At 41.2% G+C, this 71,400-nt stretch overlaps 2 protein-coding genes across 5 annotated transcripts in view; one reads left to right on the forward strand and one right to left on the reverse strand.

Moving 5' to 3' along the window:
• The first annotated feature begins 15,459 nt into the window (after positions 1-15,459).
• NCOA5 (nuclear receptor coactivator 5) lies at positions 15,460-45,340 on the forward strand. Of its 3 annotated transcripts, none has more exons than XM_044664099.1 (8): positions 15,460-15,554; positions 26,638-26,704; positions 36,785-37,225; positions 37,956-38,092; positions 38,372-38,498; positions 39,353-39,552; positions 41,964-42,293; positions 43,143-45,340. In XM_044664099.1, exons 2-8 carry the CDS (start codon positions 26,667-26,669, stop codon positions 43,760-43,762), a joined length of 1,893 nt encoding a protein of 630 aa, XP_044520034.1. In that variant the 5' UTR covers positions 15,460-15,554; positions 26,638-26,666; the 3' UTR covers positions 43,763-45,340. The 3 variants fall into 3 exon arrangements, with proteins under 3 accessions (XP_044520034.1, XP_044520033.1, XP_044520035.1); XM_044664098.1 differs by lacking the exon at positions 15,460-15,554 and adding an exon at positions 24,471-24,514; XM_044664100.1 differs by lacking the exon at positions 15,460-15,554 and adding an exon at positions 24,471-24,514 and having other exon boundaries at positions 37,959-38,092.
• A 3,698-nt stretch (positions 45,341-49,038) lies between these two features.
• Positions 49,039-71,400, reverse strand: part of SLC12A5 (solute carrier family 12 member 5) — a 41,797-nt gene continuing 19,435 nt past the window's right edge. For both annotated transcript variants that reach the window (XM_044661385.1, XM_044661386.1), the window contains exons 5-26: positions 70,651-70,705; positions 70,021-70,151; positions 67,362-67,603; positions 66,074-66,285; positions 64,566-64,736; positions 64,335-64,433; positions 63,850-63,907; positions 62,905-63,079; positions 62,484-62,602; positions 61,138-61,236; positions 60,042-60,161; positions 59,159-59,263; positions 57,606-57,774; positions 56,455-56,650; positions 55,304-55,473; positions 54,373-54,504; positions 51,410-51,517; positions 50,639-50,761; positions 50,344-50,540; positions 49,837-49,851; positions 49,454-49,587; positions 49,039-49,130 (exon numbers count right to left, since the gene is read on the reverse strand). In XM_044661385.1, the coding sequence (XP_044517320.1) occupies positions 49,039-49,130; positions 49,454-49,587; positions 49,837-49,851; positions 50,344-50,540; positions 50,639-50,761; positions 51,410-51,517; positions 54,373-54,504; positions 55,304-55,473; positions 56,455-56,650; positions 57,606-57,774; positions 59,159-59,263; positions 60,042-60,161; positions 61,138-61,236; positions 62,484-62,602; positions 62,905-63,079; positions 63,850-63,907; positions 64,335-64,433; positions 64,566-64,736; positions 66,074-66,285; positions 67,362-67,603; positions 70,021-70,151; positions 70,651-70,705 (2,922 nt within the window). The remainder of the gene's footprint in view (positions 49,131-49,453; positions 49,588-49,836; positions 49,852-50,343; positions 50,541-50,638; positions 50,762-51,409; positions 51,518-54,372; positions 54,505-55,303; positions 55,474-56,454; positions 56,651-57,605; positions 57,775-59,158; positions 59,264-60,041; positions 60,162-61,137; positions 61,237-62,483; positions 62,603-62,904; positions 63,080-63,849; positions 63,908-64,334; positions 64,434-64,565; positions 64,737-66,073; positions 66,286-67,361; positions 67,604-70,020; positions 70,152-70,650; positions 70,706-71,400) is intronic.

Genomic DNA, 71,400 nt, shown 5'->3' on the forward strand with positions numbered 1-71,400 from the left:
GAAGGCCTGGGCTCAAATATGAATTCAGACACTTCCTAGCTTTGTGACCCTGGGCAAGTCACTTAATTCCAATTGCCTCGCCCTTACTGCTCTTCTGCCTTGGAACCGCAATATGTAATATTGATTCTAAGACTGAGGGTAGGGGTTAAAAAAAAAGATTATCTGAGACAAATTCAAAATCTATAACTAATACAGTATAAACATAAATAGTGCTTTAAAATAAGAGTGATTATCCTAGCATCTGAGGTAACTAAAAAAATTTTTTACTGTAGAAACTGAAATAAAACAAATGTATAATTAGTATCAATTCTAAGACAGAAGACAAAAACAAAAACTATCTAGCTGCAACAATAACACTATCAATGAGTCTCTATATAAAATACAACTTACCTTTTTCTGCTAGAATTTAGTAGAGTTCCTTCCCCAGCTTTTTTTCCAAGTAGTTTATATGGTATTGGAATGAATTGTTCTTTAAATACTTGGTAGAATTGACTTGTGAATCCCTCTAGCCTTGGGGCTTTTTTCTTAGGGAGTTCATTGATGGCTTGTTCAATTTTTTTCTGAGAAGGGTTGTTTAAATATTAATCTATTTTGCTTAGATTGTGAGGTTTATTGGCATATTATTGAGCAAAATAATGCCTAATATCCTCTTCATTAGCTGTAAATTCACCCTTTTCATTTTTTATTTTCTTCTTTTCTTTTGATCAAATTCATTAATTGTTTATCCATTTTATTGTTTCGCCCCCCTCCCATAAAACCAGCTCCTTGTCTTATTTATTATTTCAATGGTTTCCTTACTTTCAATTTTATTAATCTCTCCTTTGATTTTCAGGATTTTCAATTTGATGTTTAATTGGGGGTTTTAAATATGTTCTTTTTTTTTTTTTTTTTAGTTTAGCCCAATTGATCTTTTTTCTTTCTTCTATTGATGTAAGCATTTAGAGATATAAATTTTCCCCTAAGTACTGCTTTGGCTGCATCCCAAAGATTTTGGTATGATGCCTCTTTGTTGCCATTGTCTTGTTTCAATGATTTGTTCTTTTACTAATTTATTCTTTAGGATACAGTTATTTCAATTTTTGTCTTTCTTTCAGTCCTTTCTGTAGTGTAATTTTTATACCATCATGGCCTGGAAAAGATGCATTTAATAATTTTGCTTTTTTGGATATGGTTAAGAGGCTTTTATATGGGAACAACTGATTGATCAGTATGGGGCCAGTTTTCAGATAACATGAGTTGCTTAAGATATACAATTATAAGAAAACTTTGCATCAATTTTAAGATCTTTCTGTGTTTCTGGTCAACATAACATAATCCTAGATCCTTGGTTAAGAATCTCAAAGTAGCAGGTACAAGTGGTCCAGTTCCTTAGCCACACAGAGTTAGGTTCAAACAATGCAATAAAGTTTTCTCCCAGTTCCCACAATTGAATGCACTTTTCTCACAATACAGAATCTGGACTAGGCCCATGAGTGAATAGAAAGGGAACTAAGTGAGATCCAGAATTGAGTCACAAGATGAGTTCACTCAATTCTGAAAATTAGCTTTTTACTGTTCTAATCCCCTCAATTTGTCAAACAACCACTTTCTCCGTCAGTCTTTGGGGGATTCATGCAAACTGGTAGAATCTAGCAGTCTTTTCCTTGTCTTTCTCATACATAGGAATCTAGTGGTATCCTCTATGCAAATCATTCACTTTACAGCAGATAATCCAGGGCATCCAGAACTTGTAGCAGAGTGTACTAGTCCACTTTAGTCCTTTTTTGTCAAACTATATTAAATTACAAACTTCTGTATCCTTCCATGTTTCTCAGATGATGCATAAAGGCTACTGGATTCTCTGATAATGCCATTTACCTATATTTTTTTGAGATGGCTTCTTAGCTCTTCCATCATAGAAAAAGGGATCTATCTACATCTTTCTCTGAATGTTCAGGAATCAGTGAACTGAATTTTGTGGGCTTCACCTTGAGCACATCCCACATCTCACTTGTGCAATGAGAATATGCCTATCTTTTTGCTGAGTTCCAGTCTCAACCTATCTTTCTACTCTTGTGATCCCGAGGATTTCTGAAAATCAGATGCCTCAGGATTCAGTGCCAAGGGTAAATAGTTGGGACCTGTTCAATATTCAATGGAACCTCTTGCCTTCTTGTAAGTCTTTGTCCAGTCTGCACAGATGGTCAAAGTGTATAGGTAGATACTGGGCCCAACACTTATTGCTTGCAATATCCTGCTGGATTTTTGAAAAGACTAAAATTAGTTCTAATCAGTGCTGACACTACTCCTCAGGTATCTGGGTCTCCTCCTTCCCTGGTTTTGCTCTGGATTCCTGAAGCCAGATCAGAAGTTTTAAACTTCTTCATGGCCAATGCTTCACTCTCTTTGCAGTACATCCAACATAAATATGGCTATTTAATCCACAATTATAACAAAAGGTTGCTCTGTTACTCTGATGATTACCTCATGAAGGTGTTCTTCTGTCAGACTTTCATGCCCTCTCTTCCCTTAGTCTTTTCCCATTCCACAGAGAAATGTGCATTGTTCCATATCTCACCTGACTGTCCCAGGTTCTGTGACCATGACTCAGCCCTGGGGTGCCATTGTCCTTTGTTTCTATGGCCCTCACTCAAGAAGGCCTGGATTCCATCAAGGCTGAGGCCTATGGATTATATTGACCTCTGGAGTTTAGAAATACCTGTCTATATTCAGACATGGCTGGTAATAGTTTCTATGCCTGCAGAGCTCTGATGGCAATGTATAGATGAGGGTTATGCATCAAGCCCTTGTTCCATCTCTACAGTGCAATTTTTCTGCCTTCTCAGAATCCATAGCACCTATATTTACTAGTCTCTGTACTCATTCTTATTGATCCACCCGAAAGAAGAACTCATCAGGCTTTTATTCTTTGCACTATGCAGTATTGGAGACAAAATTATAATAGGAGTCTTTGAATCTATCCTCTTCAAATATCTCAGCTAAAGTTGATACATTCATGTCAATTAACATCTGTCCTCACCTCTATGACATTATTCACTTTCACTTCACCTCCCCCTTAGGCTGTCAGCTCATTTCACCTGGTTTAGGGACTTTCCAGTGTCCTAGGTGAGATACAAGTCTCCCAGAATTGTTGTCCTGGTACAGTTCATGTCCAGAGAAACTGCTCATTTTGAGCCTTCAGTATCTGTATTTCACAGGAGATACAATTTTAGCCTTACTCATAGGTGAAGTAGAATTCTTGGGTTTTATTGTGACATTCAGTCTCTCTGTAGGGAATGCCTCCTCTGATTACAATGGGTCTTATTACAAGGGATCTAGGCAATTCTCAGAGGGTGAACCATTCTAGAATTCCCAGGAATGGCTCCTTCCTGTCAATTCCTCAGACATATCTCTGTGGTATAATAGTTAAATTGCATGACATATTCCAAATGCATATCTAGAATCCATGTAAATTGTTGCCTTCTTGTCTTTGGTAATTATACAGTCATGTTCTAAAGTTATGAGTTCTACACCCTTGAGCACTTATATTTGAAGGCAGTGAAGCTGACCACATAGTGGCAAATTCTGTAACTACAGCAGCTCCAATGTAGTGCATGCCATCCCTCATGAAAGAAGAACCATCAGTGAATAAGACTAGATCTGGTTGTCTAAAGGAGTGTCCAGGAGATTGTCTCAAGGCTTTTCGGCCATGGACACTAAAGATTCACAACTGTGTAATGGTTCTCCTGAAATTGGTAAATCTGGAAGCAAGGTGATAGAGTTAAGTGTTGTACAGTATTTTAAGGTGATATTTTAATTGCCCAACAAGGTTACCTCATATTCTGCAAGATCAGAAAATGCCTGTGTTCTCTGCCTTAGCAACAATGCTTCGACTTCATGTGGACATATTATTGTTAATGAGCATCCCAATACTAAATCAGCAGATTTAGTTACTAATAAAGCTGTGGCAGCTACACCTCTAAGACATGGTGGTGCTCCTGAAGCTACTGGGTCCAGATGGGCTGAATAATAAGCAACTGGGCATTGAACTAGTCCCAAAGTTTGGGTTAAGACACCTGAAGCCACCCCTCTCTGTTCGTGTACATACAAAGTAAATGGCTTTTTGTAATCTGGAATACCTAGAGCAGGGGCAGACAGGATAGCCAGTTTTAATTTTGAAGGAGCTGACAAGTGTTCCACTTCTAATCTAAGTGGTTCAGAGATTGAATTTTTGTTAGTGCTATAAGGGATTTAGTGATTTCCCTATAGAAAGGGATCCATTGTCTGCAAAATCCTGTTGCTCATAAAATAGCTCTCAACTGTTTCTTAGTGGAGGGAGTACACAATTGTTGGACATCTTCAATGCACTTAGGGGAAATGGAATGACCACCAGCAGTTAAAGTGAGTCCTAAATATTCCACTTTGGGGAGACACCACTGATATTTTGCCTTTGAGATCTTGTGGTCTTATGTATTTCTAAAAGAATGTGTTTGCTATCTTCTTGGCATGCTGTGGCATTTGGCAAGGCCAAGAGCAAATTGTCTACATATTGTATCAAACAGCTATTCTTAAATTTAATATTTTCTAAATCCCAACTCAAAATTTGTGAGAACAATGTAGGGCTGTCCACAAATGCTTGTGACAGCCAGCACCAGGTCCACTGAGAACCTTTCCAGCTGAAGGCAAATATATTCCTGGAATTTTCATGAATTGGTATTGAGAAGAATGCTGAGCACAAATCTACTACAGTAAAGTATGTAGCTGTGCTAGGAATAGAGGAGATAATTGTGGCTGGTGTTGGAACCACAGAATGTCTTTTTATGACATGTTTATTTACAGCCCTTAAATCTTGTACAAATTGATATTCATGTTTTCCATCTGGGCCTAATTTTGGCTTTTTAACAGGTAAAATAGGTGTATTATATTCAGATTTGCATGGAATTATTATTCCTTGCTCAATTAATGAATTTATTACTGGAGTAATTCCCTCTTTTGATAGGGGACACTGAGGAATGGAAGGAGGTGGACCACCTTTTGTTTTAATTTGTACAGGAACAGCTGATTTAAGTAGGCCTACCTACATCAGAAGATATGGCCCAGAGAGATTCAGATATATCAACTGGTATTTCAAAGGTAGAAAGTTCCTTCACCTCCTGACTATCTGAGAAAAATACAGGGAGCAAATTTAAAGGTTTCTCAAAGAATTCTAGTGTCATAGCACCATTTTGAGAGCATGTTATTGTAGCTCTAAGTTTACATAACAGGTCTTTCCCTAACAAATTTATAGGGGATCCAGGCATTAAAAGAAAAAAATGTTCTACTGATAGGGTTCCCACAGATATCATCTCAGGGGAAAGCTTTGGGACCTTTAGAGGTGTGCCTGATATGCCTACCAAATTTAGAGAGCTAATAGAACTGCATTTGGCATCTGGCTTACTCACCAAAACTGATCTGGAAGCTCCAGTATCTAGGAGGCAATCATAATATGTGTTCCCAACTCTTTAGGGTCATGTGAGGTTCATTACTATGTGGGGGAGAATGGACCAGGATAACTGGTGTTAAGATATCAAGGTCTTGGAAATCAAAGGTTTCCCTCTCTGATTCTAAAGTCCTTTCCCTGCCTCTCAGACCTTCATAAAGGTCCTTGGCCATTTCTCTAGGGTTCCCCTCATTGAGGGGGATTTCCACTCTGAACATAGCATGGATGAGTCCCATTTCAGATATATTGTTGTGAGTTATCATTTGCCTCATTTGGATTATTATTTCTGTAATTGTTATTAATATTAATCATAATTTCTAAAATAGTTATTATTCCTAAAGTTTCTATTTCCATTGTCTTGATTCCTCTTCCTATAATTCATCATTACATGACCCTTTTTTCCACAAAAGTGGTACATTGGTGTTTAATTTGTGGATTCTCTCAAAGGAGCTATGGCCACTGCTCGATTTTCTTTTTCTTTTTCAATTTCCTCCTTTAAAATTTTAATTTCTTCCTTAATGTCTCTATTAAGTCACTGTTCTCCTCATCTTCCTTTTTCATGGCCATTAAATACATAAACTACTCTCTCCTTAATTCTTCAAGGTCCATATTAGCCCAATTTGGGCAGCTGGTTTTAAAATATTACTTTACCTCTTTACAACAGTACAAACTTCCTTCTTATCTATCTGACATTCCTTTCTCTGGAAAGATCCAGGTCTATATATCTACCTCCCAGCTCAATAAGTCTATCCATAAGTTAAGAGGGATTTTCATTGGTCTTTTAAGGTTCTTAAACTTCATCCATGTGCCCAGTCTGTCAGAACAAGCTCTCATTGCTGTTAATAATGCCTCTCTAGCCTGGCACAGGTTTAAGTAATCTTGCTCATTGTTGGGGGACCATTTAGGGTCTTGCATGGGCCAGTAATTGCTTTCCTTCCCTGGGACTGATTGACAAGAGAAATTATTTTATTTTTCTCTCTGTCAAAAAAGCTTGCAGCAAATTTTCAATATCAATCCACATGGGGTCATATGTCCAGTAAATGCTCTCTAGCTTTTTAATAATTACAATAGGATCATCTCCAAAGGAAGGAATGTCTTCCTTGAATTTCTCAATATCCTGTGGGATGAATGGTGTATGGTGCCTAAGGGAAACTACATCTCCACTCTTATTAAAGGTGGATACTTCCTTCAGAGGGAATAGGATTTTAGCTAAATTATTTTCGGTTTCCACCTCTAGGCTCAATGTTTGGTTTTCAATAGGGTAGGAAAGGGAAGGGGGAGGAGTAGGTGAGCTGAGAGGGAGGGGTAGACAGGGAGGGGCAGAGGGATGAGAGGTAGGTGCAGGAGGGGGAATGGGTTGGGCAGGGCTGGGGCAGAGGAGAAAGGATGAGAGTTAGGGGCAGAGAGAGGGATGGGTGGGTTTGGGTAGTATGTGGGGAAAAGCTGAGCAAGGTAAGAGAGAAGGTGGTTATGGTGAGAGCAAGGAGGCTGGGCAGACTAGATGGTGAGAGGGTATGGAGAGATGGGTCAGGAGTAGGGGGAAGGATGGGTTGAGTATGAGCAGAATTGCATAGGGCAGGATGGGACAGAGACTGAGTTGGCTCTGATAATGAGGGAGTGTGGAAGGATGAATCTTTCTTCTTACTCTAGGGGTTTCTCAAGTTTTTCTCAATGTTTTTTATATAAGTCTTGAGCTCCCCCAAACTCTCCTCCAGCTTCTTCTCAAGTTCACTCAAGTTATTTTCTACTTTTTGAAGGTGAGTTTTTAGTTCAGTTCTGAGGTCAAACAAACTATCATTCTGTTTCTTCCTGAGGAGGAATAGGTAAAATACCAAGCCTCCTATCAGTATAAGTATGGCTAGGAACAGTGCTATATAGAGCCACTGTGAAATGTTCTGTGGTATAATAAGCCATTTTAGGTAGACCAGAAACAGCATTTTTCCAATTTGGGCTATGTTGCCCAGTACCATTTTTAATTATCTATGTAGTATTTTTTCAATCTAATTAGTAAAATTTCTTGCAATTCTAATTTTTATCAGTAGATGGCGCTACTCTAGAATGTAATGGCTAGGAGTTAGAGTCAGGGTGTGGTTTTTAAGAACTTTAGAGAAGAAAATTTAGTGTAAATACAGGCACACCCTTAATCAACTAGCCTCAGGCTAAAAGGGGTGTTAGCTTTCTTCACTTTCACCTATCCCCTAAGGGATAAATGCCAGAGACCACTTTTTTCCTCCACATGGGCAGAAAGATGCTTCTCTGAGTCAGCCTGGGCCAAAAGGACTGTTGGGATTTTTGCTCTAAGTTGTTTTGAAAGTGGGTCTCCCTAATAGAGACATGTGGGGTTTGGAAAGGCCTTAATAAAAAAAAAAAAAATTCTGGGCTGGAAGCTTGTGGGGTTAGGGTTTCTTTCTCTGGGCAAAGAATCAGAGGGTGAAAGCCTCTGCCCAGGTGGAAGCCCTGAGGAGGCTAGTTGTTGTTAACAAAAATACAGCTATTCAGCTCTAACTTAAAAGAAAAGGCAAGAAGAAAAGAAAAACAATATTTAGAACTTAGCCTTCAGACAGTAAACAGATCAATATCTGTAAGTTATGGCTAATTTTCGAAAACTGCTCTACCAACTTAAAGCAGAATAAAAACTCCAAGCTCCAGAATTTGCTACAAACGGACTGAGTTAAGGATAGTTTAATTAGGAATATGAGGGTACTTTTCCAAGTTCATGGTTAGCCAATTAAAAAACGGTTAAACTGGGATTTTGACTAAATAAGTTATTAAAAAGTGGTTGCCAGTTATTATCCCTTAAGTCAAAAACTATTAGCAGCTTTTAGCAATTTTGTTCAATTGGGATATTAGTAAAAAGAGGAAAATGTGGAAGGGAAAGAGGTAAGGAGACTGTCTAGCCTACCCTATATGCTAATCCAGTGAAATGAAGCTCCCTCCCCCACAGTTCCAATCTCCATGTGGGCCTAGTCACTCACCAGCAAGTGGGACAGGATCCAGGCAAGGTCCCAATGCAGAAAAACCCTCATGAGCTAAGCTCACCAAGGCAGCAGTGAACCCAACAAGAAATTCCCAACTCCAAGAAGCTCCAAAGCCGAAAGTCGAAGTCCTGAAGCCAAAAACTCCAGTAGAAAGGCCCAAAGCTACAAGTTGAAGCATTTCAACTGTGTGGAGGAGGGTGGGCTACAAAGTCTAATCTACTCTCTAAATCTTTGCAAACCATGTTGAAGCATTTCAACAATAAAGATCTAGTAGATTAATATGCCTTACTTAAGCAATATTATAGTGTGACAAAAGATAGGAATTCAAATCTTAAAAACAGTACCAATGAATTTTCATGTATCATTATATAGCAATTAATTGTATCCTTAAAAAAAAAAATCCTTACCTTCCATCTTAGAATCAATACTGTGTATTGGTTCCAAGTCAGAAGAGAGGCAATTGGGTTAAATGACTTGTCCAGGGTCACATAGCTAGAAAATATCTGAGGTCAAATTTGAACCCAGCACCTATTACTATCTCTAGTTCTGACTCTGGGTCTGACTCTCAATACACTGAGTCACTTACATGCCCTTAATCATATACTTTAAAGAAAGATAACACATCAATTGTTTAACAGTAAAATGAAGCCAAGCCAGTTTGCATAAGGGTTTTTACCTCCAAAAAACAATAAAACAAAAAATATAAAAATTAGGATACAATCAGGAAGAAAAAATCTGTAACTTTTAAAAAATCTGCTTCTTATGAAAAAAATATAAAAGAAAAATTGGAAACAATATATTTTACAGAACAGGAAGATGAAACCTCCTTCTTATACAGAAATGGACACATGAATTGCTAAGGTTTTAATTTTCTTTCTTTTCCAACAGAGGAGAAGATGAAGAAAAATTATGTTTTAGTTCATTAAAAAAGTAAATTTAATTAAAACAAAAAAGTTATACAAAACTAACCAACAAAATTCCCTTCTCTGACAGTGTAAATGATATTCTATGCCCATAGTCTCTTTACTAATGAAATGTGTACTGGGACAAAGACTGGTTATTACATTTAATATGAATTAAGCTGCCACATTTCATAGGTTGTATTATTTTAAACCTTATTTTGTTTTCCTGGTTATACTAACTCCATTATATATTGGTTCATATTATTCTTCCCTTGTTTTTTTTTTTAACTGTTCACAATCCTTATTTCTTATGCTGCAAAAATATTCAATTACATTTATATTTAATGCATTCATCTCCCATGAATGTCCCAATCTGTGGAAATTCACTTTTCCATCGTTTTACTATCAAAGAGAATACTGTAATGAGGATTTTGATATATCTGGGACCCTTCTTCCCTCCATCGGTCTTTCCTTTCTCTCTTTTTTTTCTTTTCTCCTGCTTGACAGGTATATGCTGTAATATATGCCCTATAGTGAGATCACTGGGTCAAAAGGTATGAACAATTTAAGGACTTCTTTTTTCACATAATTTTGCAAGGAGTCACTGTGTTTTTGTACAGGCTTGACTATTGAATGAAACCTAGATTTTGTTACTGTTGTTATTACTGGCAAACATACATAATAAAAACAGGAATGCGAGTCAGTAGGACAAACAGGTTAAACAGACATTATAAGATTGTCTTCTTTCTTTAATATTGGTTTTTTTCTCAACATGGTTTGCAAAGATTTAGAGAGTGGATTAGACTTTGTAGCCCATCCCTCCTCCACACAGCTTGTGCATATTTTTTAGCAGTCTCTGAAACAGGTTTTTTAGGGCATAGGATGCCATTAATTGCCAACAGAAGTTAAAGGAAGTCTGGAAATACCAAGACAGGGAAAGGCTCTGTTAGTTCTGAAATTCCTAGGACTCTGCTTTGAGATTTTATGGAGTGCCCTAAAGATCACTCTCTCTAAACTTGAAAGATATAATGAGAACTATGTGCAGAGTCAACACAGTAACTAAGTAACTATGGGCAAAACCAAGCAGAGCAGAGAGCAGAGCCTGACCCTGGCACAAGAGATGAATAAACTGAAGAAAATATTATATAATAAGAAATGATGAAAAAGAGTTTCAGAGAAATCTTGGGAAGACTTGTATAAACTGATACAAAGTAAAAGGAACAGAACCTGGAAAACAATTTATGTAACAACATTCTATCATATCAGGTCTCTAGCCTTCTTCCACAAAAGAAGAAACACCATTCCATCAAGCACAGGACTTCTTCCTTTCAAGAAAGAGAGGAAAGGCCATTCCATCAAATCTCAGGCCTCTTCTATTGCTTTGGGGAAAGGGGAGTAACTCCTTCAGCTCCTTGCAATTGTCTTCTCACCTAAACTGCCTACAGCCCCAAGTACACTCCACCCTGAGGCCTAACCCTTATGAACAATGAAAAAGCTACCAGATCTCATTCCTTAATGATGAACAAAGTCCTTTCTGGTCATACTCTCTCAATTCAAGTGATTAGGAACCAGCTGACTGTCATCATTCAAACCTCATTCTCGGTCCCCAACTTCACAACCCCATCCTGTACTACTAGCTATACCTTCACTCATTCTATCCAACTCACTGTAGAAGTGGGGAGAGTTGGAATGCCCTTTGCTCTGCATTTCCACTTGTAGATTCTCCTTTGATCATCATTCTCTTCCCTTGCGGTTCACACAATCCAAATTTATCATCCAATCAAAATGTGGTAACAGTTGTCTGCTAACCTCCAGGATATTCCCCATCTTTCCTCAGCGAGTCCAGTGCTTGGCTCAATTCCTGCCCTTATACTTGGGGATTTCAATATACAATTTGATATTCCCCCAAATATTCCAATTTCCCAGTTTCTAAACTTATCCAATGCCTGTTATCTACTTCTCTATCCCACCTTGGCCACATGCAAAGATGGTCTCACCCTGGATCTTATTATCCACAGATGTCCCCTGGTCACTTTTATGAACACTAAAATTCCCTTATCTGATCATAATCTATTGCCATTCCATCTCTCCATTGCCTTGCAACCCCAAACCTCCTTCTTTAGCCATATTGTGACTTCCAGTCCCTATACTCCTCAGTTTTCCCAAGCCATGATCCCTACACTCTTGCTTCCTTTATCCCTCTCACCCCCTTGGTGAACCAGCTCAATTCTACAATGTCCTCTTCTCTTGAGAAACTTATCCCCTTGTCAGTGTTCTTTCTGGTTGAGCCTCAGTCTTGAACTACTCTCCCCATTCAATGTCTTTGTTCTTCCACATGTGCTGCTAAACGAAGGTGGAGAAAATCATGAATCTGTGCTGGCTAGGGCCACTACAAACTTCTATAATCTTACCTGGGCCCTCACTGATGCTAGGCAACCCTTTTACAACTTCCTAATTAACCCACTACTCTGCTTACCACAGTGGCTCTTCCAGACTTTTTTATCCCTTCTCAAATCTCCCATAGTTCCTACTCTTGGTGAATCCTAACCTTGGACTTCTTGAGCTTAGGATATCTATGAGACATAGTTTGAGATGTCCAAACTGTTGGAGATTCAATACTGGAAACCAGCAGAAATTAGAGCCAAGACTAATGCCTTATATTTTAATGCAAAAATAGATTTATAATTAAATATGAGTTACAAATGTGCCCATATTGTGTCTCCTACAAGATTACAAAATTTCTTCAGGGTGTTGATATAGTCATCATTGTATGTTCACAGCACACCACCCAGAGTACTCTAGGTGGCACAGTGGATGGAGCACCAGAACAGGAGTCAGGATGGCTTGAGTTCAAATCTGGCATCAGAAACTTACTAGCTGTGTGAACCTAGACAAGTCATTTAACTGTTTGCCTCAGTTTCTTCATCTGTAAAATGGGGTTAATAATAGCACCTATCTCAAAGAATTATTGTGAGGTTCAGAAAAGAAAATATTTGTAAAGTGCTTAGAATAGTGCCTGGCCCACAGTGCTATATAAATGTTAGTTATTACTCTAACATATACTGATTCTTTTTAAAAAGCCTTCACTGTTTAAAATCTACAGAATTTTTACCTTGATTTCCTTTCCACTCAACAGAACCATATTTCATGTTCAAAAGCACTTTAATGACCATCCCAGTGAACCTACAATTGAAAACTAATAAAACACTTGACAAGTTGTCATCTAGCTTTTCTTTTCAGATCCAAAGAGGATCCCACTCCACCCCAGGCAGTCTATTTCACCTATTTTCTTCAATATTCAGTTCAAATAGCCCTCCTGGCATGTGTGGTCAACAATGCTTCTGAATGCAGATTAGATTAAAATGAAAATTGGGAAATTTTAATAAATACAATAAAACAAACCATAGTTACTATCGTTAATGTGTTATTTTTTATGTTAATATGCTGTCTGCAGGGATCTTTGTTTAGTTTGGTGGCTCTCATTTCTATTTGAGTTTGATATCATTGCTCTACATGATGTCCTTTTCTGATGTTCTCTAATTGCTATTACCTCCTACTTTGTTTTCATCAGATATTTTCATGCCTTCTCTTCTCCATCCCCAGACCTCTGAAACAGCTTCACATTCTGGATTTTCCTCTACCTGAACTTACCTGGATTTTCTTGGCACTTTTTTTCAGTGTGGAACATTTCTAGTTTTCATGGAAATCCTCCAGACTACATTCATCAGCCTTCTCTGTGAGCACTTATTTCTAGTATTTGACTTATTCAGTTTTTTATTATCCATGGTGTTAGATATATGTTCCAAATGTCTTTATTTATTTATTTATTTTCTTTAGTCCAGACCTTCTGGTTTATCTTTAGGAGAAGTCAAAATGGGCAGCAGGGGAGCTGTAGAAAGCAATCTTAAGATCTTTCATTCTGTCCCCTCAGGCAAATCCAGCTCTAGAGAGCAGTCTTCTTCAATCTTATGTACTTTTTTTTATCTAAGCTTTCTACTTCTGCCCCAGGCAGGCTACTTCAGTCCAAGTCCCATCTGTATGATTTTGTTGTGGCCTATAGTTATTCAAGAGAGTATCAGAGAATTCAACTTTGAATTTCCTGGGTGCTATTCAAAACATAAAGGCTGGAAAACTTTGGATCAGAAAGCTCATATTTAAAGCAGACAATACAGAATAACTCATAACATATTATATCCTGCATAAGGCTGCATATGGTCATATGGACACACAGCTCACATTAATCTCAAAGAACATCAACTTCATCATCTGTGAAAAGAGAGTAGTCAATTAAGTCCTCTGGTTGGCACTGGAGATGCCAGGGATACAAAGTTAAATATGCAATAGGGATACAAAATTAAATATGTAACAATGTCTTTCTTCAAGGAACTTATATCCTCCTAAGAGGATACAATATATGTGTGTGTATGTATGTATATAAGTAAATACAAAGCATATGCCAAGTAATACAAAACTATTCCAAGAAGTAGATGGTAGCTTTGAAAGGAGCTAGAGATTCTGAGGTGTGAGGAAGAAGTGCATTCTGGATGTGAAAGTCTAGGCTGGGACTAAATGACCTCTAAATTTTCCATCCATTTCTAACACTGCCCCATGTTCTAAAGTCCCTTCCAACTCTGACATTTTATGATTGTATATATGAGTCTCTTCTAGTTTTGTGCTTGAGGGTTTTGGTAGAAAGAGTATTTAGAATCAAACAGTTTCTTAGGGTTACTTGTCAACCGCTTGGGTACTTGTTTCATCCTCTGTTCAATAAGACAATTAGACTAAATTCTAAAGTTCCTCCAAGATCCAAAATTCAAGAATATGAACAAAGGATGTTTAGGGTATATTGGAATTCATTTTCCTTTGCATTTGGAAGAAGTTATTTAAGAAGTTAGGGATAGTTTCAAGCCAGACAAAAATATGTTCTTTCTTATGGAAAGAACAAGTGATGAGATAGGAGGACTGAATCAGAATTGGAAGTATGTTTTGTGGAAAGGGTCAATACAATATGAAAGAAAAAAATGTTATTTAGTAGTCTCAGGAAAAACCTGAAATAGATCCTAGAGTTCAACTAAATGATTTCTAAAGTCCCAGTTAGCTTTAATGAAGCAAACGACTGGAGAGAGGAACATACCTTCAAGGAACCTTTGGGTTATCACCTAATCCAATGCCATTTGTTTTACACATAGAAAAACCGAGTCTCAGGAAGAGAAAGTGGCTTTCCTAGATCACAAAGAGATTTAGCAACAGAGTCAGGATTAAAACCAGGTTTCCTGACTATACTGTGTAGACACTGTGCAGTAGAAAGGAAGTTTGTAGCCAATTGAACCCTAGTTCTAATCCTCACTCTGGCACTAACCTTGGGGTTAACCTCTCTGGGCCTCAGTTTCTTCCAAATGTAAAAATAAAGAGGTTGGATTGAATGGCTTCTAAGATCCCCTCCAGGTCAAAAACTGCTATCTATGATCCTATGACCCCCACCAGCTCTGAATCTCTGATCCTAACCCACTCTTTGGAAGACTGGGAATATTAAATATTAACCTTGGGGGAAATTTTAAATATTCATGAACTTCACTTTATAACTCGGAAAACTGAGCCCAAGTGAGGTTTTCACAAGATCATAGGAGTGGTACTTCGCAAAGTCAGAGTTTGAACCCAAGTCCAAACGCAGAAAGGAGGACTGACATCCTGGTGCTGGATAGGAGGGAAAGACTGGAAATTGCATGGTAGTGCTTGCAGGCTAAGTAAAAGGAGTATACTAACTCAAGACCCCAATTCCCCTAGAAACGGTCAGGTTAGAAGCTCGCGCACGCCCAACCGCCACTCTCAACCGCCCAACTGACGTATGCACACACACCCCCATTCCCCGAATTTATAGAGAGGGGGGCGGGGCCAATAGCCCTCTGGGACTCCCAACTCGGCCTGCCGTAAACCGGCTTTCTCTCGCGACATTGCCGCGCATCTGTTACGTGCGCGGCCCCCGGGCCTTCGTCCCCCTCCCCCTGCCCGTCCGCCTCCCACCCCACTTTCCGCCCAGGTCGCCATTCTCTCGTGCCCGCGCCGGTCGGTTGGTGGCGCCTTTGTCCTACGACGGACGACTGCGAGGACGGAGGAGGAGGCCCCAGCGGCCTAGGCGTGAGTGACGGCCGCGTTGGTGGCAGTGGCTGCCCCTTGAGGAAAAAGAACGGCCGGGGAAGGCCCACGGCTCTGGTAGCGGTGAGTGACGGGGATGGGGCGGAAACCTGGCGATGTCAGCTGGGGTCTACGCAGGACCGGCTAATCGGATGGCTAGGCTGGGATGGGAGGATGGGGTGAGGGGAGACAGGAGCCTGTTCAGCGCGCGCCTCCCCTCCCCCGCCCTCGCTCGCTCCAAACCAGCCCCCCTCCCCTTCGGTCCTTGGTCCTCATTGGCCTCGTGCGCGCCCGCGCGCTGCCCTCTCTTTCCTTTCGCGTCGCCTCGCGCGCTCCTCCGGGCTCTGCTTCCTCTCCGGCAGCGTGGCGCGCGCCGCGCCGGGGCGAGACCTGAGGTGTCTGAAAGGTTGGAAGAGGGAGCGCGTTCCCTCCGCCACCCACACGCGCCTCCGCTCCCACCGATCTCCGCCAGTCGTCTTCCCTCTTGATCGTCCCAGAATCGTCCCTGCGCGGGACTGGATGCTGGAAAATGGTGGGGCTCTCCCAAGCTTCGGAGGCCCAGAGTTTCCCTCGGAGTTTGAAGATTGATTGATTAACTCTTCCCCCGCCGCCCCGCTTCTGGCTCAAGCTTTGCGCTGGAGCGGTTGCCTTTGGCCTGCCTTTGTGCGCGTCCTGCAGTTTACCCCCGAGGTGCAGCCCGGGGTTGTTAGATGCTTTGTAATTAGTACACCACTACTTACGTGCGTACGACGTTCTCGTTACCGGCTTGTTAGTGATCTCTCTTGTTCCCAAAGGACTACAGAAACTAGGACTCAAGAGCATACCTTTTAGGGTGTTTGCTCACAGTTTCTTTAAAGAGCAGCCTGGTGGTTTCTTTTTTTAAAAACAAAAATAAAAACAATAAAACCTTCTACGAAAGCTGACGGGAAGAGCTTTTGGTTTTTGAACTTGGGAAACAAATAATGACACTTGCTGCCTAATTCAGTCTGTGGTGTGAAAACACTGAAGCGCCCAATCCAGTGTTACCCGGATTAAACATCTCACTTCTCCCTATTTGTTGGCATATAAACAACAGGATGGTTTCTTCTTTAAATCTAGTTTCTGCATCATCCCTTTCCCCATCTTTCTCTTATCCTGAGGATCTTCTTTGAAGTTTACCACATTCTCAGTTATGAAGTTCAAAACTAAGTTTAATTCCTAAATGGAAATAATTCTTCCAGAAGCGTTTTGTTAAATGTTGCATGCTTATAAAAAAACTTGCTCGTTGGTGCCATTTAATATGTTTAGCTTTTTCATAGGTCATAGTTGTTATAGCTTCAAGGGACATCCGAGTTCATCCAAAAGTTGTTCATTTCCATATATATTTTTGACTGATACTATTTAAGTTATTTAAAGGGGAACTGTTAACATAGTCAACTCTTGGATTACTATAGGGTTTTCTTTTATCAATTCAGTATTCTTTTGAGGTAGTGGTGTGGTTTTGATAAAGAATCTGTGTAAGACTGAGGTCACCTCCAAGTTTTAAACTGCTGACTTATGTGAGAGGAAGTCAGAACTTTTATTTCACTAAGTAATAGTTTTAGAACTTTGTGGGGAGAGCCATCTTTGGACAGAGATTTAGGAATCATGACCTACATTTACCACCAAGAAAAGATTTTAAAATTTGAGACTTCCTTTTTCAAAAAATCATCATAATCACCTCTACATCATTGACCTGCAGGTGGCAGTGCATTTCTGAGACCCAGTTAGTAAATAAGTATATCTGAATAAATTTTACTTTTAAGAAAAGGAAATCTTGGGAGTGGATGTTTAATATTTGTTTTCTTTCTACTTAATGTTGCTTACTTGTGTTTGACCTCTAGTATGAAAAATGAAATAACTATCCCAAAATATAAAATTCACATGCTTTACTAATGAAGAGTTTACCTTCACACTGGTTTTAGGTGACAATATCACATAAGTGTGAGCAAAAGGTTTGTCTTGTGAAATAAGTGTACTTGTACCTGAAGTCTTTGGAATGAACTCAATTTAAGCGAACTATTGACTTTCAAAAGAATGAGGACTCCCAAAAAAGGAAAAGAAATCTCTACATCCATTATTAGTGAGTGGCACTAATGAAGGAATTAAGGCACTGTCTGAAAAAAAGTAATAAATACAGCAACACAAAACAGAGTGACAGCAGAATATATAATTGCCAGCATGCCTGCTGCTTTTCAGATAATTTTATTATGTTCAAAAATAAATGTGTTCACACATTGTCATTTTTTCCCCTCCTTTCCTAAATAGAGTAATTGATAGGTCAGCTACACTTATTCTTTTTACATTAAAGAAATAATTGTCCCCAGAGAGTCAAAATTCTACTAAAATCTAAGGATTTTTTCCCCCTTAACCTGCCTTTCCAAGCATTGCTCTCTAAAAAACTTTGTCTTTTTGCCCTGGTGCTAGACAATGCCTGTGTTTTTAAAAACTATAAAGGAAAACATTTCCTATCAAGGAAAGAGAAGAGTTCATTGATTAAAACTCAAAATTTTTTATCTGAAATTATTGGGTTCCTGAAGACTAATTTGAATTGAACCTATAAATCAAGAGAACTCTTTAAAAACCTTTGCTTTTTAGGGAAGATGATTTGCATGCTGGATTAGTTAGGTACCATATTAAAAGTAGAATTGACACAAGAAATTCATTCTTTAAAATTACTTGTGTTAATAAAATTGATTGTGTTGCTTTGTAAAGAAAAATAACTTTTAAGAGAGAATTTGTAGGATTTGTAAAATAAATTTAGAATTTATTAAATATCCACAATAACTTTGGTTGCTAGTACTACTTATAGCCTTTTTTTTTTTTATCTAAATAATACAGGATGTAATTTCTTTTTTGTCCTGATCTAAATCCCACTTGTGTGCTTCCCTGCAACAGGTAAGGATAGAATCACAGACTCCTAAAATGGTATGGGTACATTGCCTTGATGCCATATTAGTGTGCTGTTTTATGATTTCTTATGTGCACTCAGGGAAAGTTCACACTGAATTCAAAACTCAAATCTATACAAGAAAATGATTGAAATAGAGGTAGTTAGTTGTAATTATTTTAACAATAGAAATAGAAGTAATAGATTGTAATTAAAATTGTAATGATACTCAAATTCTGTGTGCCAGATTTTTAATTTAGAGTTGCAGTTCTGGTTCATAGATGGGTTTGTTTTACTGAGTTCTGAGCAAAAAAATTTTTTTAATCTATTTTTTCTTTGTTTAATAATTTTATAGTGGTTAGAAGTACCTTGAAATCTGTTTAGCTTGGAAGAAGGGACAAAATGAGGGAGTTGATTACATTAGGTATCTTTCAAAATAATAAAAGTTATTCAGTTAGAAGTAGTTTCTCCAAAATAATCAACCTCTTTTTTAAGCATCCTACTTGCTCTTTAAAGGTTTTTTTTTAAATCCCCTTACTTTCTGTCTCAGAGTAACAACTCTAAAACTGAAGGAAAAGTGCTAGGCAAAGAGGGTTAAATGACTTGCCCAGGGTCACACAACTAGGCAGCACCTGAGGCCAGATTTTATCCCAGATTTTATCCTCTTGACTCTAGGCCTGGGATTCTATCCATTGAGCCACCTAGCTGCCCCTTTATCTTTAAATTCAACTGTGTTTCACCCTCTGGCTTTAGGTATTTAACTCTGCTAACAGCATTTGGCTACTTTCAGCTTCTTAGATTAAAAAAAGGCGGGGGTGGGGGGGGGACCTTCATGCTTATTAACATTAGATTTGCTCCATTTTACTTCAAGTGGTGTGAATTTGCAGTGGTACGTATGTTTATATTTATTAAATATCTACAATAACTTTGGTTGCTAGTACAACTCTTAGTCTTTTTTTTTTTTTTTTTTGAGATTGGAAATTGGAAAGCAAAATGTCTTAAAGGAGTGAGAAGAGAACTCTAACCTCATTGACAAAATCTCACTGATAGCTCTAACTCATGGAATTTTAAGAATTTTAGTTGTCAATTTGCTCTTACAGAACCACAGACTTGGAAAGCATATTACCAAAATAGGGCAAGATCAGTGGTTAGTATTTTATTATATTCTGACTGGGAAGTCTGAAAAGGAAACTTAAAATTTAATGCATATCCCAAGAATGCTTTAAAATCCATCAGATGGAACAGAATTAGTAACAACAAATTTTTTTTGGAAGACAAGCCCTGACATGATTAGAATTGTATAACTTGAATTCATTTTTTTCACCTTTGATGTTTAATTTTTAGATCATTAATGTGAGCCCTGCTATCTATGCTGTTCTTAAGTGCTTTCGTTTTTCATTTGATTTTAGTTATAATAATGGCTTCTGTAGTTATTGCAACAGACTAAGGGGAGAGAGAAATGATTTCTCTTAAAACAAGGACTTTAGTAAACCCAAGGAGAAAACCCAAGTGTTAATTTACTACATGTAATCAGGGTTAGACAGATATAGAAAATGAAAGCTGTTGTTCAGTCAGTTTTCAGTCATGTCCAACTCTTTGTCCAGACACATTTGGGGTTTTCTTGGCAAGGATACTAGAGTGGTTTGTCGTTTTCTCCCTCCAGCTCATTTTATAGGTGAGGAAACTGAAGCATACAGAGTTAAGTGACTTGCCCAGGTTCATACATTTAGTAAGTGTCTGAGGCCAGATTTTAACTCATCTAGGTGAGTCTTCCTGACTCTAGGCCTGGCACTCTATCCCACTCTATCCACTTGTACCACCTAGCTCTGTAGAATGAAAACTAGGTATCAGTAAAATTCTGTCTTTCTTTTTTCTGAATAGTGATGAGTAACTTTGAACCACTTGATTTCTTTAAGGGAAAACCTCTGAGCTTCATTATTAAAGAATTCTCTTATGCCCCATATCTACCAGACATGTTGCTCTGTTTCTCCCTATTTGAACTGAGCTTCATCAAGAACACTAAAAATAATTATTTCATTTGAAGCATTCTTATTTCTTAAAACATAATTGTAATAGAAAATCTCAGAAAACTGGACTCATTAATTCCAAATTCATATTTATATGGAGACTATGTGAAACTGAAAAAAAAGTTTACTGAGAAAATAGAATAAATTATATTAGGGTTTGATGGGGTATAGAGTTGGCTATGAAAAGAATAAGCTTATCCACCATTTGGAGGGAGAGAGACAGACATTCAGACAGAAGATCACAGCATTATAAATTTAAAACTAAAAGGGATTTGAGAGGTCCTTTAGTCTAGTTCCCTCATAGATGAGGATGCAGAGTCCTAAAGTGCTGAAATGACATGCCTGAAATGACAGAGATAATAAGTGGCATAGATGAAACTCAGTTCTCTGACTTATAAATTTAGTGCTCTTCCATAGTGCTTGCTAGTTATGACTACTGATATGTTAATTATAAATTATTTTACTTAGGTCTCCAAGGACCTCAATTTAACCCATCCATAATTTGTTGGCCCAGTTGAGCCACTGAATATTTTAATAAAAATGATATTTCTTTTTCTTTTTTTTATGGTAGGCATCTTACTCTTTAAATTAAACCTCCTTTATTTTCCCAAATGAATGAAAATGTACCATTTCAATCTGTCTTTTTCCAATCATTTATGCTATGATATGGGACAAATAATATCCACATTTTACTGATTGAAAAAGCAAGGCTCAAAGGCATTAATAGCTTAACCAGGGATCATAGAGCTGACTGGATACTAGATGTCCTCATTTTCAGCCCAACATCATTTTCATTAGGAAAGCAGGATAATTTAATAATAGAATGCTAATAACGAATTTTTTTGAGATTGTTTAAGTTAATAAAATCTCAATAGCAAGGAAAGGGGCAGAGCGATTATATAATAGAGATTGTAGATTTAACTAAATAATATGGATTCTCCTCTATTTTGACAGTGGGGGTCCTTATGGATATAGCTATTGGAGCTTATCATTGTACAGTCTAGACAAACCAGTATCCCCTAAGACCTCTTCGGAATAGTAAAGAGTACTTTTCTTCATTCCTCTTTCCAGGAATGATTGTATTTTTATCCAATTGAAAGTAGATATATTCTTTTGTAAGAGAAAAGGCAAACAGGATAAATGAACTGTTGGAAACTGATGGAGTTTTCCAAGTGTAAGGGAATCCATACCTCAAGGATTAGTAGTACTAGCAAGTAATAGCAGTAACAGCAGCAGCAGTAATATGCCAGGTACTGCGCATAAAGGACTGGATCAAAAAGCGAAAGAAGATATGGTATATTAGATTATACAGTACAATGAATAGACATATCTAACTATAGAATGGACCAGGGTTGTTTTTTTTTCTTTTTTGAAAAGAACAGAAGAAAAGTAATAGTCTTTGGATGACATCCCTTGACCCCCTTATTTGGGAGCTCAAAAGCTATGATAGTCCATGTCTTGACATTATTATTAGACTTTTCTTTTTTAAGTGATGACATATAATGACATCTTATCACCTTTTCTGAATTGCATAATTTTTGATTACTAAAATTTCATTCTTTTCTAATGAGCCTTTTGGAGTAATCTTATAATTATGCTATTTATGTTATCCCTAGGAATCTTAACAATGGATAAGTGGTGGTGCTGTCTCTTGGTATTGATTCCTAGACTCAGAGTACTTCTAATAATTCCAGCCGTTAGTGTGTTTCATTGCTTAGAAGTTTATGCCTTATGAATGAAGAAGTCCAGATTTTGCAAGGGAAAGAGAGTTGCCTTTGAAGGCAACTGGATAGGTAAGCTAAGCAGCTCTCATGCTTGCTACTTCATGCAATATATATTTTTCACATGCAACTTTATCTAGGGACCATTATGTCAAACTTATCTAGAACATTAATCAAAAATAAAACTTTTAGTATTGAATCTATCAGTTTTCATCTTTCTCTTTTGTGACTGCTAGTGCACATCTCTTTCAATTAAGTTGATCTTTTAAATTATTCTGTGTTTTGTATTTCTGTGTGGCATTCCTTTAATTGGTATGTTTTCTCTTGTTTAAAAACACGTTATCTTGGTTTCTAAAAGGTCACTTGAAAATATACATATATTTAAGCCAAGCCTCTATGTGTTCAAACTAGTATAATGAGTAGCAGTAAATGGCACAGTGGATAAGGTGCCAGGCCTGGAGTCAGGAAGATTCATTATTTTTTAAATGAGCTGGAGAAGGAAATAGCAAACTCCTTTAGTATCTTTACCAAGAAAACCCTAAATGGGGTTGGATGAAGAGTTGGACATGACTGAACAACAACAATAGACCATTTAACAAGTTATAGAAATCAACATTTCAGTTTGTTATGGAGAGAATGGCACCCTGCTTGTTCTGGGAACAGTTGACAGGAGTAAAGGTAAAGGGATATACATGGAGTTCTCTTTTTCCTAGACACAGTTTGCCCAGGATCTTTATGCTAATTTTTGACACACCCCACTATGGTTTGCTTTTTCTGTGAGTAATTCAAAATAGACTCTTCTTTTATTTCTCTCTTCTCCCTTGCTTTAAACTTCCTCAATATAAACTATACTGGCCTAAATAGATGTTGGAATTTTAAGGCACTTGATTAAAGGAATTCACATTAAGACTCTTTAACTAGAGGGCAGCTAGATGGCTCAGTGGCCAGAGAGCCAGTCTTAGAGACAAGAGGTCCTGGGTTCAAATTTGGCCTCAGATGCTTCCTAGGCCAGTCACTTAACCCCCATTCTAGTTCTTACCATTTTTCTGCCATAGAACCAATATGCAGTACTGATTCTAAGACAGAAGGTAAGGACTTAAAAGTTTAAAGTTTACCAAAAAAAGACTCTTTAACTACTCCCAGAAGTATTTACATTTTAAAAAAGAACTTTATTAATGAACCTTTGTTGGAATTAAAAGCCAGTATAGACAAGATATTTTGGAGAGGAATGGAAGATGGAGCTTGCAGGCTTCTGAATCATGCCATATTGGAGTCAGTTCTCTTAAATTGATTTTACTTTTCATGACTTATTCACCATTCTTCCACTTAAAAACCTACAGATTATCTAAAAGTTCAGTGTTTTGGGTTTTTTTGTTTGTTTGTTTGTTGTTTTTTTTTTTTTTTACTCCTAACTGCAGACTTTGGGAAAAAAGAATTCTTCAATCCTGCTGGGTAGAAAGAAGGTCATGCTTGATTTGTCCATCCTCTTCAGACAAAAAAAATAAGTGTATCTTCCTGCTCTTGGTAAAGTTTCCAGCAGGGTGTAGAGCATGGGCTATTCTAAACACAGGAAACCTCAAATTGGGGTGTCTAAATGAAGACTTAGTATACCACTTTTAAAAGGTTGCTTATCTATGATCACTAAAATGAAATATATAGAATGTTGTTTTAGAGGTTTTACAGAAGAAACGCCTATTAAGCCAGATCAGCCAAATATATTTCCTGAATTTGGGGGCCAAATCCAAGTATTTTACAGTGAGAAGGGACCTTAAAAATCTAGTCTAATCCCTTTCTTTTGCAGATAAAGAAACTGAGTCTCAAGGAAGGGAGGTGGCTTGGCTCTTGTTAACTGCCTGATATATTGCCTTTTTATGTAAAAGAAAATGTTTAAAAATACACACTCACACTCAAAGGTAAATTGCTGATCAAGTGATTTAAAGGTACAAAACATTAAGAACACTTAAATGTTTAACCTTAGAAACAGTTTAAAAAATTTTTAGTATCCCTCAAGATATTTGTTTATTTCATTTTCACTAGAAATACTTTTGCATTTAGGCCATATAACACACTTCTTTCCATTTTTTTCCACCCAACAACAGTGGGCAGTGGGGAAAATTATGCAATGCAATGTTCCATACAGCTGGTTGGTGGAAGAGCTAGCCAGAACACAGGTTTCCTGACTCCCAGGCTTGAGCTCTGTTGACTCCTTCTGAACCTCTGTGTGTCTGCCTATAAAACAGCAATTCTCATCCCTGCCCCCTGGCCCTACCTCTCAACAATGGTGATGCACCCTGTAGGTGCTCTGTGCACAAACGGCCTACTGGTGCAGAAGATCCTAGGAAGCCCCAGGAGCCACTCAGGAAAGGAAAGTTGCTTTCCGAATATAAGGTAGGGATAGGTGAGTGGTGGGCAACTGTCCTAATGGGCCAGAGATGGAGGGTGGAGGGATCTAACAGGGATGGAGCCACTGGAAATGATCAGCAGTTGGACAGCTACTTGTCAAAGATATTATAGAAGGGACTCCTATGTAAAATACATTTTCTCAGTAGTTCTGTGGCAGGTAAGAGTTTGGGCCAGATAACCCTAAAGATCCTTTCCTACTCAGATTCTATGATTCAATATCAATATAGAGTTGATATCAATAGGGGGCATCCTATAGCGAATTGAAGTAACTGTATTCAAATGGAAAGCAAATGTTAACACTATTTTTATCAGCTTATCATCTAAATATTCATAAAATCCAGAAATTTTAGGTGCCTACTGCAGGATATAGTCTTGCTTTTACAATAGATGTTTTATAAATGCTCTCAAAACTGCAGAAATGTTTTTAAAACTATAGTGAAATGTTGAGAAAGATGATTAGTTTTTTATCTATACTTGGCACAAAATGACTGAACAGTCAGACCTTCCCATCCTTAGATCATTGTTCCTAAACAACTAAATGATTTTGGTGGGATGTTTTCCCTAAAGAATGTAACAGTATTCGAATCTAGAAATAAGAGGACTTGAAGACCTGAAGAATTGCAGTTTATAGAGCCGTGGTCCAGAGTCTCATTACTTCAGAACTATTGAGAAAATGTATCCTGTATTTTTTTTTAAAGGACCAATTACAGCTAGGCTATGCTAAATGAAAAACATACCTTCTGTTTGGTGAAATGTGCTTCTGTTAAGTTTCTCTATTGTCTTCTTTTTTTAATCAAAGGTCTACTGACCTTTTTTCTTAGACTTAGTGGGAAAAGCTTCCTAATTTGAAATTCCTATTTGAAGATTAAATTTAAATAATGTATGTTGAATTGACCTGGAAAGCACAATATAAAGTGAACTATTTTCTCTATAGGATGCTAAGACTTTGGGTTATAACACTTAAGTTTCTCCTTATTTATCTCAATTCAAGACTTTGGATAGGAATTTTTTTTTTTTTTAGAACTCTAATAATCATCTTTTAAGCATCATGGCTTTGTGATTGCTTCAAAATATTTGATAATATACTTTTAATCATCCCCTTTTGGGTTGAGGAAAACATTTCTTATATGATTGAAATTTGTAAAACAGGTGTCCTAGATATAAGTAAACTGCCAGTTCTGTTACCATTTCATTGGATACATGTCTTCTGGTACCACATCCCTTCTCAGCTTCTCCATTGTTTTCATTATCTATTTGTTGCCAGGCAGTTTTTGGCAGGTCATGTTAGTATGTCCATAACTTCATGATTCAATGTCATTCTCCTTTTCGTACTTTATGTACTGTGTGTCAGGTTCTTCTGATGGAAATTTATTTAAAGGAACATTTTTGGTGAAGTTAATTATTTCACTATTATAGTTTATAGTATTTATCATAGTACTTGGGTTTGATTTACCAAATGCACTTAAATTGGAAGCAAGTCCTGCATCTTGGCCCTTTATTCTTGACTGTAAATGGTGTTGAATTTTAGAAGGTCATACTAGTATTCCATTTAGCAATTAGGCCATACAACTATATTTCTGACATCTCATTATGGAAATTCCTATTCAATGGTAAAGCAACATAAAACATAAGAATGACCTAATAATAAGCTAGGCTACTTGCCTCCTAAAACATTGTAAGTTTTTAGCTGATTCTGGTCAACCATCATTTCTCAGTAACAAAAAATTGCTTGGCCTTTTGTTCTTTTTTACCCTATTAAAGACACCAAAGGCCCTTAAAACCAGTCCATCAAGGATGGGTGAAGGGAGTTAAATTCAATCCTTGGGGAATCCTGGCTTCAAGACTTGCCACAGTGTTAGTCATTAAAGAATCATTTTTGCCCAAGATTTGTGTTCATTGTAAATCTGAGGGCCATTCCTTATCAAGTCATGACATTGTACTGCCTTAATAAAAATTGCCCAAGTGACAGTGTGTCTTTGCTGAATGGATTTTTCTTGCACCATCTGTTTGGCAATTGTATTTTTTTGTTGTTGCTCTCATTTGAAATGTGCTGATGATCTTGTTTTTATTCCATAGCATTGAACAGATGGGTTGATTATTCTTTTCAGATATTAATAAGGCAGCGGAAAGAAGAAATATGAATACGGCTCCAGCAAGACCCAGCCCAGCACGAAGGTAAAGTACCCTGAAGCAGCGAGTTACCCTGGGAGAGTCGGGCTTTGGGGAGTTAAGCCAAACTTCATCCACCAAGTGTCTCTTCTTCCCTTTCCCCCCAACAAATCAGAGGCGCTCAAGTGAACAATAAGAACATGAACCATGTGTGAAGGGCCTTGCTGCTTTTTTTAAACATCAGGAGATGCAGAGGAAGCTTTCTGTGTCCGGTGCCAAACCCAGCAGCGAAGTTCAGCGTGCAACAAATGTTGCACGGGATTCGAAGAGGACAAACTGTTGTTTGTCCGTGGCTCATGTATCACTGGCAAACCTCTGCATCTATAAGGATTGCTTGAGGTCTTCAGTGTGCCCCATGCTGCCTTGCCGCGCAGTTATCACTTTCATCTCTTCATTCTTAAAGGCTGCCAGTACAGACTGGTTTTATGAAAAGCGCTGCTTAAGAGGGTGCTATCCCTTTGTCACACATCTTTTTTTTCCATGTACACATTTGGGTTACCAACTTGGAAATGAAACCTACCGGCCCTGTCAAAACCTCTTTTGGAAATAAAGGGCATTTTCCCCACTCTCTCTCCTCTGGGCATATACAAATGATATGGTCTTGATGTGACTCTTCAGGACACAAATGTGTTCCTATCTCTGTCAAAGGGAGAAACCTTAATTTTGTTATCCCTTACACGATGGGAAGATATATTGTATCTTCTCTATCCCTACAGCTCACAAATGCAGGCTGCATTTTCAGTTTTGATGTGGATTGCAGATATGTTTCATGCCTGGTGAACCTAAAGGAATTAAGTGAATACTCGATATGGATTTTTGGCTTTGGACCTAAGCTAAAATACAAGTTTACTCTAGTAAACTGAATACCACTTGTATCACAAGGTAGAAAAGGATACGGTGTATCCTTGTCTGTACAGTTAACAACACAGGTCACACTGCATTGTGTACCTTACCTTAACTGAACAGTTACATTCAACATACTATTTGGGGATAGAAGCTTCCGTATGTTGCCAGCTCCACTTCACAGATGAAATGACTATGTGGTTTGTGTGTCCTCGCGTTCCTATGTAAGTGTCAGATGTGCTGCATTGGAGAACACTGATAGATTCTGTATGGCCCCATGCTATATACATTTCAAGCACACTCTGGGTACATGGTTATGCTTTTTCCATTTTGATTATGCTGCCAAATAAAGTGACAGTGTAAATACAACTACATTGCTACTCTCAGATCTTATGTACACCCTTGTGGTTAGCAAATACTCTACTAATACTACTGATCTAGGCAGGTACATTGATATTTTATCAGTTATGCTTCACAGGATAAGAAATGCTATATATGTTACTACCTATTCAGATTAACACTGATGATGATGATAATAATAATAATAATCTTCTGTACCGCCTGGTTTGCCTATCTTCCATCTCTCCCTGTGTCTTAAACCTGTTCTTCATCAGCTAGTCCCTCTACTCCTTTTTCCCTATAGCCTCATCCCTGCTTTGACCTTTCCTTATTTCAAAATCTTGACCCTATAGGTAGCCAGTCTCTCTTGATACTGTCCTTTACCATTGAGTTCCTTTACCCTATCCTTCTATGCCTAATCGTATTTTGACCCCAGTTCAAGTTACTCCTACCATCCACCTTCTCTCCCAAATACTTGTTGCTGAATATTGATGAAATCATACAACTGTGCTGAATAGGTCTACTACAGACTTATGTTATCCAGGCTCAACTGGGCCATTACCGTGCTCATCAGTCTTTCCTAGTTGACTCTATCCCAATCCTCATATAGTCTGTTCCAAATTTTCTCTTCTTTCCTCAAGCCACTTATATAAGGCACCCCACCTTAACAAACAAACAAAAAAACCTTTCTCTATAGAGAACCTTGAACCAAAAAAATTAAGTCCCTCTGTTGCAAGCTTTTACCTCACCACAATTCTACAATCCAGATCACCTCAGTATCTTTTCCTCCTGTCTTCTTTTCTTCTTTCATCTTAAAGAAAAAGAAGTAGGTGCTCATTTTCCTAGCAAATGCCAGCCTCTGTTTCTATCCTTAATCCCATCCCCTTCCTCCTCCAAGAGCTTGCTCCTGCCATCATCCTTTCTGTCTCCCTAATCTTTAATTTCTCTTTATCCACTTACGCCTTTTTAAAAAGACCTTTGTTTGATCCTCCTCCCTCCTCAAAACTACCATCCTACATTTCTCTTTTTTGTAATCAAATTCCTAATTTAAAAAAACAACTATTTGTATTTATTGTCTCCTTTTCTTACAGCATACCTCTCAATGTTTTATAATCCAGCTTCCAATCTCATCACTCAGTGGAAATTGTGCAATCATCTATTAATTGTCAAATCCAATAGCTTTCAGTTCTTCTTAACCTCTCTTCAATATTCAACTATGCACCCTCCTCCATGAATTTTGTGACATTGTCTTCTCCTTGTTCTCTTCCCACCTGAAAACTGCTTGCTCTCAGTCTCTTTAATGAAACATTATCTTATCTTTGTCCTACGTCCTATGTTTCTCTGTACCCCGGAGCATTATCTTGGGCCTACTTCTCTCTCTATCCTTACTCTTTTGGTGATCTCATCAGCTCCCATGAGTTCACCTGTCACCTCTATACCTCTAACTGCCACATCTATATATCCAACCCCACTATCTCTTCTAAACTTTAGGCCTACATCACCAACTGCTTTTTTCAAATCTCCAGCTAGATTTCCCAAAGGCATCTCCAACACACTCTGTCTAAAACAGAATTCATTATCTTTTCCCCACATACTCTTCCCTCTTCCTAGCTTCCCTATTTCTTTTGATAGTGCCTCTATCCTTTCAGTCACTCAGGTTCACAACTCAGATTCATTGTCACTTACTTTCTCTCATAGCCATGCTGTTGCCATTTCTTGTAGAATCTATACCCATAATCTCTTTTGCATTCTTCCCACTCTCCCCCTTTTTCTCCATGTATGGAGCTACCAATCTCTCCCCTGAACTAGTATAATATCTCCTAATTGGTCTCCCAGCCTGGCCTCTCCTCTGTACAAAGTGATAATCCTAAAGTATAAGTCTGGCCATGTCAGTACTCTGCTCAAGAACTTCCCATGACTCCATCTTTCTTCTAGGATGAAAAAATTTCCAATATTTAACTTTGAAAATCCTTTATATCATGGCTTCTGCTTTCCAGGCTTATTGCACATTACTTTTCTCACATACTCTTTATATTCTGGCCAATTTGGCCTGCCTTGGTGTGCCTTGTATATAGCAGTCCACCTCCTGCCCCATGCCTTTGCACAGACAATTCCCTATGCCTAGAATGGACTCTTTTCTCAATTTTTACCTTGTTGAATTCTTAGCATTCTTCAAAACTCAGCTCAAATTACATTTTTAAAAAGTTTGTCCTGATTACTTCTACTACTAGTGCCCTCCTTTAGGAAATAGTTTGTATATATTTTTATGGTTCTATGTCTACATGTTCCTTCCCCCCAAAAAATAAAATAAAATGAAATGAAATGAAATATAACCTCCTTGAGAACAGAAACTTTTGTTTTTGTCTTTATAGTCACGGTATATAACATAATATCCAGCATGTATAGGCACTTAATAAATGCTTTGTGAATCAGTGAGTGAAAGATATATACTGTGTATCTTCTCTGTATCTTAGAGCGCACAAATAAAAGAATATCTGAGAACCCTTCAAAATCTCAGCTAAATTTCAACAAAGCCAGTTTATGTCTACTCTCCTTCTTACTTTACACCTCTCTCAGTTGTGCTGCAGATGTTAGATGGGCACATCGGTGTTCTTCCTGCTATACTTCATAGCCCAAGTAAATATGAAAATTAGGCCCTATATATCTTGTTTTCCTCTGGCATACAAGTGGATACAGAGTATATCCTATTTGTATATGGTAAAACTAAAGAGTTCAAGTGGAAACTGAATATGTGGTGGCCAGGTAAATTGAAAGTGGATAGGACATTTATCCATTTTCAAGAAACACTCATGGGTACTGGTATGGCTTATGTTCTTTGACCAGAGTGACTTACAGAGGAGATGCATTGTTCCTCCCTTTTAATATCACTAATTATACTACAGAAAGCATTCACACTTGTCACAGGGAGATATGATTCCCTGCCTTTCCTCCCTAAAGTGGTGCTTACAATCACTGTAATGGTATTTGTGTGTGTTAACCTACAAGAAAAAGCAGTAGGTGACATGACAGAAGATAATGTGTCTCCCATTAATATGGTTTGAGAGGAATGCTATGTGTTAAGTTATATATGAATGTTTAACCAAATGCTTCTATCATTTCCCATTGGTGGTAAATAATCCACAAACATTGACTGTGTCAGGGAAATAACTATACAGGTCAAAATACAAGAATACCAATGAAGAAGATACCTTTTATTCCAGCTTTAAATGTACCATCATCAGTAGAGGGAAAATAGTTTTACATCTTTTAAAAATAACCAAAAATATAAGCAATGTTATTTAGAAATTGTCTTTTCAAATGAACCCCTGTGCCCTTACCAAATGTAAGTATATATCCAACCACTATATTTCTTTTAATGTCACCTTCCTAAGAAATGAGTTTTAAATGAGATTTTGGGGGTGAGGTAACAGTAGGAATTAGCCTGCTGTTTTATTATAGTAAACAGTAGGGACAACTGGGCTAATTCAGATTCCATTAAGAATCAGTCTTCCTCTTGGTAATATGTTGCTCACTGGGTTCCCCAGCAGGCTGTCATAATATGATGCATTTCTAAACAATCATGCATATTTGCTGGAAAAAAAGAGGAATGTATTTATTCACTAAAATCCTTTCTGAACATAATCTCTAAAAAGAAAGAAAAAGTGAATGCTAAAGTCAAAGAATAGAGCATCTCACCATTATTAATAATGTGACCCCTAAAAATAAACTGAAAAAATAACATATTCAAAACAGAACATATGAATAACTAGATCAGTATTTTTGTCTTTAAGATAGGAGTTCCAGACAAAATAAAAATTTATTGTTAGAAATGTGGCATCACTACCTATAACTATAACACTTTTGCTCAACAAAAAGAGGTGCTTTTTGAAAATTTAAGTTTATGAGTTTCTAGTGTATGGTTAATCTCAGAATGGATTTTGTCATTTCTCCTGGAGGTAAGTATTAGCTATCATCCCTGCTTCAAATGCCTTCTTCCAACTAAAGCCCAGGCTTATCACTGAAGATACTGAAATGTTGACAGATACCATTTGGTACTCACATAGATTTTATATTCTTCAGGATCCTTTCTTCTTGATTATTACTTTCTACCATAATAAAAATGGTGTGCCTTTTGCTACTTCTGCTGAATTAAGAGTATTTGTTTAGGTCAAGACTTCATTCTTTCTCATTTTAAATTTTTTTAATGATATCTAAGTGCCAGAGCATCCTTGTTTTATAAGGTTATTTGTTTTCTTTAAAATAGTGAAACAAATGCTATAGTAATTACAAAACTTTCACAGGATTGTCGCCGCTTTAAATGTCTAATGTGAACTGAACAACTGCTAGCCCATCTTTCTTTAAGTAATTTCACCTGAATGAGTCATAGGTACATAATTGCTTTTTGTAAAGGTGTGTTCTAATCATCTTGACTGGAAAGCTACAACTTCAGATGACTCCACTCTACATGAGAAATTCTGCTTTGGAATAAATTCAAGTCAGTGCCCAATTATCATTAAATTATTGGGCTTTTACAGATCTAGGCCATTTGGTTCCCATTTAGGATTTAGCACATCGGATCATGTGTGATAAGGTGTCAAATAACAAAACAAGGCTAAACAACAAGGATTAGGCATTAACTCCCTGAAAATTCAAGGCAAAAGCAAGGACTGTCATGGTGCCAGATGCACTTCTTATTTCTCAAACATTTCCATATGACTTGAAGAAAGAACCTTAGATCATATTTGCATTATTTTCTCTACCACTTCATCTTTAATTTTTGGAAAACATGTTTAATCCATCATCAAGAATTATGGAACTTGAAATTGTCTTTCCAACAGAAAACCAGCTTCTATGGACCAATGAGATTCTTGTTGTCTTTTATTATCACCAGGTCTCTGAGTGTGCGGAAGTCTTCATGGTTTTTTACTTCTGGTCTTTCATTCAGTCCTCAGTGAATATCATCTATACTAAGAATGATGAATCCAACTGAGAGAACAAGAAATTTTAAATTAATGTTTGGAAGAAGAACAATTTTCTTCCCAGGAAGAAAAATCAGTGTTCTTGTGGCTTGATTTGCAACATTTGAGGGGACTTAAAAGATTTCACATGTTCTTTTTACTCAGTCATATCTATGTTCCTTGTTTTTAATGGAACCATGCAGCCAGGCTCTCACACAGAAGACAGCCATTCTGAAAGTCGTATTTATATGTGACAGATTGAAAGCTTGAATAACTGATAATGAATTCTTTCAGAGAGTAAGGAAAGAAAAGCTAGTTCCCCAAGAAAAAGGAACACATGATATAAAAGATGGTGATCAGTAAGAATACAGAAAACAATGGTTCTAGTCCCTCCCTCTCCTTCCAAAAGAATGAAGAACCAGAAATCTTTCTGGATATGAAACTCAAGGCCTTGGTACAGTATCATACTTCTGAGGTAGTGGTTCATTTCTCAGCAAAAAGAAGATCCAAACAGCATTCTCAGATTCATCAATCAGTATTTCACTTTATATTCTGAGTCTTTAAGCACCCACATGGAAAATGCAAAAAGGAATGGAAAATACCTACCGCTTGGGAAACGGGACATTTTAGTCTTGTGGTCTGGATTTCTCTCATATCAGTCCCATTACTTCATAATGGACATGGCAGCTCCCCTTGGGTAAAAAGTATGTGTTTTCTTTTGAGTAGCAGGGAATTTGGGACATAATTTTGGAATCTATTTCTTTTTAACCTGCCTTTATCTGGTCTAAATTTCAACCCTGAAAGTCTGTAGTCACCAGTTTCTCTTTAGCCTTTAATAACCTGGTACCTAAAGAAGGTGATGCATTTGTTTCCTTTACTAAAACACCTCTAGTGTCATGGGATGATGTTGTGAACCTTATTATGCTTAGGAAACCTGTTTTTGAACCACTTGTTATCTAAGGTCAAATCTCGCACACAGAAGATTTTATTCTGGTGGCACTTTGAATCCTGAACATTGTCGTTTTCTTATTGTTACCAGTGTTCTCTTTTCAAGTAAGATGTAGGGGGTGGCAGCAGGGGCCATTTTGTTCTGGGTTGTGTTTTTTTGTTTGTTTGTTTGTTTTTTGTTTGGGTCTTAAAGTGAATCTAAAGCTTTTTTGTCCCCATAAGAAGAGCAATCTTGCATGCTATTCTTCTTCCAAAGGAAAGAAAATTACTTGCCTTTTCATTTTAGAGTAATATCTTCCTTTCTATTACCCCCCCACTACTCCTTTTCTCCTTTTCTATCTTTCCCCTGTAACTATTAACTTTTCTACCTTTTTACTCAGCAAATAATTGAGGGAAGCATTAGAGGGTTGTCTCAGATGGACTTTAAAAACTCTTGTGCTAAAGGGGAGGTCTTATCTGTCATAAACTGGAAGCCTGAACCCATTATTTGGGAATCTAGGCTAAAAGTCAGCCTCCAGAGAAGGAGACTTAACAGGTAAGTGAGGTTTTTTCTTGAGATCAAGATAAAGAAATTTTAACATTAAGTTTTTTTTTTCTTTTTCCTAAAGTATTTGCAATAGTACTGCAAAAATATGAAAATTTTACCCTTTCCCACAGACTTTTCTGAGCCTTAAAGCTGGTTGGTTGACTGCTTGACCCGCTCTATATATGTTGGGTGGTGTGTCTGTGGTCTGTGGTCTGTCAGGTTAGCGATCTCTCTGAGTCCTGGGAGCCAGCTGGGAACACTAAGAGCTGTTGCCAGCTCTAATGACTGCTTCCAAACATTCCCCAGGGTAGGTTTATCCTTCAATCCATAATGGCTTCAAAACACTCTGAAATTGCTTCTTCCCACTGGGCCCTGAATGTTTGCCACATTTTGTTCTTTATCAATACCTCACAACATAATATTAGAACTACCTGTGTACATATGTATCTATTATGTGTGTACACACACGTACATACATAAACATTCTGTGAAAAACATTTATGTTTGCCTTGCCTCATTCAAATCCCTAACATTCTATTATTATTTTTTGCATTAACAGGTTACGTAAAAAAAAACACTAGCAAACCTCAAAATACTTGAATGATCAGTGCTTTTCTTAGAATCTCATTTGGTATTTTAATTTAGTTTTGCCTTATAAATCTATGTCAACGGAATGAAATTCAAGTTACTTGCCAAAGCTGTTATGTTATCTGCAAATATTTTTAAGTATCTGCTAAGCTCTGCGCTGGGGATAGAAAGAAGTATGGCATTTTTGCCTTTTGAGAGGCTTACCAATTCATAAAATAGAACTTGTATATTAAAAGGTAACATTACAAGGACTCATGCTAGGTGGTTAGTGAATGGTATGGTGATTAAGTACTATTATCTTACTATAGGAATCCAGAAGAGGAAGAAATTACTAATGACAGGGTGGTTGGATAAGATTTTGTTAGAGGAAGGTGAGCTTTGAACTGGGCCTAGAAGGGAAAGGTAGGAATTAGACAAACAGGGACTTGGCATTGAGGGGAAAGGGTGGGTAAGGATTATCCAAGACAGGAAAACAACCTGAGCGAAAATGCAGAAGTGGGAATGCATGTGTTGTGACGAGCAAAACTGTTTGGCTTTATCTAAGAGTTCATAAGGTTCAGAAAATCAAATGGGTAGGGACTAGAATGCAAAAATCCTTAACTATAAGGTTAAGAAATCTGGTGTTTTTAGAAAAGGAGGTCATGTATGGAGGCAGAATATTTCAAGAAGAAGATTAATCTGGTCTCGTGTAGAATCAGTTGGAAAATAAAAACTGGTTCAAGTTGTAGAAGTGCAGGCATGAAAAGTAAGAGTCTTGAGTAGGTTGATGACAGTGGAAAGGCAAAGGGAAAAGATGAATAAGAAAGGAATCATGGGGGGTGGGGCAGTGTAGGTAGGTGGCTCAGTGGACTAGAATCAAGTGGTGTGGCCTCAGACTTCTAGTGGTGTGACTCTAGGCAAGTCATTTAACCTTGGTTGCCTAGCCCTTACAATCAGTATTATTATCAGTATACAGCACTGATTCTAAGATAAAAGGTAAAGGTTTTAATTTTAAAAGAAAAAAGGAATCACAAAGGAAAGATCAATCCGATTGGGTAACTGAATGTCAAGAGGAAAGAAAAAATTAAATAAACAGGACATCAAGAAATTTGAACCTTGATAAATGGGAGACCAATGACAATGAAATGGAAAAGTCTAGAAGGAAGTGGGTTTGAGTTGAAGTAAAGGTAACAAATTCCGGTTATATGTGTTACATTTAAGATGATGGTTGCATATCCAGGAGGACATCTCTTCTAAAGAAAATCTATTTGGAGTCACCTCATGATCTCTATGGTATGATAAACATTAGTGCATAGAGATTAGTGTTCTGTATAAATCCCTATCAGAAAACTGCATAAGTCTACCTATTTTAAGTCAGTACTTAAGTTTATGTTTGTCATAGTATTCTAGAGAATTAGTATTTGTAGATCTAGTATACCTTGCTATCCATTTTCCTTTAAGTTTAGCTTGATTGTTTGGCAGACATTTTAACCATAATTTTCTAAAAACTGAAGACAGTCATTACTCACAAAATTGGTTTTTCATGATATGCCTGTTGGGCATAAATTCTTTTATAAAAACTCATTATTTTGTAATATGTGACCTTTTATCAGTTTGTCCCTTTCTTTCCCTTGTGAGGCTCCTACTGGAGAGCCATACAGTCCTTCCTATGGGCATTTTGTTTTTTTTCTTTGCTCTGTCAGAACTCTTTGGACTATATATGTGATCAAATGGGGAGACTGTCTTTAAAAATCCAGCAGTGTCCTAGCTACTCTTGTCTGTTTGCTCTGCTTTGGAGAGTAGACTTTATTGGGTGGTGTCAGTTTGGCTATACCAGGTATATAAGAGTTGAAGGGCCATTGCTGTCTTTTTCATCACAGTACTTTCCTGCTCCCTTCCCCACAGGGATCCATATGGTTTTGGAGATGGTCGGGATGCAAGACGGGATCGGTCCCCAGTTCGAGGCAGCCCAAGGAGAGAACCCAGGGATGGCAGGAATGGCCGAGATGCCCGAGACTCCAGAGACATGCGGGACCCCAGGGATGCCAGAGACATGCGGGACCCCAGGGATTCTAGAGACATGCGGGACCCCAGGGATTCTAGAGACATGCGGGACCCCAGGGATTCTAGAGACATGCGGGATCCCAGGGATATGAGGGATCCCAGAGATGCCAGAGACATTCGGGATCCTCGGGATATAAGAGATCTCAGGGACCTTGGAGATCCTCGAGAGCTGAGAGATCCCAGGGATATGAGAGATCTACGTAATATTCGGGATGTCCCACGAGACCCTATGTATGACAGATACCAAGAAGTGAGGGATTCACGGGATCCTGTCTATAATAGGTATGTGGCAATTTTGTACGATACTGGTAAGATCCATACTCTATATAAAGCCTAAGGAGGGTAGTGTACATAAGTCTCACACTCTAGGAACCAGGAATAAGATAAAGATGTTTGTTCTTACATAGTGTTTGTTGTAACCACTATGAAAGCAGGAATTCTTACTTTATTGTCCTTTGTAGTAGCAGGCATGCACTGAATACTTAAATAGTAAATTAATGAAGATGCACTCATTGTGATTGAAATAAATCATTTATGTTTATGTGTGGAAAAAGCACTGTTTGCAGATTATATTGTAAAAGGTAGGTAGTTTGGGGAAAATAACAAGAGTAACAGCTATATTGCTGCTTTTTATTGGTGGAGAATGCAGCACAGATGATAATAGTTAGCATTTATATAACACTTTAAAGTTTTCCAGGAGCTTTACAAATATCTTGTTTGATAATCACAACAACCCTAGGAGATAGGTGATATTATTTTCCCCATTTTACAGATGAGAAAACTGAGGCAAGGTCACACAGCTAGTAAGTGTCCAGGTCCAGGACTCTCTTCCTTGCGTCTTCTAGCTAACTCTCACTGAAGAGCCATGTAGCCCTTCTTATGGGCATTGTGTTCTTTCTGTGCTCTGGCAGGCACTCTGGCAAATGGGGTCACTGCCTTTAAAAACCCAGCAGTGTCCCAGCTACTCTTATTTGTTTGCTTAACTCTCAGTGTATATTTATTTACTTTGCAGGAGAGAAGAATCATATGACCGTTATCTGCGCATGGAAGAGTATTACAGAAGGAAGGATGACACTTATTTTGATCGTTACAGAGAACATTTTGATGGACGAGCTCCCCCAGGCCCAGAAAGTCAGTCTCGTGCTAAAGGTTGAGTATCAATTTTCTTTAGTAAAATTCATTCCTATCCCATGTCCAGCAGAACAACAAGTTTAAACTACTACTACAATTAAATTACTTAATGGGGGGTTGGAAGAAGGAAGGGGCCTCAATGTGTTTCTAGGTGTTTGGTACATGTAGTATAAAGAAGTTACAGTGTCTGGACACAAGTTATTTAGTCTGTTTTAAGATCTTTGTGAAATTTAGAGGGGAAGTAGTAAAAGGACACTTAATGGTCATTCTTCAGCTATTCTTTGACTGTCATTGCAGAACGTCTGAAACGTGAGGAGCGGCGTAGAGAAGAGCTGTATCGTCAGTATTTTGAGGAAATCCAAAGGCGCTTTGATGCTGAAAGGCCTGTAGATTGCTCTGTGATCGTGGTCAACAAGCAGACAAAGTAAGAGGCCCTGTGGAGATTTCTCCCCAATATAGACCAGTTCCTCATCTATTAGGAAGAAATCTAAACTCCTACTCAGAATTAGTGCCATAAGGGACATGGGCTATATAGATACTGGTGATGGTATGCCAATCCTGAGATCCCCAACACATTCTGCCACACTGCTCAGGCAGTACCTCCTGCGCTCAGTAAGCATCCAGCACTGAGCTCAGCAGAGAACAAAGACTTCTTTGTAAAGGGCCATGACCTTGCAAAGCTGCTAGTCTTCAGTGTTACCAAAGCAAGAGAGTTCACTGCTGTGCTGTGCTCACCTCTATTTAACATTCTGTTCATCAAAAGGTTGAGTGTCTACTGTGGAGCTGAAAAGAAAGAACATGGTGGGGTATAGATTTGGTTGTTGCCATGTTATTTGGCTGCCTTATAGTTTGAGATTAAAGAGCTCATTCCAAAACAGTGACAAAGAGGGAGGTATAGAGATACTGAGCAACAGGCAGACTTGGTCCTGCACTACTAAAAAATGCTCACTTTTTAAAGTGTAGACAGCTTTCTTTTGACCAAAGAAAACCGGTGCATGGCAAATCATGGAAGGTATAGTGGGAGCCAAGAGACTAGAGTTTAAGTCCCAGCTCTGCCTCAAATTCATTTTGTGATAGTCTCAAATTCCCTGTCTATAATGTGAGAAGGTAGGCCCTTTTCCACTAAAAAAAAAAAATCTTATGATTTGCATTTGAGCAAGATTGACCTTCCTCAAGAATAAAGGGTGAGGTGAGAATTAGAACTGATTCTGGAGCAAAGTCTTTATAGATTTGTAGTTCATAAGAGCATGCTAACCAAGGCCATCATTATTTCCACAGAGACTATGCTGAGTCCGTGGGGAGGAAAGTTCGAGACTTAGGCATGGTGGTAGACCTAATTTTCCTAAACACAGAAATGTCACTGACACAGGCCCTGGAGGATGTTGGCAGAGGTGGATCTCCCTTTGCCATTGTCATCACCCAGCAGCACCAAGTTCATCGATCCTGTACAGTTAATATCATGTTTGGTACTCCACAAGGTATGAAGCCTCATGGCTACTAGTTAATAGTTATAGTTCCAGGGGCAGCTGGGTAGCTCAGTGGATTGAGAGTCAGGCCTAGAGACGGGAGGTCCTAGGTTCAAATTTGACCTCAGACACTTCTCAGTTGTGTGACCCTGGGCAAGTCATTTGACTCCCTTTGCCTACCCTTACCACTCTTCCACCAAGGAGCCAATACACAGAAGTTAAGGGTTTAAAAAAAAATAGTTCCAATCACAATGACTTCTTTTATCCCTTTGTTCCTTATCCTTCATAGACATTTGCAATCAAATCAAAGGGAAAGGAACTTAAGAGATAATGATAATGGTCTCCAATTCTGAAATATGGCCAGCAAAACCCTGGCTTTAGTAGTTTCCTGGGTGATTACATGATATATTTGGGAAGAGGGCTGAACACTAAGTTCTTTAGTCCTTTGGATGATACAGGTAGGTAGGGAAAGGATATAGTGAACAAGCTTGGTGAGCTGTACCTTACTTCTATATTGTGGACTCATTGTGATATTGAAAAATAATTTAGAGAGCCCCAAACTAGTAATTAGGAGATCTAGGGCCAACTCTAATTCCAGCTCTGCCACTTAACTATGTAACTCTGGACAAATCACATCCTTCTCTGGCCTACTTTTTTCTTTATCTGTAATGAGAGAATTGCTCTAGATGGTTCTAGCTTTGACATTTTATGTACCCTGATATTCTTCATTTTAAATATGACATTTTATGGTGTACCAGGCAAAACTTTTCTCCTCCCCTTCAGAATATCATCTTCATTTATGCCAATAATTCACAGGATCTTGTCCCCAGGAAGAAATTCTGCTGATTGGATATTTTATCTTTTGATCAGATAATCCCCATAATGCACAGGACTACATTTAAAAAGTAGCATGGTGTAGTGAAAAGAGCACTGGATTTGAACCCCAACTCCAACATTAACTATATGATTAGGAGCCAAGACATTTAACCTCTGGCCTCAGCCTTTCTTGGTTCTCTCAGTTGCTAATGATCTTTCCCTCAGAATTCACACAAAATTTTGTTTGGTAGCTCCATTACTTTTATTTGTAATATTGTATATTTATTTTGTATTCTTCTATCAAACTAAGTTCCATGAAGACAGGGACCATCTAAACTTTGCTCCTTTTCTACTCCCTACCCCACCCCAAGTACCTAAGTGCTTTGGTACTTAATTGGGTACTTAATATAGTTTCTTGTTATTTAGACAATAGACTTATTGGAGGTCAAGGAAAAGGGAGATTGATGTTGACTGGAACAGTAGGAGAAGGCTTAGTAAGAGAGATGGAGCTAGAGTTGGGTCTGAAGGAAAGATGGGAAAGAAGGAAGAGACTACTGTTTCAAGGAGAGTAAGGATATGGTAGTTAGGAAGGCAGGATTTATGTCTTTCCCTTCCATGACATTGCCTAAAGTTTTCCTTTGCATTTGGTGCTTGTCCTTCAAAAGATCAGAAGCCTCTTGAGAACAGAATCTCTTTTAATTGTTTTTAATCAAATTTTTTTATATGTGTTCCCCTCCCAAATACGCATAATCATGAAGCACAAATTCCCATATTGACCATTTCCAAAAATGTGTGTCTCATTGGGAGAAGAGTCTATGTTGCATCATTGTATCTCCCATAGCCCTTCACAGAGAAAGTGCTTTAAAAGGTTGGGGTTTTTTTTGGCTTCAAATCCCTGCCCAGCCTACCTTCTAAGCTGTATATTGTTTTGTAATTTGTAAATTGAACACTTTGTAAATTGAAATGTTAAAGAAATATTAGCTCTTTTTATTTTTCTTACATTTGAATGGTGGAGCCTTTCTACCTACCTTCTATGGAACTGTTTTGGTCCCACAAAGCCACATAAGGAGGAATGAGTGGGTTAGGTTAATCTCTAAGAGTTAGGCCTAATGGAAGGAGTCAGACATTAGACTCAACTCATGGGCTAGTGGCAGGAGAAGACTGACATTCTGAGTAGGAGTGGGGAAGAACAGATATTTCAAAGGATATGGGGAGGGGACGTTCTGCTTCTAATCCCCTACAGATGCATTAGCCCCTGGAAAGAGGTCCTACCTTCCTTCTATTGCTCTCATTGATAGCACAACTGTGTGTCTATTTGAAATTAGTGGGGTTTGGGGGAAGAAGTTATTTATATAACTTTGGCTTTTACCATTAACTTTTGAGCTAAGAGATATTTAAACCCAATTTCTTGAAAAGTTACTTATTCCCAACCAAAGTTACCATTCACCATTTCCTGGTCTCTCTTTGCTCTTTGTCTTTCCCATCACTATAATGATTTTCTTGTTGGTTTAGGGTCAGGAAAGACAAGGTGGAAACCAGCCCTGAAACTACTCAGAACTGTCAGTAGGAGGAAATAGCTCAAGTGCGTGTGTCGTTCTTTCTCGCAGAGCATCGTAACATGCCCCAAGCAGATGCCATGGTGCTGGTAGCAAGGAACTATGAACGCTACAAGACTGAATCTCGGGAGAAGGAACGAGAGGAAATCGCCAGGCAGGCAGCCAAGATGGCAGATGAGGCCATTATGCAGGAAAGGGAACGAGCAACAGCAGCCCCCATGGAGGAGGGGGTTCGAGGGGGCCACCCACCTGCCATCCAGAGCCTCCTCAATTTACTGGCTGATAACAGGTACCTCACTGCCGAAGAAACAGACAAGATCATTAACTATTTACGTGAGCGGAAGGAACGGCTTATAAGGAGCAGCGGGGACCTTCTGCCAGGTGAGCTGTGCGGCAGGGCCAAGGTGAAGTTCTGACTCTACATTGCTAATTTCCCGACTCAGATGGGAAGGGTGGCACTGACCCGTATTCTTGGGGGGATGGGTCATCCTGTATAATTAAGCAAAACAAAACACATTGGTTATGTCTGAAAATGTATTCCTCATTTCACACCTCTAGTCCACTATCTCTGCCAAGAGGTGGAGACATGCTTCATCATTGGTCTTCTGAAGTCATGATTGATCACTGCATTGATCAGTTCTGAAGTCTTTCAAGGTTGCTTTCATTTACATTATTGTGGTTATAGTGTAAATGGTTCTGCCAAACCCACTCTCCTTACTCGCCTACATAATATTCCTGATGGAAAAGAGAGGTTCGCTTGGTATATAACCATCAATTCTGATCCGTCATTTAATGTTTTTGAAGAGACAATGTGGTATAGTGGAAAGAGTACTAGATTTGGAATCCCATTTCTATTATTTATTCCCATTGTGACCTCATACAAGTCACTTAATTTCTCTGGACCTCAGTTTTCTTCATTTGTAAAATGAGCAGGTTGAACTTAGATGATCTCTAAGGTCCCTGCCAACTCTAAATCCTATAATCCTATGATAGAGGATGGGGCTGAGGCTGTCAATTTCTTGGGCCCACTTCAGTAATTTTCTATGGGAACCTGGGGTACTTTCTAAACATGACAAAGTGGGCTAATCCTTTGGGGAAACTTGAGCCATAACCTTTGTAGTTGAATAAGAAAAATGTTAAGTGTACCCCACACTCCCTTCCCTCTGCCTCTTGGCACTCCCACCCTTGCCTAGGACTTGAGCTAGAGCCCTTTGTTTTCTGTCTTTTCAGCTACTATTTCCCGACAACCCCTTGGGGCAACTTCGGGCACTTCACTGAAATCCCAGTCCAGCCTGCCTAGCCCCCAGCCTCTCCAGAGCAGTCAGGCACTCCCTCCGGCAACACCAGCTCCAGCATCAGCCCCCACCCCACAGCAGGAGCTTCAGGCCAAAATCCTCAGCCTCTTTAATAGTGGTGCTGCCACTGCTGCTGCAGCAGCTGTTGTGGCCAACAGCAGTCCTACCCCTGCCACAGCTCCCCCAACAGGCACACAGAACCAGAATTTTGCCACCATGGCTAACAACCAGTCTCAACAAAGATCACAGGCTTCAGGCAACCAGCCTCCAAGTATCTTGGGACAGGGAGGCTCTGCCTGCAACGTAGGCCCCAGGCCCGGGGCGCCATCTCAAGGGCTCTTCGGCCAGTCCTCCAGTCGCCTGGCACCTGCAAGCAATGTTGCTGGCCAAAGGCCAGTGTCCTCCACATATATCAACTTTGATAATCCAAGTGTACAGAAAGCCCTGGACACCTTGATCCAGAGTGGTCCTGCCCTTTCTCACCTGGTGAGTCAAACCACAGCACAGGTGGGACGATCCCAAGCCCCTCTGGGATCCTACCAGAGGCATTACTGATGCTAATCTCTCAATCCTATTCACTCTTCATCCCCACTCCTCCCTTCTCCCATTTACCACATTCTTAGAGTTTTTCCAAGGGTGTTCCAGCCACCTGACCACATCCATATTGAGTGTCATGAGCCTATATCACCACCTTCCCTTCCCACACCCAGCTTTGTTACTGATCTCCCTCCAAGGGCAGAGTTTGATAGGCTCCAAGGTTTATGGAGCTGATGTGAGGTTGTCTGAGCTGAGTTGGTACCTGGGCATTCCTTGGTCTCAGGTGGTGAAGAAGTTGAGGCCTGGGTTTGTCCCTTCCTTAGGGCAGCTGAAATATGTTTCTGCTCCACTTAGTTTGGAATGGTATTTATTTATCATGGTCCAGATCCATTGCCTCTTCTCATTCAAAGTCACCAGCCTCTTTAGGAGGGATGCAGCATTGAAAGGAAAGCTTGCCAATTTAACATAGCACAAACTTATATTCTTCAAAACCTACTGAAGAGGGAATCAAAAAACAACTGGCAAACTGGGTTTAAGTAGATAACTGTCACTGAAGTTACCTCCTTCCAGAAAAGAAGGCAAAAGCTAGGAGAGAGGCCAATTTGGGGTTTAATAAAATCTTCCCTCCTGTTCCACACAGGGTTTGGAGAAGGCATTGGCTACAGTGTAACCATGAAAGCTTATTATTAGCAAGGCCATTTTCAGCCTATTCAGGGTTTTTGCATTTAACTTAGCCATTGTCACAGACCAAATAGCTCCACTCACTAACAGTTTAGCCCATATTGGATGCCCATCCCCTGGTCTCCCTCCTGTGACTGGCCTAGAAGCTCTCCCGTAGGTGGTTATCAGGTGGAGGATGGGGAGGGAGCCTATGTTATATAACTTAGGCAAATGCAACTCTAGAACTGGCCCTAGAATTCCATTTTCTCAGATTTTTTTTTTAAGCCAATTAGCTTGGAGAAACAGTATGTTCATCTCAACCTACTTGTTTGGTTTTTTGAGGAGAGGAGTTGTGGGCAAGGGATAATTTGAGGGCAGATGTTCTAGCAGCTGCAGCACATCTTGGTGTGGACACCCAACCTTCAGTTCCCAAGTTTTGAGCCTGAATGAAATTGTTGGTAGGAGAGCATCTGGCTTCTGCTCTCTGTTGGCACCAAAGGAAGTTGCTCTTTCCTTGGGGACATGCTCATTCCATCCCTCTGAGCCAAAGCCTCTAAGGTTTGGGAGGGCCAGAGGGTTGAGACCTCTAGTGCCAGTGCCTGCAGCTGTTTGAACATTAGAAAACTCAAGGTCCCTTAGGTGGCAGCTTTTTATGTTCCAACTTGTTTCTGTTATATAGTGTTTTTTTTTCTCTTTGAAACTCTTGTGTTGTTAATAAAATAAGAACATTACTTTTTAATTAAAGAAGAAAAATGTGAAAACTGTGTCTGTCCTATTAGATGGTTTTCAGTCTGAACATCTGAAAAGGACCTCTCTGGGACATCCCACGATGGAGTGAAATAATGGTATCACTGATTATATGGCTTCAGGTGTACATTTCATATCAACCTTACTCTAAATATGCCACCTTCCAGCTGCTGACCCAACCAATCTATCCATCTAAGGTTAGCTACTATCTTTAGTAGGAGACTACACCAGAAATTTGTTTAGCCTTTTCTGGTACAGCTTACCTAGTAATAAACTCTTAAATAACTGCCTGTTGTAGGGCTTTCTGGTTGATTATACTGTGTCCTTAAAACACTTGTTTCCATTATTCTTTCTTCCACATGATTCCATACAGACTCTATTCATGTCCTTTTGTACTAGGAAAAGCATTGTGGATTTTGTGATTCCCTATTCTATGTAATGATTAAGGGAAGGAGTTCCAGTGCCTAATTTCTCACCATCCTGAACAACTTTACCATTCCATCCTGACCACTCAAATGGTTAATAGACTTCTGGAACAGAAAGGCATTTTAGAGACAATGTTGTCCAGCCCTTTCATCTTACGAAGGAGGAAACTGAGGCTCAAGTGGGGGAAGGGACTTGCCTAGGTCTGCACAACAGTTGAGAGTTAAAATTGCAACCTGCTCTCTCAACTTCCAGTCAAGTGCTCTTTCCACTATATCACATTCATCTCTTTGCTGCTTTTGCTCTTTGCCCAAATGGATCTAGACTGGCAAGATGGTCAAGCATCCAGAGAAGAAAGACAGCCCTACTCTGTGTAAGGGAACTAGGCCTGGACCTTTCAGATCCCATGAAGCCCAGGTCAATATGAAAATCAGGTGCAGACCTCTTAAAGAAAACAATGTTTTCCTGAATACCTCTGCTCTGTTCCCTTTTCTTCCCAATATCAACTTGAGTCACTGAAGGCCATGAAGGGTGTAATAAAATTCTTTTATTGCATTTTGTGCAGACAAGAGTCTAAAAAATTAATACAGTAAAAGCTATAAAGCATTAAACAGGAGCATTCAACAATTGAAGAGAGAACCAATCCCTCCCTTTTAATATTGGCACAAAAAACACAAAGATAAATACTGAGAAGGAATGCTGAATACCCAAACACTTGCACAGAAAATTAAAGGCAAGCCCAAGAATAAGAATAATAAATACTCTGGTTTTGGTTTGCAACCTGTCCTATTTACAAGGTCTTTAAACTTCTTTGCATTGCCCTGCACAGAGATCTCTAAACACAAAAGCATACTAGTCACTACAAGGCTATTGAAATATTGCACTCAGAATAAAAGTCACTTGGATGGACATAAAACATCAAGCTACAGTGATTATAAAGGTAATTTAATGAATGACTTGTGGGAACATTCATAACAAATATATTGCACATGTAGCACAGAAAAGGGAGGGGGGTTTTCAGGGGTCTGAGTTTTTTGTCATCCACAGAAACTCAGCCCATGGGGCTGCTGCTTTACTGCTGGGATCTTGGGTCTTGCCAGCTGGGAAGTCTTGGCCTAGACAATATGTAGCTTAGTGTCCTGATTGATGATGTTGATGCCTTTTCCTCCAACCATCCCAAGCAATTTCTAGGATTGGTCTGTTCTAGGGCTGCCTTTGGCCAGGGTGACCAGGACTTCCTACTTTTTAAGCTGTACAGGGCTCCTACTTCCTGGTCACTTTGTGGAATCTTACCTGCGAGCCCCAATTATTTGCCCATTCCTGATCAAACCATCTCCCCCCCCCCATACATTTCTCTTGGTGTCCCTCTAAAACTCTGCCTCAGGCTGGTAAGGGGCAGAATCGAGGAGAGAAGGGGGTGCAAACAAGACAAAGGTAGTGTTCAGATGGTCTTAATAGGTTCCAAGACCCTTGCTGGCTCCCACACAAAGGAAAGTATTCTCACAAAGGGTCGGGTTTAGGTTGAGTGCTCCTGGGATGGGGAGGCACTGCACAGTCATGAAAGTCAACGTGCAGGAGCAGAACCAGACAAACATACAGTGCCTTCTGTTCAAATGGGCCCTTTCTGGGGGTGGCCAGCAGGGTCAGAAGAACCACAGTTCCATCTCTGGTAACAGGTGAGGACAGATAGGGTGGAAGAGTGGTTCGGGATGTGGATGAGGCACAAGAGACAGAAGAGTCTTGGGTGTCTGAGCAAGAAACAAGTGAAATTTCCAGAGCCAAGTGCACGTTCAGCCCTCCTACCTTATTCCTCCCTCTGAAAGTGGAAGTCATGCAGGAGAAGAAAGCACTTGGCTCCGAGGTCTGCTGCCCAGACTACCTATAATGAGTGATCGAACAGCCCAGAACCTGATGGAGGCGGGTGCAAGGAAAGAAGCTAGAGGAAGCTGGATGCAGGGTTTCTCTTCCTGGCAGGAGCCTGACGCCCCTGTCCCCTCAACTTCCCATGAGGGAAGTAATCCCACATCCCTGAATCAGCTTGGGATGGGTCTGCCTGCATTTACTCTGATAACCTGGCCAGAGAGATATTGGAGGATGCGGGAAGGAATTGCTGTTTCTGAGGATGGGAGTAGGGTTAGGAAAGAAGCGCGGAGGAGAGACACGTAGGAGGCGGTGCTGGCTGGGCGCGGGCAAGTCTTTGGCGATGAGCCAGGATTGGAGGCGGGAGTTGAGGCAGGGGACAAGCAAGGAACCAGCGGGACTGCCCGGGCTACTGCTCCCCAGGTGAAGGCACCGGGGCCGGGAGAGAGGGAACTACAGCGCTTGCCCAAATACACAGGGCCTCCACTAGGAGGGAAGCGCTCTAACCCTTAAGAGTCCCCGGCCCTAGGGTGCGGGAAGGCGGGAAAGAAGAGCATGACCATAAGCGCTCATCTCAGCAACTGCAGCCGTAGTGGAAGCTCGAATCCCAAAAAGTTAGAGACTTCTCTTCCCTGATTACATTTTAAAAGCTGAGTGGCGCATAAAAGGGGAGAGGGAGGATCGAAAGGGGAAGGAAGATGGAGAAGGGATGGAGTCGCCTGGGAGATCCACTGATACCTAATAACTAAGAAGCCGGAGCTACTTCCACCATTTGGGCTTAAGCATTTGGATATCTAGGTAAACCCAACCTCCTAGTCCCAGGTGACTTCTCATCCTCGGTCTCCCCCGACCTTGCCCCAGAGCTGGAGCGCAGCCTCTCCTGTAGGCAAGCTCAGTGCTGGCGTGGAGGAGTTAAGTTCATTGCGCTTCTAGTCACATAAATATGGTCACGTTAAAAATACACGGACTGTCTCCTGTACACTATGTACAGGGGCCCGTCTTGGCCCCAGCCTCGCTCCAGATCCCCGGCACTGTCCTATCGGTTCCGGAGATCCTTAAGAAGGCCGTGAGGGGCTCGGAGAGGCCGCAGCTCTGACTGGCCGTTGGTTCGCTCCAAAGATTTCTCCGGGTGAAGGAGGAGGGGGAAAGCTGAGACTTCAGGGAGGGTGACTTGTGGCCCAGGGACTAGCAGTCGAGGATGTGCTGAGATCTGCCCTGTGGCTCCCAGCTTCCAGTGCGAGCACGCAAGGGAAGTAGTAGCCTCTACCCAGGCCAAGCAGCACAGTCTCCGGAATTTCAGCGTCTCCTTCGTCTGGGCGGGGGCAGATATATAAAAATGGGAAGAGTGGCCGGCTCAATCTGTCTCTCGGGGCCCAGCCCCAGATAAGGGGAAGCTGGAAGCAAGTCGAGTCCTTCTCTCAGGGAGAGCCGAGGCTCCTAGGTCCAGAGTCCTGCGTTTTGGGGCTGGGAGGAGAGAGGGAACTGGGGACGCGGGCAGGGAAAGGGAGTCTATGTAAACGGCGGTGGCGGCAGGGACGGCGCAGACGGAGATCCAATGGTCCAGGGCAGCTGGGCCCAAGAGCCCCGGGAGGGCGTTCCCGTTCTCAGGAGTAGATGGTGATGACCTCACGGCCACCACCGCGCACTAACATCACCCGGTCCAGGTGCTCTGTGAGAACCTCCAGGAACTCCATGTCTGTAGGCAGGTTTGTCAAGGAGAAGGACCCACGAGAATCATTCAGAGAGCCAGGTTTCCCCTTCCACAATCCCTTGGTTCTCGACCGGCTTTCTCATAACCGTGGGAGCGAAAAGGGATCGCTACTGCCCACCAGGGGTCGCCAGGACTGCTCCAGAGCACTCATGTCTCTGTCCTTGGTCCTGAACCCCAATGCCTCGCTGCGGACGGACCAGAACTATGATGAGCAGCCCTGAAGACAGGCCCCAACACCCAAATCCAATCCCTCATCTATTCCCGAGTCCCTAACCTAGCCCCCCAGCCCCATTTGTCCACCAGGATACAGTTCTCGTCGCCCTTGCGGTTGCGTGGTGGTCCGGGCATATTGAGAAGCACCAGCTTCGCATCCTGCGACTTCTTAACGATGGCCTCATTCAGCCTCACAGCTGTGTGCATGCGTCTCACGTTGGACTGGTTCCTGAAAGTACCCAGGCATCGGTATGTGAGCACAAGAGGAAACAGGAGGGGATCTCCCCACTCAATACCCTGTTGGGATTTTTCCAGTTAGGATAAGAGATTCCAGGGCCCAGTAACACTTGAGTTCCCTCGGGAGAGGAAGCCCCCAGGAAAGGGGACAGAATTGGACATTTGGGATATTAGAATAGTGAGGGGAGCAAGGATCCTGACCAACCCAAAAGAGAAAGAGGAAAGGGCTCTCAGAACTTACAAATTTTCCCACTCACTTCAGGCAGCACAAAAGAAACAAAAAAGAAGTAGGAAAAAGAGGAAGGAAAGAAGGAAAGGAGAAGTTGTCAAAGCAGGGCTAGAGAGAAGACAAGATGTTAATGAAACCACCAGCCCCAGCCTTGAGAAGAATGTAGGTTTAAGCTTTCTGGGCCAAAAAAGTGCACCCTCTAACACCAGATCTTCGGACTTCAACAACTCATTGGCTTGACTTGATAACTCACATCTCTACTGCAATTCAAATTATACAAAATGCTTTTCTCACAACAACCAACTTTTTAAAGTGAAGAAACTGAATCTCAGAAAAGTTGTGACTTTCCAATGGTTGCACAGCTAATAAGCCAGGCTTTGAACCCAAGTCTCCTGATTCCAAATGCAGCCACCTTTCTTAAGTACCCATAGCTTGAACCCTGAGAAGGGTTAGGCCACCCTCCCCCCAGTACCTGAACCTTAGTCTCTAACCATCCCCCTTCCCCATGCTTATCCATACGGCTTCATGCTGAAGAAATCCTTGATTCCTTCTGAGGAGACTGGGCTGGGTCCTTTATTCTTCTCAGCCACCACCTTATCTTTAGTCCAAGTGAGATGCACCTTCTCAGGAGCAGCCTCTCCTCCTTCAGGCTCCTCCCCAGGGGATGGAGAGCTGCTGGGGAAGCTAGGTGCACTTTGGTCATGAATCAGCTGCACCTATTTGGTGGGGGGGTGGGGTGGAAAGATAAGTAACCCCCAGGTTCTTTCTACCACACTTCATAAGGCCTGCTTTCTGACACCTCCCCCTTACTTACCTCCTCTTCTGGCTTCTCTTCACTGTCCCCTGCAGATTCTTCAGGGACATTGAGCCGAAGTCGAGTGTTAGCAGGGTTCTTCCTCCGAATTGACCCACGGGACTCATCTGTGATACTTTGGATCTGGTGATGAACCAGAGGTATGCTTGTGGACTAAGGGCCAAGGCCTCAAGCTCCACGGACTTCTAGCACCAATAGCCTATCACACACACACAGCACCAATACCCTTAACATTCCACATTCGACCAATTACTTGAATTCAAGAATCACTCCAAATTGATAACTTAGGAGATTGATTATACAAAACTCATCACCAGCAGACCACAGGACCCAACACCCATACATCAGTCACTCCACTAGAAATCCATGCTCATACTCCAAAAGGACCCAGTTCTTATATTAGAAGAGAACTAAACATGAATACCTCATAACAAACACCTTGGGAGAATCTGCTATCCAATATCCCAACCCATATGTCAAGACTACCTAGAATCCACACCAACCTTGACCCTTTCTGTTCCCTTTCAGTTATCTAGATCAACTTTGTTTGCTATTGGTGCATTCCCAGTGCTGAAAGCAGCATCTGAATGGTTGAGAGTATTTAAATGTGGGTAGTAAACGAGAAACTTAGAGTCTAGAGATTTAGAGGACCCATGCAAAAGTCAGATGACACCCAATGGACAGCAGTGAGGAAAAGGAACATTGGAGGTCCCTAATGCCTCACTGAGAGAGGGCCTGGCCATACTTCTGGGCCATGAACCATCTCCTTACCTCTCGCTCTCTCTCATTCTTGGTCAGATGCATTTGTTTGAGTATCTGTGAGCGTTGTTCCATCACCAGTGTCTTCTCATAGGTGTAGGCAGAAATGTCACTCTCATGCTGCCAGGCAAGATAAAAGGAAGGAAAAAATGGAGATGGAGATGAGAACTAGATTCTTGGGCAAAGGGTATGGGGGAATTAGGTCCTTGCTGCTTCTCTGCTCATAAAAAATTAACAAATCAAGGTGCCCACAACATACACACACTTAAAATGTACTAGAAGAATTTTTAATTTGTTTGGGTGAGGATAGAAGAGTCCTTGGTAGAAAGATCTTGTCCTTGCTTTTAGTAGAACACTTATCCCTGGGCAAAAGAAACACCTTTAGGGCATGATTTCAGGACAAAGGAAGCTCTGCTCCTACTTCCCCCTGAACTATGTCTGCAACATATAACTAAAGTTGTCCCATTAGAATCTCATTCCTTTGAATTCAACATTGCTGGTCCCTTCTGAGTTGTCCTCTTGCCTAGATTAAGAATTACCCTCTCCTGAATCCTCAATTATAAGTATCCATAGTGGAGAATCCTGAGCAACAAGAAGCCCTGTTAGTCCCATAACAAGCTCTTTCAGCCAGATAAGGAATAAGTCTATCTGTACCTGTACTCTTGACTGATTTCATTCATGAACCTTTGCACCAGGAACAATGGTTCACTAGCTTTTGAGAAGAGGAGAAAAGCCCTAAAGCTCTCATGATTCACTCTACCTCTCTACCCACCCCACTCCTCCCTCTTCCCCTACCCCCACACACAAGAATACTTGCTTCCCAAAACACAAAGACAACAACCCACAGGGAACTCCTCTCCAGTATTTGACTGAATTAATCCTTCCCTCCCTCCCTCTGTAAGGCTTGCTGCTACCCAACTTCCCTCCATTTCCCTTCCTCTATACCACCATCATGCATGATCCATTTTCTCTTGCCCTAAACTTTATGCAGCCAAGCTTTTCTAGCCTTCCAAGGTTAAAATTAGCTAATATAATAAACTTATGATACAAATATGCTAGTAGAGAGGGCTATAGGAGCTCTCCAGGGTTTTCTCCCCAGTTCCTAAGCCATACACAAAGTCATTTTAATGAGTTACCTTCTGGAGACAATAAATGATTGCTTAGTCTTTCTATCATGCTATATTAACCTGTATAAATGAAATTAAAATGAGAGAAAATGGATGAACAAAATATAGATGGGATTGTTGTAAAATATCTCTGACATCAATTGAAAAAATGTAATCTGTATTATAATATTATATATTAAGTATTTATATAATATAACTTTATAGCTCTTATCACTTTTCACCTGGAATATTGCAATCATCTCCTAATTGATCTCCCAGCCTCTAACTGGACCTTACAGTTCTCCACACAGCTGCCAAAGTGATTTTCACTAAAACATAGATCTAACTCTGTCACACACACTGCATCAACAAACTCCAAAGATTCAGTTGCCTATGATCAAATAGAAACTCCTCTGTTTGACATTTAGGCTCTTCACAACCTATTCCTTTCCTATCTTTCTAATATTTTAAAGTACTAATTCCCTCCATGCACTCTATAGATCAGCCATACTTACCTACTTGTTCTTCACACTCAACTCTCCATCTCCTGACACTAAGCTTTTGTCCTCACTCTCTTCAGTGCCTGGAATGCTCTTCCTCCTCACCTCAGACTTTTATAATATCTAATTTTTCTTAGAACTCAGCTCAAGAACCACCTCTTCCCAGAGGCCTTTTCTGGTCCCTGCAATTGCTAATGCCTCTCTTTCTAAGGTTACTTTCCAGCTAGTCTTTATATGCATTAACTTGTGTCCCCCCCACCCCAATCAAATAGAAATTCATTGAGAATAAAGATTGTTTTTACTCCTTATTTATAATCCCCAGGACTCAGCACAATGCCTAACACATAGTAAACACTTGGACAATGCTTGTTGGTTAACTACATAGAAAACACATTATGCCTAAAATATTTACAAAAGTTATAGTCTAAGAATATCACAAAGATTTCTCCACTCCCTTAAAAGGTTGCTGACTCCTGCTCTTGACCAAATGCAAATTCCCACCACTCCCAGAACCTAAAACAAAGTTGGGCACAATGCAGGCACTTCTTGAATGAATGTAAGTAAACAAATGTGTGAATGAAGAAATGACTATGAACAAAAAAATGAATGAAATAAACAATTGAATGAGTAGGTGGATGGATGGGTGAATGAATGAATGTGTGAATGAATGAATAATGAATGAGTAAATGAATGAATGAACCTAATTGAATAGATGGATGAATGAACAAATCAATGAATGAATGAATGAATGAAGTAGGAAGGAATAAATGTGTATGGACATGGGTTGGATTATATATAGGAGAAAGACTAGAGAACCACAGGCTAATGGAAGAAGAAACCATCCATCTGGGTTTAGTGCAGTGATGGCGAGCATTTTAGAGATGGAGTGCCAGGCCCTGCCCCCCCCCCAGACTTTGTGCTGTTCCCTCCTCCCCACCATGTGCTGGGCTTGCCCTGCCACCTCCCTTACCCCACACAGGGGAGGGAGGAAGTGCTACCATTTGGCTTCTGGGCAGAGGGGTAGAAGTGAGGAATGTCTTCAGTGAGTGTAGAGAGGGGGAGGGAAATGGTCTGAGTGCTCCATTCCCCTCCCCTCCAGCTCTGCTACCTGTGAGCCATCACCTTACCCACTGTGAGCTCCCATTGGGCTACTGGGCAGAGGGGCGGGTAATATGAAAAAATTTCATCAGGCACGGTGGAGAGGGGCAACAAAGCAGCTCCGCTGAGTCCCTCTGCCTTTCTAGTAATGAACTCTGATTTGGGGGGGAGGGGGGCTCGTGACCACAGAGAATGGTGCCATCTTTGGCACCCATGCCACGGGTTTACCATCACTGGTTTAGGAAGTCAGATAAGAAGGACTCTCCCTCACCATCTCCACCACCTCCACTTCTGCTGTAATTCGAAGGTGGTACAGGAATGTTGTCAGGTCCTTCTTCATCTGGATGCTGTTGTCATCCATCTGTGCCACAGTGAAGATGCGCATCTTGCACTTACGCCAGACCTGAGGGTGGGGCATGGGAAGGTGGGGAATGGGAGGATGGAAACATTGGAAGAGGTGCCCAGGCCCCCACATCCCCGGACAGAAGAAGGAACCAAGGGGAAAATTCAGTGGGAAAAGGAATCCCTGTCTTTATTCTACCTAACCAAGAAGATCCCTCTGATCTATGCCCAAGGTTCCCCCATTTTAACCAAAATTACTTTAGATTAAACATTCTCTCTAGGATCCTTTGGAGAGGCAATTTGGATTAGTATAAAGAACAAAGGACTAGGGGTTAAAAGACTTCTGGTCTTGGCTCTGCTGCACACTTTAATCAGATACATCCTGTTATCAGATTGTAATCTTGATATGAATGCTACATCTTGATAATCGCTTTAATTTGAGCAAGTTAAATGGCCATTACTGGACCCCTAGGTTCCCTTTCTGTGAAAAGAGGTATTTGGTCTAGGCTACAAGTTCTTTAAGAGTTCCTTCCAGCACTGACATTCTATTCAATGCTTTCTTCTTTTTTCTACATTTTATAATCTAAGAACCCTTCCAGCTCCAAATTTCAATAACTATCTATATGCTTGCTGGCTACCTTCCTAGAAGGCATCTTCAGGAGATCTCTGGACCCGTGGAGGAATAAGGCAATACTGAAAGGGCAGAAAGGAGGCATGGAAATGTACCTGAAGGAAGGAGATACAGTACTTCTCAACTTCCCCTCCTTTGAAATGTTTTTTTTTTCCAGTTTCCAAATTCCTGCCTTGTTTCCCAATCGCTAAACCCCACATACCACTCCTATGCCCCGCAAAACACACACCTTGTGGTGCTTCAACAGGAAAGGAAGTAGCATGAGCATGCCACCATCATGCACAATCCACCAGACATCAATGCTGCCCTCAGAGAATCGCTCAGGATTCCCAGGGAACATGGATACATTCTTGGTAACAAGCAAGGCCAAGTGTCCAGCTGTAGTCTCCCGAACCAACTCTGAAAAGACAATGGCAACATAAGACTCAGGCCTAGAGCTCTGAGGCTGAGCACCTCTCCTCCATCTGAATCCCATGAATGACTAGCTTCTCCTCCAAATATGACAATATTGAGTATTGTTCACTTGGAGCCTGCTTCCAGCCTGCTCAACCTGAGTAATAAACCAGGGGTCAGAAGCCCAGAGTTCCAGTTCCAAGTCCATTATTTATTTACTCTGTGGCCTTGGGCAGAATATTTAAATGCTCCATACCTCAGTTTCTCCTAATGCAAAATGGAGATAACAATCACTGCTCTAAAGGCTCATGGGGCTAAAATAAGAGACATATGAAAGCCTTTTGCCAAGTATGATAAACAGGATTATTCAACATCTGAACTAAATTTGCCTTCAGCCTAGTGTAGTCCATGTCCATGATGCCTTGTAAACCATCCCCTGAGGCACAGAGACAAAGTTAGAAAGGCAGGAGGAAGAATAATAACTGCCATTTCTATTTCACTTTAGGGTTTGAAAAGCATATATTTTCCATTAGTGCCTCACAATCGTCCTGTGAGGTGGGTACTATAGGCATCATTATTCTCATTTTACACACAAAGAAGCTGAAGCTTGCCTATGATCACAAAGCTAGTGTCAAAGCAAAGATCTGAACTAGGGTCTTCTAGCCCTCAAATCCAGCACCTCATCTTCTACTTCCCGAACGGACACAGCAGGAGAAGAGGCAATGAAAGAAAAGCAGAAGCAGATGCAGCCATGGGGACAGAGGACCAGCAAAGGCAGTCAGAGACAGGGTCCCAGGAAATCAGAGAAAGACAGAGGCAGACAGAAATGGACAGAGAGAAGACAGAGATAGGAGCAAGAGGCCAAAAGACAGTTTTAAGGAGAAACAGAGATGATGACAGACAGAAATGGGCCAGTCCCAAAAAAGAGCAGGCTTTGTGCTCCTCCCTGACATAGCCCACTCATAGTGTCCCTGCCAGGCTCCTTACCAATGAAGTTCCTCCAGGTCTGGTGGTCTTCCTTCTGACGCCAGTTCCGGGGCCAGCCAACTAGCACAGTGTTATGCTGCAGGCCCCCAAGCCCTCCTGACTGGATAAGGTGCGACACCCCATCCCGAAGGTTAGAAGAGATCACCACCTGACAGAAACCCTTCACCTTTTCAGCCTCCATCAGTCGTCGAATAGACTTGGGTGGATGAGAGGGGACACGATGGACAAAAATTAGAATCAGGAGCTGCTGAAGCCTCTAACTTCCTCAGAACCTCTGATAGGTCAGTGCCAACAGCCCAATGGAGCAATACCTAAAGCTTTCAGTCTACATGAGGAATCAGGGTCCCCATATCACAAGGCCTCCATTCTTATCTCTATGTTTTATTTTCATCATCCCTAGCCTCATTCCGGAGAATAGTGGGACCTCCCAAGCACTAGTGGGGCTTCTAAACCTGTAGAGACCCTAATACAATGGAAAAGGCCCCAAACTGGCAGTCAGGAAGTCTAAATGTGAGTCCCATCTCTTCACTAACTCTGTGACTTTGAATAGATCATGTGACCCTCTAGGCTTTGCAGAAATGAAGAAATTGGACTGGATTATCTCTAAGGTCCCTTCCAACTCTATCATCCTATAATGCTATTCTGGAGGAAGTTAGATATGAAAACAGAAAGAAGACTTGACTTTTAATCAGAGAACATAGATTCAATTTCTGGCTTTGTCACTCATTTGCTATCTTCAGCAAGTCTCTTCTGTCAATCTAGGCTTCAGTTTTCTCCTGGGGAGAATCAGGGGGATTGGACCATCTATGATCTCTAAAATTCCTTCCAGTTTTTACATTGCACTCATCTCTGGATCTCAGTTTCTCTTCCTGCAGAAAGTGGGAGTAGGACAAGCTCATCTTTTTTTAAACCCTTATCTTCTGTCTTGGAATCAGAACTGAGTATTGGTTCCAATGCAGAAGAGCTGTGAGAGTTAGGCAATAGTAAAGTGACTTACCCTGGGTCACACAGCTAGGAAGTGTCTGAGGCCCTGGCTTGAACTCAGGACTTCCTGTCTCTAGTCCTGGCTCTCAATCCACTGAGCCACCTAGCTGTCCCCCAAGCTAATGTTTAAAGTCCTTCCAGTTCCCAATCCTATGATACTTTGATACCTCTTCTGCCCGCTGGGCCTGGGGATGGTTGTCCAAGAAAGTGCCCTCCAGCACAGAGCCCACAATGGTCAGACCCTTCCCAGCCTTGAGTTGTGAGGTCAATGAGAGTAGCTGTGGATGCACCACATTCTGGTCCTGGTCCACTCGAACAAGCACGAGCAGCTGGGGTCTGGATTGAGAGCCAAAGGAGGAGAGAATGAGATGATGAGGGAGGATGGGAGGAAGAATGATATGATAAGATGCAGGTTCAGGGCCATCAGGGAATAGCAAGAGAGAACTTGGAGGGTATTTAGGCATGAGGCATAAATCTGGCCTGGCCAAAGGGGAGCTGTGTCTTAAAAAGATGGGGGTGATCAAGTAGAATGCAGGAGAAAGAAGCATAGATTAGGTGGGAGTTATGAGAACTAGGCTCTACTCCCAATTCTCTTACTAACTTACTGTATGACCTTGGAGAAGTCATTTCCCATCTTCCTCTTACTCCATTCCACACTACATTCCTGACTCAGAGCATTTTCTCTGGTTGTCTCCCAAGCCTAGAATGCTACCCTCCACCTCCTGGCTCCCTTGGCTTCCTTTAAGTTTCAACTAAAGTCCCATCTTCTGCAAGAAGTCTTTCCCAGTCCTTTTTTATTTTTTATTTTTAAAAACCATTGCCTTCTCTCTTAGAATCAATATTACTAGTTCCAAGGCAGAAGAGCAGTAAAGGCTGGTCATTGGGGGTTAAGTTTCTTGCCCAGGGTCACACAGCTAGGACCCCTCCTATCTCCACAGCTTTATCCACTAAACCACCAAGCTGCTCCCCCAAGTCCTTCTTGACTTTAGTACCTTCCCTCTGAGACTATCCTCCAGTCTATCCTACATATATAACTTGTTTGTTCATAGTTGTTTGCATAGTGTCTCCTTCATTAGACTCTGAATTCCACAAAAGTTTTAGGGGCAACACCTCCTGGGTTCAAATCTGGCCTCAGACACTTCCTAGCTGTGTGACCCTATACAAGTCACTTAACCCCCATTGCTAGCCCTTACTGCTCTTCTACCTTAGAACCAATATACACTATTGATTCTAAGATGGAAGGTAAGAATTAAAAAACAAGAAGTAGACTGTTTTTGCCTTTCTTTGCACCCTCACCACTTAATACTGTGCCTGGAACATAGTAGGCCCCTAATTAATGCTAGTTAATACAGTGACTGCCTTTTCATCTCAGCTTCATTTTTCTTGTATGTAAGCACTGAGATGCACAGGAGATGGTTTCTAAGGTCCCTCCCCAGTCTGGCATTCTATGTTTGAAGGTCCCTTGTATTTCTAACATTCAATGATTCAAAGATAGTCCACTACATGGTATCTATTGAGGGTTTGGGGAGTGGAGAGAAAAATTGGGGGAACATATGAAATCCATACAACTTTAGGGTTCAAAGTCACATCTGCAAACAGAGAAAATTCTTTGAAGAGGACTTATTGAATAGGAATGGGGTAGAATAGATGTCAGAATAAGCAGAGCAGGATGACAGGATCAGATCAAGAATTTTCTCCTCCCCACACCCCTGCTACTCACCTCCAGTTTTTGGTATGGGGAGGCCCTTCTTCTAGCCGCAACAGGGCATATCGGGCAGCACTGAGGGATAGTCCTCTAATCCCATCTCCCCACTCCTTCTCTGCCCTAATATCAAAGAAGGTACAGAAAAGCAGGAATCATGGGGACCTAACAGACATATAGTTCTTTTAATTCAGAGGGTAGATGTTATAGGGTAGTGATGGCAAACCTATGGAAGCCCCCCCACAAGTTTGTTACTAGAAAGGCAGAGGAACTCTGGTGAAGTTGCTTCCTTCCCCCTCTCTACCGTGCCTGGCCACATTTTTTTCACACCACTCACCCCTCTGCCCAGCAGCCCTCTAAGGGGAGTGGCTTACAGGTGGCAGAGCTAGGTGGGGGGAGTAGAGCACTCAGTCCTCTCCCTCTTCACCTGCACTGAGCATGTTTTTTCACTTCACCTGCCTCCCCTCCCCAGCCCAGAAGCCCAGTGGAAATGCTTCCTTCCTTCCCTGTGTGGGGTAGGGTGGGATGGGGCATGGCATGTGGTCTCTAGGGGTAGGGCACAGCACTTGGTCTCTAAAAGGTTTACCATCACTATTATAGGATCTGAAACCTTCACAATTTTGTTTAGGAAGGAAAGGAAGGAAGTAAAGAAGGAAGGGAGGAAGGAAGGAAGGACAAAAAAGAAGGGAAGGAAGGAATCAATTTATTCCTCTACATTTCCAACCCAAACCTATGCATTCTCTCTACCATTTCCCTCACCCAAGACTTTCATTTCCCATATCTCCAATTTTATCCAGTTTCTTCCTTTGCTCCAATGCCATCCCAATTCTCTCCATCACCCTCAATATCTAATTCCTTCTTCTTATCCCCTCCCTCACCCCAAACTCTAGCTGTCACTCACCCTCTATATTCAATGTATTTGTAGATGAGACCAGCAATGAGCATGGCAACCAGGGCATAGTACCAGGAGCATATGAACATCAGGGCCAAACAGAGGCTCATACCCAGGAAGGAGAGTGTCCTGAAAGAATGCAGTGCAAGGCCAGGGAGTAAGCATCAATTTTGTCCTCTCTAACCTACTGCTTCCCTAGGCAGGGGGGTATACCTAAGGGCTGTGAAGGGCATGGAATGTTTCCAGAGTGTATGTATGATATGCAAGGTTCCAAGGCCATTCCTAGATGCTGTAGGGTGCATAAGGAAAGCTTAGGGATATCACTGAGGAAATAAAGGGCCTTGGGCTCATCATAAAGGTCATTAAGAATCTCGAACCCCCTCTAGTGGATGAGGGGCTCTAGGGAAGATCTTCAAGGCATTTTCCAAGGGAAAAATCTATATGCCCCTCCATAACACATGTACCTTGGTGGGATAATGTTATAGCAGCAACTCTTGTCAGCCTAAAGGATTGTGTGGATGGGGAGAGTAAAGTCTACCTACTTTAACACTTCAAGAACTAGTTTCATGTTGGAATTTTCATCCCTGGGAAAGGAGAGAGACAGTTTCTTCTCCTTCTCCCCACCTCCTGACCTAGTGATTGGTTTGAGAGCTGGTGCTAAGATCTCTTGTATATTGTAACAGTTTTGCTCAGACAACAGCCTCACCCTCAACCTATGGCAGGTTGATTTGAATTGGGGCAGGGGCCAGATAAAAAATTCAGCCCTCTGGATCTGCACATTAAGAAGGCTACTAAGATGGGGAAATGCATAAAAGATAGGAGAAATTGGGGAATAATTAAGAGATGAGGCCTCCCAGACAACCTGAGTGGGAGGAAGCAGTGAGACAGCTTCTTAAAAACTGACCAGAAATATTTATAAGAAATTAGGCTGTGAAAGAGTCAATGGGTGAAAACAAATGGAAACACTCCCTCCTTATGGGATAGATAGAGTCCTTCTTCAGAATCTTTCCCTCCCTTCTTGGAGGGTTCTAGAGCTAGCAGATCAGGATGTGAAGAGCTCTGAATGAGGGATGGGAGTTTGAGAGTCCACGCCCAGAGTGCACACCAGTGATAGTAGCGGAAACGGGGCCTCCAGTTAGGTGTCCTCAGTAGTGTCTGCACCGCACAGGCCAAGTTCACAAACATGTAGCACATCAGAAAGAACCTGGAGCAGAGAAAGGGCATGAAAGACACAGAGACAGTGACAGGCTTGTTCCCAGAAGGCCAAACCAGGAGCAGGGGAAAAGTTGTGGCCAGGTAGATTTTAGCTCATTTAAGGAAAAAAACTCCTAACAATTAGAACCACCCCAAAGTGGGATGGGCCATCTTAGGAGGTAGTAGTTTCCCCTTCATTGATGGATTCTAGAAAAGGCTGGATTTGTGGAATGGACTCTTGTTCAGGTATGGATTGGACCATATGGTCTCTGATGTCCCTTTTGGCTCTTTAGTTTCTGGGATAGGGACAGAAATACAGACAGTGATTGTGAGGCATTTTGGTGCAAAGGGGAGAGTCCTAGCCTGAGAATCAGGAGAACTGGATTTTAGCCCCAGACATGTCACCAGCAATCTATGGAACCTTGGACAAGTTATTTTTCTTCTCTCAACCTGGTAAAAGGGGTGTGTGTGTGGGGGGGGGGGAAATGGACTGTCTGAGCTCTAAAATTCCTCCTAGCTCTAACATTATATAATTCTGTGGAGAAATGAATAGGAAGGACAAAAATGCAAAAACAATATAGACACCTGAGAAAGCTAGAGAAACAAACTCAGAAAACAGGAGTTGTCAAGGGTGGCTAGGCAGGTGGCAACCATGGTTTGGGATCCAACAGGGGATTATGGATTCAAGTTCCAATTTCTTTTGAGCAGTGCACTAAAATTCCAATAGGATGGAATAAAATGGATGCCCTCCTAGAATTTGTTGTAAAGGGCAATGACCTATAGGTATATTATTGTAAGGGACAGTGGCCTATAGATTCATTGAGAGGGCTATCAGGACATGCCGATTGTTGCATCAGGATTCACAGAGGAAGATGAAGGAAAGACTCTGCATTGACAAAACAGAAGGGAGAAAGATTAGCATGGAAATATTAGGGAGAGGAGAGCTTCCATGGAAAGTCTGGTGGGGATAATGTCCTTTGCATGATTATATTTACTTGTTACAAAGGAAGATTCTATTAAGGAGAGGAGTAATTGGGAAGTGACAATAATATGCAAAAAATAGCATCAAAACCACTTAAAATTGGTGGGGAGATGAGAGAGAAAAGGGACCCTCGTATGGAGAAAATGGAGAGAGAGAGAAAAAAATTCACTTTGATAGGGATGGAGGAAAGGGAGAGAAATTACATGGAGAGAAATTAGAAGGGGGGAAGGGCACCCAAATTACGACAATGAGGGAGAAGAAAAAGGGAGACCCACATGGATAGAATGGGTGCGACTTCATCTAGGGAGGCAATGAGGATGCCAATCTCACAGATGCAGGCAGTCAGGAGCAGGGCCCATGTTGGCTCCCCATTGGCTTTGCCATGGCCAAAGACCTGAGGGCAGAACAACAATCATGTTAAGACTGGGACAGAGAAAGTAGGATATTCCCTTTCCTCTCCCTTAACACTAAGATCTGGGAAAGTAGAGCCTGGGGTGGTAATGGGTTAGGGAGGCAGTCATCAGAGCAGATAAGCCTCCAAAGCATGGAGTCACCTTAATTTGCCCTAGAAATGGCCCTGCTCCCCAAAAGATGATACCACCCATGAGTTCTGAGCACCCAAATGTGATACTCCCCTCCTTTACTTCCTCCACATACACACACCCCTCCCTCCCTCCTAAATCACTTGCCACTGACCCTCAAGAAGGGCACAATGCCATCCCGGGAGATAGCCTGCAGGAGGCGAGGGGCTCCTGTGAGACTCTGCAGCCCAGCACCACAGGTGGAGAAGAAGGAGCCGATGACAATGACCCATGGGGAGGGCCATGCCAGGGTACCCACCACCAGGTTCCCGTTCACTGCTTCACCAAACCTGGAAGAAGGCATCTCCTGGGCAAGGGGCTCCACTGATAAGAGTGGCACCCACTTGACCCTGCTCAGGCCCTCCAATTGACCCCACCACAATCCAAGATAACATATATGTATCTCACAAGGATCTTTATGGTCCCTTCTAGCTCTAAGTCTTATGGTCTCATGCTCCTATGAGGATGTACTATGTACCCAGCCCTAGATTCAATGCCATGGGGAATCACAGAGAATCCTGACACATGGTCCCTGTCCTTGGGGAGTTCAGAGTCTATTTGTAGAGCAAAGGCACATACACCTGATAAACAGCTGGACAACCACATACAGCAGTATATGGTTAAAAATAAAGTGACAGAATGAATATGTGTTATAAGAACTCAGATTTAAAAAAAACTATCACTATGAGCAGTCAAGGGAGGCTTCTTTAAGGAGGAGGTAATGGCAGAGATGCAAAGTTATGGGCGGCAATGTCTAAGGAAGGAAATTGTGAGGAGGTGAGCCTGGTTGGAACAGAAGATTCGTGGTAAAGAGGCATGAGAGAGAAAGTTGGAGCAGATTGTGAAAAGGCCTTGAATACCAGGGTAAGAGTTTGGATTTTGTCCTAAAGACAATAATAGCCATTGTAGATTCCTGATCAGGAAAGTGGTATTTCAGGTACACCAGGTGGTAGGTACACATATAGAAACCCCTTTGCTCCCCCTTCAGTCCTTCCTCCCCCATCCTTTCAGCCCTCTTCGGAGTATTTGGCTTCCCTACAATCCCCATCACCCAGCTTACTTGTCCCTCAGGACGACTCCCTCAATGCAGGCCCCAAACAGGACAACTGAGCTGATGTCTTTGGAATTCAGAGTGAAGGACAATAAATCCAGGATGACAAAAAGATACCATTCTGTCCATAAAAAGTAGGACCCCTGCTTCTGGCCCTGATCTCACACACACACACACACACACACACACACACACACACACACACACACTCCATTCTCTATTCCATCAGCTCATTTAGTTCAGGTTGGGACTTTGGCATAATCAGCAAACCAGGGCTGCCCCTCATCAGGCCAGAGCTTGCAGTTAGAAAAAAGATTTTAGTCCTGGAACTATCACCAATTTGTGTGATGCTAAACAAGCCACTTTCCTTTGTGGGTCTCATTTTCTTCCTATGTAAAATGAGGATTGGACTAGACAATCTCTTGAGATATTGACCTAGCATTCTATTGTCTTAAGTCCCGTTCAGCTCTGATGTTTTATGAATCTAAGGATACAGACAGCAGAAGTGGTAGCAATAGCCAAGATGGTGCCAGTGGGGATGGACTTCTGGGCATCACGAAGGTCCCCTGAGCGATTGGATCCAGCCATTATCCCTGTGGACAGAGCAAGAGCCGGAGTCAGGGCCAGAACCAGGGGAATACAGTGGTACAACATCTCTGGACCTGTACAAAAGTATATCATCTCCCTCATCCCCAGAGTTCCTGCCTCTCCCTCCTACCCTTCACCTGTGACTGAGGGGAAATAGATGCCGACCAGGAGGGTGAAATAAGAGGTCATGTCGCTGAAGACATAGGGCTGATCCAAGTTGAGAGGGGTTGCCTCCGGCAGGGGTATGGAAGGCATCCCATGCTTCTCTACGATCACATCTTTGGTCAGGTAGGAGCTCCAAAGGTTTTCTGTGGAGAGAAAGGTATCCCATTAAAGGCTGGGGTCAGGACACTCGGGATAAAAGATCAAAGGTCTGGGCCTTTTGTATGAAGGGGTTAGGGAGTTAGGGCCATAGTTTTCTAGTCTGGAATCTTTTCCTTCAAAGAATCCATTCTTAAAGGTTCAGCTCAAAGAAGGGGTTGTTCCTTGCTTAAAAAGCCATCAAGGAGAAAGAATTGATCTCTTTCACCTGTTTCAAAACACCTTCTCCTTCCCTTACATGCTTACTTATATACTAATTCAGCTTGTAGTTATCTACATATAATAAGCTTTATCCCTTCTTCTACATTATAAATTCTTTGAGGTTAGGGACCATATCTCATTTGCCTTTACATCTTTCCCAACCAGGAACACAGTACTTTGCACACAGTAGGTTTTTTAAACAAATGTTTGATGAACAAATGGGGGTGCATTTCTGCAGCACCCACTGTATGCCCAGGCACTGTGTTAAGCATTTCCTAATTTTCTCATTTGATCCTTACAACAACCCTCGGAGGGAGATGCTATTATTATCCCCCATTTTACAAATGATGAAATTGTGGGCAGAGAGGGATTAAGTGACTCTCCCAGACATGGTTAGTAAGTGTCAGAGGCCAGATTTGAACTCAGGTTTCTCTGACTCCATGACCAGCACTCTATCCACTGCACCATCTCTCAATTTATTGCCTTTGCCTCTAGAGTGTTCCTCCCAAGGCTGTAGAGTTTTATAAGGATGGAATGAGAAGGCTGAACCCTGATTCTATAATAGAATAATAATACCTCACATTTCTAAAGCACTAATAGGTTCATAAAGCTCTTTCTTGACAGCCTGCGAGGTAGGTGGTGCGTGTGTTAAATAATATCCATATTTTACAGCTAAGGAAAGAGTATCAATGTTCCCTATTTTCAGAATGAGAACACCAAGTCTCATAGAGAGGACCTGAGCTGCCCAGGTTTTTAGAAAAGGGTCAAATTAGTATTCAAATCTGCTCTGATCTGAGTCCCCCCCTCTTTCCACTATATCTGGATGTTTCTAGATATTGATAGAAGTACTATTATGTCCATTTCACAGGTGAGAAAAGGAGAGTCAGATAACCTACCTTCTCTTCTCCCCCTTGTCCCCAACTCCCTAGAGGGTAACAGGACAGCCAGGAGTGAATTCAGGCAGAAGCCTGCAGGGCCTTTTTTCTCTGTGCCACAGCTGCCTTCAAACCTCCTGCCTCCACAATTCCCTATCCATTCCAGTCCAGGTCCAGTGGCCCTGGGAAAATTTCCACTAGTTTGTCCCTTTCCCTCTTGATCCTGACCCTCACCCTTGTTTCCATACCTTTGATCAGGCCACTGGCAGCTCCAGGGATGCCTTGGATCTCGGTGACATTGTTTCGAGTGAAGTATTCATCACAGGTGGCATTGAGGAATCGGGAGGAGCAGAACAGCCCCCACAGCCTGGTGGTCACCGTCTCATTGCCCTCCCAGGCTAACTTGGCACAGATGTCAAAGCCATGTCGTGAGAGGGTACGGTTCCCCAAAAGGCAGATTCTAGGGGGAGGGGAGAGACTTAATAGAGCAGGGATCCCCTCAGGGACAGTGGGACCCTAGCCTGGAAACTGAGGGGAACTCTCCATCCCTGTGGGCCTTTTTACAGCTAGACCCCCAATCCCCTATATTCTGCCTAGCAATAAGTCTTCCCAGAATGATAATAATGACTCGTATTTCTTTACAGATTTAATATTTTCAAAGCGCTTTTTTCACAGCCCATGAGATAGTTTAGGGAAGTATTATTGTCTCCATTTTATGGATGATGAAACTGAGGGCTGGTGAAAAGAAGCACCTTCTCCAAGGCCACAGAGCTAGTCTTTGATCTTGTAAACTGAAATCTTTTGGCTCCAAATCTAGGACTATTTCCACTATCCCATTCTGCCTCTGCCGTAATAGCTCACATTTGTCTTATTGGTCTTAATAGAGTCTGACCCCAAATATAGGTCAAACCCATGCAAGAAAAAAACATTAGATTTATACTGAAAATAATACTCATAATAGGACATAGAATAGTCACATTTGGAAGAAAAGTACAGCCTATATTTGGATCAATACAATATATAACACATTATCATCACAGAATATCTTATTTGGTTATCTCATTTGATTCTTCACAACATCCTTACAAGATAGGCAGAATGTTTTATTACTCCTATTTTATAGATGAGAAGACTGTGGCTTAGATAAAGGAAGGGGCTTGTCTATAATCGGATAGCTAGTAAATCACAGAACCAGGACTAGGCCTTTTGGCTCCTAGAGCAGTGATCTTTTGGGACACCACACTGCTTCTTGGGATATTCTCTTTCTAGAGGAGGTAAATTCATCCTGCTCCAGTACCACAAAAGGGCTGAGGCAGAGGAGAAGCAGAAGATAGGGAACCGTGGCCAAGGTTACAGCCCAGAAAGGGGCAGTGTCCTTGTTTCTAGAAATCAAGGATCAGGGTTGGAGAACTGGAAGGGCTCCTAACTGAGGTCCAGAAAGCCCAAAGGACTTGTTCAAAGTGATACAGTGAGTTAACCTACCCCCAAACTTGGACCTTTTTCTTACAACCCATACTCCAAGTTATAATAACTCACGGGAAATTGGGTGGGTCAAAGGCAGACTTGATGACCCCCGCATAGATGGCAAGGATGGAGAGGATGACACAGCCAAGGAAGACAAGTGCAAACTTGTTGACATATTTGACACCAACAAAGACGACTGTGGCCATGCATGTGAGCACACAGGTGCCATACACACGCATATTGTTCAGCAAAGCAGCAGCCTCTCCACTCGCATCCTCCGCCTTGAAGATGGCCATGGCTGGGAATATGTATGCCTGGAGGGACAGGGATAGAAGAAAAGGAGGCTCCCTTCCTTCCTTGGCTTCTACATTTTTTTAACCCTCACCTTCCATTTTAGAATCAATGCTGTGTACTGGCTCCAAGGCAGAAGGGTGGTAAGTGCTAGGCAATGGGGGTTAAGTGACTTGTCCAGGATCACACAGCTAGGAAGTGTCTGAGGCCAGATTTGAACCTAGAGCCTCCCTTCTCTAGGCCTGGCTCTCAATTCACTAAGCTACCCAGCTGCCCCTTGCTTCTACATCTTATAGGTTCTTAAATCCCTAAACCATCCCATACCCCCTTCTGGTTCCAATGACCACCTCAGCTGCCCTTATCCCTAGATACCCTCTTCAGCCTCCATCCTGTCCAGTCATGGCTGGACCACTTCCAGAAGGCCATGAGACCACTCTCCAGTGACCCGAAATATGTTTTGTGCTTTTCTTTTTTTTCCCCAAGAGAAGCCTAAACTCTGAACTTTGCTCCAGGGATTTTGCCCCTATGAGGGATTGATCCGGCCTATTTGAGGAAAAATACCATTCATCCTCAGTCTTTTCCTCTTTGTACCACCTTTTTAGTCATCCAAGTCTTTAACCATGTTACTTTTGGCAACCTCCTTACCCTCCTTCTTCCCAAATTCAGTCACCAAGTCCCACTAATTCTATGTCCCTCCTGTGTCTTTATCTTTCTCTCTGCTCTCACTACCAACACATTGATTCACTTCTCTCTTGGACTGTCTTAGTCTTCTGGTTTTCTCAATCCAATCCAGACTTCATACTATGCCCAGAATCATTTTTTTCTAATTCAGAAATCTAATTGTTACACTCTCCAGCTCAAAAATCTTCAATTGCTCTCCAAGACATTTTGTTGTTGTTCAGTCATTTTCCAGTTGAGTCGAACACTTTGTGGCCCCATTTAGGATTTTCTTGACAGAGATACTAGAGTGATTTGCCATTTCCTTCTCCAATTCTTTTGACAGATAAGGAGACTGAGGCAAACAGGATTAAGTGACTTGCCTAAAGTCAAGCAGCTAGTAAGTGTCTGAGGTCAGACTTGAACTCAAGAAGGGAAGTCTTCCTGACTCTAGGTCCTGCTCTCTATTCACTATTCCACCAACTGCTCTTATAGGATAGGGCCTATAGAATAAAATCCAAGTGCCTTAGCTTGGCATTTAAGGCCCTCCACAATCCTGCACTAAACTGCTTTTGTAGGCTTCCCTCCCACCACTTTCCCAGGCGAATCCTCTGCTCTAGACAGAGTGGTTTTCACTTTCCCTGGAACATTTGGTCCACGTTGTTTTCTTCCCCATGGACTAGTCTATCCAGATCCTCTATTCTAGATCTTATCTGGCCTTCAAGGTCCAGCTTAAATCATACCTTCTTAACCAACCCTTCCCTTATGCTTTACGTGAGAGTGTTCTTTCTCTCTCTTGACCGCCTACACCACTGATTATCAACCTCTCCTGCAATATTTTGCATTTTTGGTTTTGTTTCTCTTTTCATGACTTGTCTCCTTAAATAGACTGTGAGCTCTCTGAGGACAGGCAGGGACCTTGCTTCCATCTTATAGCCTTCTCACTTCCTAATAATAATAGTCACTTGCATATCGTGTTTTAGACTTGGCAAAAGGCTTTCCTCGGGACCATTCTACAAAATAGCTAGTACAAGTATTATTTTTTTTAACCTTTGCTTTTTGTCTTAGTAATAATTCTAAGACAGAAGGGCAAAAGCTAGGCAAACAGAGGTTACATGACTTGTCCAGGGTCACATAGCTAGGAATTGTCTGAGACCAGATTTCTAGGTCCTTCTGACTCCAGGACTGGTACTTTATCCACTATGCCACCTAGCTGCCTCTGTAGTACATGTATTATTAATTCCGTTTGACATATGAGAAACCTAAGGGTCAGGAAGATGAAGGGATTTGTCCAAGGCCACATGATGAGGCTGGGACTCAAACCCAGAATCCCAGGGACCTGAAATGAATTAATCCAATCCCTGTCTCTACAACCTCTCCGACAAGTGGCTACCCAGAATTTGCTTGAAGATTTTTAGAAGAAGAGTACCCATTCTGCTTTGGGACAGCCCTAAATGTGAAGGAACATTATACTTAGCACAAATCCTAAATCTACTTCTCAACAGTTTCCATCCATTGCACCACCTAATCCTCTACATGGGCAGTTTTTTTAAAGAGGTATTGCAATAGTCTTAGCCTTCTCTTCTTTACCCTAAACACCCTTGGTTCTTCATATGGCATGGTTTTCTGTCCTTTAGCTATCTTGGTTACCTTTCCTGGTCTTTTGACTCAAAGAATATTTCTCTTCCCACTAGACCACAGTACCTCCCCTTTTTTTGGCTCTTAAATAAGGGTTTGTTGATTGACTAATGGCAGCCCTCCAGAATTCCATCCCTCTTCTCACCAGCAGGATCTCGATAGTGCCCAGAATGTACATGGCTCCTGCAAAGGTAGTGCCAAGGTAGAAGCAAAGGCCTACAGCTCCCCCGAATTCAGGGCCCAGTGACCGAGAGATCATATAGTAGGAACCACCAGCTGTGGGAAGAGAAGGCCATCATGGGATGAGACAGAGCTTGTTGGGAAGAGACTAAGCTAAGGGTGACATGCAGGAGTGATCATTTGGAGGGATCATGTCCATATATCCCCTCTAAATCCTAGGAGAAAGACCCCAGCCTCCTTAAGGAGCCACTATGTGCCTAGATTAGCAGCAGTAGTTATCAGCTTTCTAATTACCCCAAAAATGAGATTATGGCTCAAAAGACAGGAATGAGAATTCCCAGTGAGTGAAGGAGGAATCCTGACTCAGTCATGGCCCATTCTTTATCAATAATACCAACCAATACAGATGAACCTCTAATCTTCCTGAGGGCATTGTTAATTCCCTGCACCTGTCCCAAAAGCACCTGCATTTCAGATTCCCAGGGCATTCATAATTTCACCACCCAGAAAAATAACCAAAGGTGACCAAGGAGCTCCCTCTCTACTTGCCCTCCCCTCAAACCCTATCCCACCCAAAGAGGTCCCCATTCCACACCTGGCACAACACCATTGGTAGCAATGGCACTCATGGAGATGGCAGTCAGCATAGTCTGTGGGGACACAAAGAACATTAGAAATGGGGAAATATTAGAAGGTTGGGGAAAGTGGACAGAGAAAGAAAAGGGATAGTTTGTATCACCATTATCAGCTCGCTTCATTTCTGCCCTAAGAGTTCTTGATTCTAACCCTACTTTGGTTCTCACTGTCCCCTTCCCCCACACTAGGTCCATTCTTCCCAGAAAATGCCCCTTTGCCAAGCTAACAAGCCCCATCCCTCAACAGATAATAATCATATTAACATGTAACACTTGAGTGTATAAAAAGCATCCTACATATTCTGAATTTCACAACACACTGGTAATGGAAATAGTGCCAGTATTTTACCTCCATTTCACTGACAAGAAAACTGAATCAAAAAATGCAGAAGTGACTTGCCCGAGGTAATACAGTTAATCATCAGCACAGCTGGGATTTCAACTCTGGTCTTCTGAGGTGGAATACAGTGATTAAAAAAAACAAACCTTTATTGGTTCCAAGGCAGAAGAGCAGTAAGGGCTAGGCAATGGGGTCAGGTGACTTGCCCAGGGTCACATAGCTAGGAAGTGTCTGAGTCCAGATTTTAATCCAGTACTTCCTGTCTCTAGGCCTGGATTTCAATCCATGGAGCCACCCAGCTGTCTCCAAATACAGTGATCTTTTGCCACATGACAGCTGTCTCAGCCCTCCCAGGTGCCTCTCAGAACCC

Source organism: Gracilinanus agilis, chromosome 2 (genome assembly GCF_016433145.1).
Source record: "Gracilinanus agilis isolate LMUSP501 chromosome 2, AgileGrace, whole genome shotgun sequence".
Taxonomy (NCBI): Eukaryota; Metazoa; Chordata; class Mammalia; order Didelphimorphia; family Didelphidae; genus Gracilinanus; species Gracilinanus agilis.

What these genes read in the sequence shown, in the direction of transcription:
- NCOA5 (XM_044664099.1), top strand. Translation starts at nt 26,667, where the DNA reads ATGAATACGGCTCCAGCAAGACCCAGCCCAGCACGAAG. An exon ending in AGACCCAGCCCAGCACGAAG is followed by an intron (nt 26,705 to 36,784) that starts GTAAAGTACCCT and finishes CCTTCCCCACAG; the next exon opens with GGATCCATATGGTTTTGGAG. An exon ending in CAGCGGGGACCTTCTGCCAG is followed by an intron (nt 42,294 to 43,142) that starts GTGAGCTGTGCG and finishes CTGTCTTTTCAG; the next exon opens with CTACTATTTCCCGACAACCC.